This window comes from Arvicanthis niloticus, chromosome 18 (genome assembly GCF_011762505.2).
Source record: "Arvicanthis niloticus isolate mArvNil1 chromosome 18, mArvNil1.pat.X, whole genome shotgun sequence".
NCBI lineage: Eukaryota > Metazoa > Chordata > Mammalia > Rodentia > Muridae > Arvicanthis > Arvicanthis niloticus.
In genome coordinates this window covers 19,683,738-19,755,013 of record NC_047675.1, presented here as the reverse complement: position 1 = coordinate 19,755,013, position 71,276 = coordinate 19,683,738, and the positions used below count along the sequence as shown (strand labels likewise).

The window sequence follows — 71,276 nt, the reverse complement described above, 5'->3', positions numbered from 1 at the left end:
TGTGTGTGTGATGTGTGTATGTGCATGATGTGGGTGGTGTGTGTGGGTGGTATGTGTGGTGTGTAGTGTGTGTGTGGTGTGTGTGTGGTGTGTGTGGTGTATGTGGTGTGTGTGGCATGTCTGTGTGGTATGTGTATATGTGTGTTGTTGTGTGATATATATATATATATATATATATATATATATATATATATATGTTATATATGTGTGTGAGGGTGGCTATGTTGAGGACAGAAGATAACCATATTGTTCCTTGCAAAAAAAAAAAGTCCACATTTTTTATTTGTTTCTTTTTTTGAGGCAGAGTCTATTATTGATTTGCAAACTGCCAAGTAGTCTAGTCTGGTTGACCAGTAAGCCCCAGGGATCTACCCATCTCTACCTCCCCAGATGAGATTATGGGTATAAATTACCATGCCTTGGCCTTTTTTCTTTCCTTCCTTCCTTCCTTCCTTCCTTCCTTCCTTCCTTCCCTCCCTCCCTCCCTCCCTCCCTCCTTTTAATGTTGATTCTGGGGGATTGAATTCAAGTCCTTGATTTTGCAAAATAAACACTTTACTGAGTTATCGGCTCAGCCCCCTATTCTAACTTTTGTAAATATGTCAATGAACCAGACAATGAGTCTCTCCCCTGTCGGGACCCCATTCTGCAGAAAAACTGCTGATGGCCAAAGACAAACCCACAGCAATACTCAGCAACAGTAAGGATGGCAAGAAGAGAGTGCTCTAAGGCCATCGAGCACACAGGGGCATTGGTTACCAGGCTGAACATCTGGGGGGCCAGCACCGTGAAGGAGACATTCTGTGAGCAAGCAGATACGGGCGAGGAGGGGCCAGAGTGTGTGTAGACAGACAAGGTGAGACAAATTACTCAGAGGGAGATGAGAGCTCCCCAGAGGGTCAGTGTAAGACCAGCTATGTGATCACGGAGATAGAGACCAGGCTACAAGCTCTGGGGGAGGCTGAGACAACAGACCAGGAAGAGCGAGCCAGACTGGAGGAAACAGAAATAGGAAGATGGGATTGGAGACCGTGGCATCCTTCAAATATACTTCGAAGACAGAGCTGTCAGGACTTGCTTAAGAATTGGACAGAGTGTCATTGTCCTTGGATGCCCACAAGTGCACCCTGAAGGCATTGTGTGTGACTCTCGACATAAATAAACTAGGAAGCCTCTGCTCTTAGCTGGTGACCTCCACCTGGACAGCAAGGCTGTAGGCAGGCTCCCGGCCCTTCTCTCTAGGCAGAGGGGAATGCACCCTTACAGAGCACTTATCCTTGCCGCCCCTGCAGGGCACTTTGCTGAAAAGTGTGATCAACTCCCTCTTTGCACAGGGAGGGAAAAAAAAAAAAAAAAAAAAAAAGCCAGGATTTCCATTGATCCGTCCTGAATCAATGCTTTTAAAAATCTTACGCACATTTGGCTTAAGAGCCAAAGCATGCATTTTATGTTTTGACATGGTGTCATCGATTGGAGGCGTGTGTCTATGCCCCACCTGCCCGAGCCCCCCACCCACCCGGGCAGCTGGCCTGGTCACACTATGTCCTTAATGGCCTTGCCCCCATCTGCCCCTTCCAAGCCTACCCTGGCCCCCAGCACGGCCCTTTCTCGGGTTTTTGAAAGGATCGATAAGGTGCTGAGGCCTCCTGCTGCCGTCTGTCAGTCACACACCACCATACCATAAATTATGCATCTGCCTCTCTCTCCTTCCAGTCTCTGATTTCTATTGCGTTTGTTGATGGCTCGAAGATGGTTGGCTTTTCTCAATCTCAGACATAGGGAGATGCTCTTGAGCCATGGTAAAACATGGATCTGGCCCAGTAGGCTTCGGATGGGGCCAAAGATGCCAACTATGAATGCCCACGAGAGATATCTAGGAGCAATGGACTGGAGTTGAGGACATTAAGCTGTGGCCAGGTGATCTCAGTGGCTTCTCCTTGGGGCAAGGGTTCATCAGAGCCCGCCCTCAGCTTAGGTGCTGAGGAGGAAAGACAAAGCAACATGAATTTGTCTCCTGTTGGGTCTCCTCTAAGGCTCCGAGGTTTACAGGCACATGGCTGAGGTTCACTGTGGGTGACAAGGACTGTGAACACAGTCTCCCTCAGTCAGGAGTCCCCAGAACTTTCTATGAGTGAGGTGTTCCAATGACAGGAAGCTGGAGGCTGGAGGCTGGAGCCTATGAGCTGAGCACTTACTTGCCTGGCTGGTGGCTGCCCTGGGCTCCATCCTCAGTGCTGAAAAGGAAGCAAAATATAGCTGAGGCCAAGACAGTCTCTGTCTGTCCCTTGTGCAGTGTGTGACAAGACAAGCTGTTCCCTTCCCATGAATGTACCAAAGTGGCTGATCTGTATCCCCCAATGTGGTCATCTCTGTCATATTCATAACAATCTTACTGGGTCAGACAAGCAGTCTCTAAGGTCAGAGAAGTGACAGCAGTTGTCCCAGGTGGAGTAGCTGGAGGTGAGGAGTAGCTGGAGGTGAGGAAGCTGGGCCCAGGCCTCTCAGGTGCTCTTTCTGTTCTTGGATGCTCTAAAAAACCAGTCTCGAGGCCTTGGTACCCTTTCCTGTTGTCACTTTTCCTTCTGCCATATTTCTCAGGATCCTCCCCACTCCTGTCTAGTCAGGCCTCTTCACTGTACTGGCCACCTGTCACCCTGTCTCCACACACAGTGGCACCTCCTCTCTGTGGGCATCAAACTGGTAGTCAGTGGTTGATTTGTCTTCCCTGAAAAAGGCACTGAAATAAAGAATGATTAGACCAATCATCCCAAGTATTGCCTCTACCTTCCATATTGACCTCAGTTTCCCCCTCTGTGAAATGGGCTTTAGGTGATGCACATTTTACTTAGTGAAGGAGACAGGAGAGGACAAGGCATTTTCCAGATGGAAGTAGATTGTGAGGCCTGGGGTAGAGTGTGTGACTCAGTGGTAGAGTTCTGGTAAGTACCAGAATCTGTGAGTTCCTGGGTTCAATCCCCAACACCACCATATAGAGAAGAATAGATAATGTTCCAGGAAGTTCTTTGAAATTCTATTCCATGAAACCAGCTGGTGAAAAAAAAAAAAAAGTTCTCTTTGTGGCTAGAGGAAGGGGCTCAGTGGATAAAGTACTTGCTGCACAAACAGGACCAGCCAAGTTCAGCTGCCGGCATCCATGTAAAAGGCCGGGCATGGACAGGGTACCTGTAATTCCTGTGCTGGAAGGATGGGAACAGGCTCACTGCAGGCCAGATTAGCCGATCCATGAGCTCCAGATTCATTGAGAGATCCGTGTCTCAAGGCAAAAGGTGGAGAGCACAGGCCAGATGATTCAGCAGTAAAGGTGCTTGCTAGCAAACCCGACGACCTGGGTTTAATCCCTGAAACCCTCATGGTGGATGGTGAGAACTGACTCCTGCAAGTTGTCCTTAGACTACGGCATGCACAGTGAAGCTGGAGGTACACACACTCACACATACACAAATTAATTAATTAATTAGCTAATTAATTAAAGGTGTTGAGGTGGATTGTGATATACAAAGATATCTGAAATCAACCTCTGGCTTCTTTGTGTACAATAAATAAATAAACACACAGATAAATTGTGCTGGTAAGTCTTGTTGTAAACTAGACACAAACCAGAGGTATCTGGAAAACGGAACCTCCAATTGAGAGAATCCCTCCGTTAGACTGATCTGTAGGCAAGTTCGTGGGGGCATTTTCTTGATTAATGATTGATGTGGAAGGGTTCAGACCACTATAGGCAGTGCCACCCCTGGACATGTGGTCCTGAGTTGTATAAAGCAGACTGAGCAAGCCATGGGGAGTGTCTCAGTTACTTTTCTATCGCTATGATAGGACGTAACTTACAAAAGAAAGTGCTTAATTTGGGCTTACGGCTCCTTGAGTTTAGAGTCCATGATGGCCTAGCAAAGGCACAGTGACAGCTGGGAAATCACATCTTGATTGGCAAGTAGGAGGAAGCAGAGAGCACACTGGGAATATGGATCTATTAAACTCAAAGATCACCCCCAAGTGACACACCTCCTCCAACAACCTCCCACCCACCAATGCTCCCCACAAACAGTTCCACCAGTTAGGAAACAAAGATGTGAATATGTGAGCCTTTGGAGGTCGGTCTCACCCAAATCATCACGTGGAGCGAGACGGTAAGTAATAGTCATTCCTCCATGGTCCCTACTTCAGTTCCCACCTCCAGATTCCTATGCCAGTTCCTGCATCAGCTTCCTTCCATGGATGGTAAGCTGTAAGAGAAAACAAACACTTTCCTCCCCAAGTTGCTTTTGGTCGTGGTGTTTATTACAACAAAAGAAAGCAAACTAGGAGATAGATAGATAGATAGATAGATAGATAGATAGATAGATAGATATAGATCCTCCTTATACCCCTTGGAATGAACCTTACGAGGCAGGTGCTCCCATGGTGCTTAAGGAGAAACCCAGGGGCCAGCTCAGCTCGCTGCTAGGGTGACCTCTGCTTACAGGTTTCAGGGTTCCAACAAGAGCTGGGGCAGCCTCTTAAAACAATCCCTGCCTTTAACGATCATCTCTGTGTGACCTTTGCTAAGACGATGCCTGATACTTGCATTGGCCCTCAAGATATCCAGGCCTCAGCACTGGTAATATGTATCCCTAACTCCTAGAAAGGAAACATCACTGGGCCTAAACCCGACCCCAAGCACTCACCCTGACTCATTCATTTTATACATGAACTAAGATCTAGAAAGAACTTGCTATCCTGCCTGGTACATTGTAGCCACTAAACAGAAACTTGTGTTTCCATGTCTCTCATGCTTTCAACTAGTCACTCATTCATAGCTCTTGAGGGGATTATTCATATGCATAAAAGATCCAGATTTTGAACCTGGCCATTTGGACTTTACCAATCAATCAGAGTTCGGTCTTCAAGGATATCAATCTAGCAAAGGAGATGAAGAGAACTTTGAACTATGATAATTGATAACTCTAACATAAGTTAGGTTAACACAACTCTAACATAACACACAACAGCTACCCCCATCCATAAAAAAAAGATAAGGAAGAGGGTGAGGTAAAGCTGGTGCCAAGGATAGGAAGAGAATGGGGAACAGGGGCTCAGACACCTGCATTGCTTGAACAGTCACTCTATCAGAGAAAAAAGAAGAGTTTAAACACCTCTATTGGCTGCCCTGCCTGCAGGGGGCAGCAGTTATCCATCCCAGGCAATGTCCCACAGTGGGTCTAGGATTAGGTCTACTGACAATAAAAGAAGCTGGGAAACCATTTTAGACACCACCATGCCTTCATCTCTCCTTATGCCTCCCTCCCACCCTTGTCCCTACACAGGGCTCTTTCTGTTTTTAAAAACCATGGTTCAGGTTGAACAAACAAACAAACAAAAAAGCTGCTTTCTTGTATGACCCTGGGGATGCTTGACAACAGAAAATAAAATCATTCCCAGGAGGCATTGGGGCCTGACCTTGAGGGTCCATATAAGCGGAGGTGAGAAGATTTGGGATTTGAGACCAAATGTACTTCAGGAGGGTCTTCTAAGGCCTAGCCTGGAGACTGACAGGCATGCAGGGGAGACTGTAGTTCATGGGGCTCATTTTACAGATTAGAAAACTGAGGCCTAGGGCATCGGTTTTTATTTTTCTTGGCTGTTAGACCGCTGGGAATGTGGAACAAGGACCAATTTGAAGCAGTAGGCTGGAGATAAACTGTAGAGGGCCATGAGGGCCAGGATAGGGGATCCGAGCTTAACGAATCTCCAAATCCCTTAGAAGCAAACACTCTGGGGCGCTGTGCTCCAACCTATGCGACACCTCATCAAATCTTCACACCATTTTTTTTTTTTCTCCATCCACACAGAGACTCAGAGAGAGTCAAAGCTGATAAGTAGCAAAACAGGTGCCCACACCTGGGGTTGTCTCTGGGTTGTCCCCAGAGTCTGCTCTTGGCCTTTGCGTGACACGCAAGAGAAAGGGGAGCGGGGATTTTAGAAAGAGATTCCATTATCTGGACAGTTTTTCTGTTCCTTAACTCTGCAGCTCGCCGAGTTCTATGGTGGTTTATGGACTGGAAGATTGGGTTTCATATTCGGGGGAAGCCCCACCCCCTTTTAAACACAGCTGTCTTGGAGGGTGGGGAGGAGACCTGTTCTAAACAGGAGTTGTTTAACTAATTGCCAATTATCTCTGAATAGGCTACAGTTTCCAACAGCTGGGAGGGATTTTGGTCCCTATCCACTGCCGATGTTGCTGGGACTTGGCATGTGGTAAGGAACTCTTGGCCTCCTGCTGCAGACAAGCCCGTGCTTCACCCTCTTCTACGCTTCTTTGCTGATAGGCCAGAGTAGGAGGGTGCTACCGACCGCGGATGCAGGAAGCTGGATACCCTCTCTTCCCCACTTCCGGTTCTGAGTAGCAGAACCTGGTACAGAGGACAGACTCCTCCCCAGGGACTTCTACTCATGCTGCTATGCCCAGTGCACAGCAGTGTCTCTCTATATGTACAGGGTTCTCGCTGCGAACTAAAACAATCCCTGGTTACTTCCTGCACCAGAAAATGTAATATAATGTGAGGCCTGAACATGAAGGCGTGTGCCTGTAATTCCAGCACTCAGAAAGCTGAGGCAGGAGGACTACCATTTTCAAGTCAGCCAGGACTAAGTGAGGCAAGACGAGAGAGAGAGAGAGAGAGAGAGAGAGAGAGAGAGAGAGAGAGAGAGAGAGAGAGAGAGAGAGAGAGAGAGAGAGAGAGAATAGAAAATGCCAGAAGACCCCAAGGCATATGAATGATGTTAATTGTCCCTTCTGGCTATATCTGCCAATTCCCAGGAACAGGCTGAAGGGCAACCCTTTGTAAATGTTAATCTCCTTATGCTAAAGATATTGAACTGTCTTTGATGTTTCCAAACATGTTGACTCCTACCACAGTGGAAGGTGTGTGGCCTCCACAGGCCAAGCTTGCTTGCTCTGCCTGTTGCCTCTCTCCAGAGGCCAAATGATGGGGTACTCACCTCAGCTGAAGAATGAACAAGCCCCACCTTGAAAGTTAAGCATGGGGTGGGGTTCCAGCAGTGGTGACACTCAGGGTCACCTCACTCCACTCCTGGAAACTAAACCCAATCAGAGCCATGTTCTCAGCCAAGATCCATCAAATCCAGGTGAATGACTGCTCATGACAAGTTCCTCCTGCCGACCAAGGGCAAAGGTTCTGCAACGCACTCCTGTTCCTATTGGTTAAGATGAAACTAGTTGCTGTAAGGACCAATGATGAACACAGATAACAGCTCAAACACAGTGGAAGTTTGTCTGTCTTTGATGTCAAGCAAAAACGGAGCTCCTGGAGAGGGCATTCATCTCCAAGTGATGACTGAGGGAGACAGATGTGTCCCTATCTTGTGGCCCTTCGGGTTTTGTTCTTTTGTTTTGTTTGTTTTGGTTGGGTTTTTTTTTTTTTTCTTTTCTTTTACCTTTGTGGTTTCCAAAGTGGCCAGACTTGGTGTGGGGGAAGAGTGCAGGGAGCTAGAACGCCATCACTTTATATCATTTCCCCTCTCTCTTCTCTCTCTCTCTCTTCTCTCTCTCTCTCTCTCTCTCTCTCTCTCTCTCTCTCTCTCTCTCTCTCTCTCTCTGTGTGTGTGTGTGTGTGTGTGTGTGTTTGTCTGTCTTTTGTCTCTTTCTCTGTCTCTGTGTCTGTCTGTCTGTCTGTCTGTCTGTCTGTTGGTCTCTCCCTCCCTCCCTTCCCTCCCTCTCCCTCCCTCCCTTCCCTCTCCTTCCCTTCCTTCCCTCTCTCTCCCTACCCCTCCCACCCTCCCCACTCTCTTTTAGTGCTGGAGTTTAAACTCAGGATCCTGCAGGCGTTGGATGAGAGCTCTCCCATGGAGCTGTATCAGCAGGCTCCATCCCGTCTCACCACCCAGTCACAGGAATCACAGGGAAGAAACAATAGGAACCATACTCCTTAGCTTGGAGCTCATTCCTGCTGCTAGGCTCTACCATAGAAATGGGTGTGTGATTCCTTCCCACACTCTTAGCCTGTATGTTGCCTACCATAGCTATGAGGAGACAGCTACTGACTAGTAGTTCAAGTTTCAAATGGCGTCTTTCGGTGAGACACTTACTTCATCTTTTTGACCTTGCTTTCCTAATCCATAGAATGGAGTTGGTTGGTCCAGGATGGGAGGAGATAAAAGTACCTGTATGTGACGTGCTGCTAAGTGCTTCTCTGTAGCTGTGACCAAATCCATGGCCTTGCTTATCACCAGGATGAAATACCTGACAGAAACAGCTGATGAGAAGAAAGACTTATTTTGGCTCGACATTTCAGAGAGTTTCAGTCCATAGTTACTGGTCCCTGTGTGTTTGGCAGAACATCACGACAGTGAGGCCGTGAGACTGACAAACACGGCTTCTCTACCGTGACGTACAGGAATCAGAGAGTACACAAGGAAAGAGGGAAGGAAGGCTGGGGACCTGCTTGCAGTGTCCTCCTTTCTAGCAGGTTCCCCCACAGTTTCTACAAGCCCTCTATACAGAATCACTAGCTGGGGGGCCAATCTTTAATAGGTCAGCCACTGGGCGAGGGGCACATGGTATCCAAACCATAACGACTAAGCTGAAACCTCATAGTGATTTAGGGAACATGTGTTACAAGTGGAAATGTATCTAGATTCCAAGTTTCCCTTGGGGACGGGGCTAGGGGAACAGGCCTGGCAACATTATATCCACATTCCTATCCGGTAACAACTGGAGCTGGATTCCGAAGGTATGTGGTGGTGCTGGTTCCTGAATCTCCCATCATGTCCACAGAAGACATGCTTTGAGACCCCATCGTGTCCACAGAGGATGTGCTTTGAGACCCCATCGTGTCCACAGAGGATGTGCTTTGAGACCCCATCGTGTCCACAGAGGATGTGCTTTGAGGCCCCCATACTTACAAATGTCCTGTAGAGTGTGCACAAAGCAATCGAGATTCAGCAATGATTAGTTTTTATGTTTTAGTTTTCAGAGGAACTTAAGTCTTCCCCAGAACTGTGGGCCAGGCTCTTAGATGCAGTCAGAGGAATAGGCCTGTGTAGACCACTGGCTTTGGGAGCTCGTCCACCCCAGAATTGGCTCATTAACAACTAAAGCTGAGGGTCTTTCCGTTGCTGGTGTTTTTGTCTTAGAAGAACAACGTGCAGTTAATACCACACCACAGATCTCAGAATCCTGTGGATTTTTATAAGATAACGAATAGGAATGTCTGAGGAGGGTTTTATTCCCGAACTTGGAACCCTGTGAGTCTCGTAATATGATTGGGAAGTCGGCCTGCTGGGACTAGTGCTGGCGAGAATGAATGACTGACAGCTGTAATTGATTGGCACCGGTGAGGATGCCAAGGGTACAACTTTGCCGGGGCAGGCTGGCTAGCTCCTGCCAACGTCTGCCTGGATATTGCTGGGAAGGCAGGGGATGAGCAATCAGAGAAGACTTTTAATGATCTGTTGACAGAAAGAAGTTAAGACATGATTATAATGGCCAGAGCAAGGAAGCAAGGGAGTGGGGAAAGGGAGAAGAGGGGTGGGGGGAGGGGGTAAGGAAAAGAAAGATGCAAAAGACAAGAGGCGGGAGGAGGGATGATGAAAATCAGAACTTTGAGTTTGTCTCTAAGGACTGGATAAGGTTTGATGCTGTAACAAATGACCCAGTGTCTCAATGACTCCAAATAAGTGTTTGCTTCTTCCTCGTGGAATTCACTCACTAAAGGTCAGCAGAGACCTTGGTCCCACATGGTCTGTCTAGAGTTCTTGGCATCAAAAACAGAGTGGAGAGTAAACAATGCCATGTTGCAGACTCTCACCGGAAGTGACAGTTTTCACTTCAAGGCATACGGAGCCCCCCGGGGGGACAACCAGAATGCCTGGGAATAGCCTGGGTATTTATTTCTCTGACGAGCCCAGCGTTCTGGGTCTGGGACTGGAAACTTGGGCTGTGTAAATGAACGACACCAAGTGTCCAGTGGTAGCCCCAGCAGATTTCAGACAGGCAAATCTTAATGCAGGGAGTCAATGCCTCTAGGATCTGGTCTCCTTCCAGGCTTCAGCTCTGTTCTCTTCCACTGGACCTTCACTCTCAACTGTCACAGTCCCAGAATTCAAGGTCAGTAGGGTACAGCAGGATGAAAGCTATGGAAGTTGCTAAGTCTCTCCCATTTTAATAACTGTATTGTAGGCCCGGATTTCCCCAGGGCCAGTCTCTGTACCCAAAGAAAGGAGTGTTGGCTCTGCCTCAGTCACTTGTCTTGCCCTAGACCAGAAATTGAATTAAGAGCATCCAAAGTATATGAATCAAACCCAAGGAGAAATTCAGGATCTAAGATGGAATCTGTTTTGTTGTTGTTGCTGTTGGTGGTAGTGGTAGTGGTTTTGGTTTGTTTGTTTGTTTGTTTGTTTGTTTTTAAAGAAAACCAAATAAATAAAATGCCGTGTATCCACGTGGTTTGGGCTTTCTATATCTTGTTCAGTAGACATGTTTTAGAGGCTGCCTGTCAAAAGCCAGAGTAGCCGCCTGCACATTATACTTTTCCGTTCAATGGGACCAGTGGTGCTTCATTCATTATATGCTTATCAGGAAACCGCCTCCTGGGGCTACAGAGAGCCATAAAATGTTTGAGGCAGGAAAATTATACTAACATGTGAACCTAAAACATCTCTGAAACAGAAAAAGAGGAGAAAAGTGGCTCCACACCACTGCTCTCGGCCCCTCCCCCATTTTAACAGCTTAAGGTGCAGAGATGCAGAATGCTTCTCTTTCCATGCACCTGTCCAGAAAGGGTTCTACAGCCACTGAGCTACGAGGAAAGCTGGCAAAACGAGCCTTTTGCAGAGAGGCATGGAATCCTCATAATTAGTTCTGATATAAGTGATTTATCCTCTAGGGCTGTCACCCCCAAACAAAATGAGGAGTCCCTTAGAAAAGAGGGAGTGAGGAGACCTTTGTTGAGGGACTAAAGCGGGGGGGGGGGGAGGCAAGTGGGAGCTCCTGGTAAGTTTTCTCAGGTGAGGTCTGGGCCCTCCATTTGAGAGGTCTATGAGTCCTCACGGCAGTCCTGTGAGTCAGTGAATAGCACACTGACTTTAAAGTACCCTCCAGAAGCCAGGCGGGGTGGGATGGGGTGCACCTATACTTCCAGCATTCAGGAGGCTGAGACAGGAGGATCATGAGTCCTAGGCCCACCTGGCCTTCAGCATCAAAAGCCTGTCTTTGAAAAAAAAAAGAGAAATTCTGTAACACTATGGCTGTGTCTCATTCTATGGAAAAACTGAGCTTTGGGGCACCCGAGGTTGTATTAGTTTCTTTCCCTGTGGCTGTAACAAAATACCTGACAGAAACAACAAATGATGTGTTTATTTCAGTCAGCCTACGGTTTGAGGCTGAGGAACCAGCCCCAGGGGGGGAGAATGAGTGTTTAAGCAACACAGTGCCAACACATGGTACCAGGGGAAGCCTGGATGTGGGCCTGTGTCAAGCACGTGGTCAAATGAATGAAGGACCTTAAATGACTGCTGGAACTGCTGAGGCCTTTTAAAGTTTGGTTTCTGTAACTCTGGTGCTCTGTGCCCCACTATAACTCCTTGCCTCCTGAGTAATAAGGTAGGAGTCTGTAGGAGAATGATGTAAGGATGGCCTGGTGACAGACAATGATGAAGAGACCAATGCCACAGTCAGGGTGGGAGGACCAGATCTTGGAGGAGACAGAGAAAGAGAGTGCACTTTGGAGTAGGGCTCTGTAAGGTACTGGACCCCTTGCACGCTTCCCTCCTCTCACTGATAATCACTGCTTGCTTTCAGAGGCAGGCAAGATTTTAAGCTTAGTAAGTTCTTTTTTCTATTCTCTTTCAGGCTGAGAGCCAGGAAAACAGCCAGCCTATCCTTAAATCCTCAAATTTAAAGGGCCCTGCCACTCTTTCCTGCATCTGTCTCTATGCAGAAAATAACTGCTTGACACCTTTCGAATGAATCTTTCCGTGGAGCCTTCCTTTCTTCATCTGGAAAATGGGGATGATACCAGCAACAGGGTTTACTGAGTCCCACTGACATCCTTTGCCGTAATAATTGGCACATATGAAGTGCTTAATAAGGTAGCTATTATTACTCCTAACAAGATAATCGTTTAGGTAACATCTTTACTCTTGAACGGTGCAATTAGCAGCTTTCAGTAGAAGAATGGGTGTTGGAACTCTTGTGTACGGTGTGTTTAACCCTCCGGGCAGACTTGGGTCTCATGACTTAGAAATGTCAGAAGATGAAAAGATTTGACAGAATTCAAGAAGTTATAGATAGTCATTTCCTCGCACTCTGAAGATTGCTAGTGACAGACAGATAGGGATCTGGACGGACAGGTAGTAAATCGTAAAAACTAAACATACGCCTTCCGTTTGAAGTTCTGAGTGCTGTTAGAAAGGGGAAGAAAAAGCAGTTCTGCAGCCACAAGTCCTTGCTTGTGTGACAGGAGTCCATGCTGCCACCTCTGGGAGTTTTCATTATTCAGCTGTTTGGGGCATGAGTGATTGATGTAATTAAAGTTATTGGTAAAGAAAGACTTGGTTACCAAGGGACAGATAGATGAGTCAGCGGGCAGTTTGAGTAATGAAATAATGCTGTAAGGAGTATTTCTTAAAACACATTTCTCATTTTTTTTTCCTCTTTAAACTCAAGACATCTTAAACATGGTAGGTCAGCAAAAAAAAAAAAAAAAAAAAAAAAAAAAAAAAAAAAAAAAAGCTTGAAGAGGGGAGGACAGATTACACTGTCTAAGACAGTCTCAGCCATTTTTCACCCTAAGAAGCCATCCCAGTTGGGTAGTCACGATCCCAGCCAACATTTCTCTTACAGATGAATATTCTAATTGATGTCCAGAAGGGCAGAGGAACTTGCCCCTCAGCTGGTGAATGAGTGGGCCACATGGAGAAGAAGACCCAGGTAGGCAAAAAGGCTTTTCGGTTCTTCCCATCTCCTGGGTCCTAGCTCTGGGCCTTTCTGTCTCCACCTTTGGCCATTTTGCCTAGATCGCTAGTATGTTTCAACAGAGGGCAGCTGCCAGGACTTGAAGGCATATTAGTCTGACTCCTGAGTTCATTCTGAGTTCAGGACCACATTCTTTGAACACACTGGTCTGACATCAGCAGATATGACTTGATTTCCTTCAGTCTGTGCTGAGTACCCAGGATGGCAAGCTCTGGGCTCTGCCTTGGTACTGCAATGGCCACTTGGCAAGGAGACTAAGGAAACATGGTTTAGTCCCTGCCAGGCTCAAGCTAAAGTGTAGAGGGAAGGGTGTTGACACGGGTCCCTTAAAAGGATACAGAGGACTTGATAGTCAATGTGAAGACAGTATGGGGGAAAGAAAGATATCTCTGTGTCTACTGGGGCTGAGTGAGGATGGAGAAGAAACTGGAGTTGAGGAGGGTGGCTTATCTTGGAAACATCTTGGAGTTGCATGTGGTTGTTTAACGAAGGTTCTGCCTGCTTAATCAGTCATGGCAGTAACACCATTGGAAGGCATGACTTTCCTGCAGGCTGGGGACTGGAACCCAGCCACCCATTTAGGGAGGAAAAAAGAGAGGCAAGAAGAAGTGAAGTCATTGATTTAAGTGATGTCAAGTTTGGAACCCAATGCCCTTCACTTAGGAACAGGAATCAAGGTCCCTGTGTCATACCTGTGTGATTGCAGGGAGGAAGACATGATAGCCCTGCTTGTGAGAGGTGAATATCAGAGTATGAGGATGCTTGCAGGCAAACCCTCTTGGAAGGAGATGGCAGCCATCTATTTGGGTCCATCCTGGGGTCCTCAGAACCACCAGCCCCACTAGTCCATACTTTTCTTTCCTCAGAGATGAATATCTATATCCTATTCTCCCCTCCTATTTGTTGTAACAGGCAAATATTTGCTATTTGCTGTAACAGGCAAAATAGGCCAAGGCCTTTCACCCCTAAAGGATGGTTCCAGACAACAAAATGAAGTGACATCACAGACCAAATGAATAAGAGGGACTCAAGCTCCTCCTACACAGGCCATCACTGTTCTCTCCAGTCCTGGATCCTCAGAAGCTCATTCTGGGATAGGTTTGGAGTACAGAGTATCATTAAGAAAGTACTCCCAGGGGATGGAAAGATAGCTCAATGAATAAGAACACTGGCAACTCTTCCAGAGGACCAGATCCAATTTGCTGTACTCACATGGTGGCTCACAACTGTAACACCAGTTTCAGGGGATCCAAAGCCCCTTTCTGCTCCCTGGGCAATAAGAATTCAAGTGGGGCGCATAGTGGCATGAACAAAACAGGCATACATACATGTTAAGAAAAAGAGAGCCAGAGAGAAAGGAAGGAAGGAAGGAAGGAAGGAAGGAAGGAAGGAAGGAAGGAAGGAAGGATGGAAGGAAAGAAGGAAGAATAAAGAAGGAAGGAAGAAAAGAAGGAAGAAAAAAAGGAAGGAGGAAGAAAGGAAGGAAGGAAGGAAAGAAGGAAGGAAAGAAGGAAGGAAGGAAGGAAGGAAGAATAAAGAAGGAAGGAAGAAAAGAAGGAAGGAAAAAAGGAAGAAAGGAAGGAAGGAAGGAAAAGAAAATGAAGGAGAAAAACCTGGAGGCAGCAGGTCAGGAGGAAAGACAGCAGGTCAGGAGGACAGACAGCTGTCCTGGCTCTGCTGCCCACTGGCTGTGAGATGTTAATAAGAAGTTTCATGTCTCAGGTCCTCAGTTTCCACATCTGTCAAAGAAGCTGGCACTCTTTCCCGGAGTGTGGTGACACTACGTCTGGTGGGCTGCTACAGTAGCAGCTCTTCAGGAGGCTGAGGCAGGAGGATCTCTTGGACCCAGGAGTTCCAGGTAAGCCTGGGTGACAGAGACAGTCTTGTCTCAAGCTGAAGGAGAAGAGAAAGGCAGCTCAGTGATAGGGCAGTTGCCTAGAATCTGAAAAACCCTGGACACTGCACATAGACACACATACACTTGTACACACACATGTACACAGACATAGATACACAGTCAAACACACATGTACACAGACACACACATGTAGGTGCACACAAAAACACCCATACAAACACACACACACACACACTCAGCAAGACAGACATATACACAGACACACACAAACTCACACACACATATTCACACACTCAGAGAGAAAAAACAGACACATATACAGATGTACACACACACACACACACACACACACACACACACACATACAACATTAAGACCACAAGCTTGTGTAGATCTTCTCCACAAATCATAAGATGGTTTTGTGTATTCCCAAAAGATACCTATGTAACTTCGAGGACAGCATTCAAAGCAGAAGAAATAAGCACTTCCAGAGACTCTGAAAGACACTGGCAAGGAGGGAGCAAGTCCATCTGCATCCATCTGTTTCTGCCATCGTCATGCGCACCGATTACAGTAGCCATGAAAACAGTGCCCTCAAAGTTAGTACATGGCATAACACTTGAAGCGGTGGAGTCCCACCAGTGAGCAGCCATGATCTAAAGAGGTGGTGGTAGAACTGGAGTCGGCTTTGAGGAGATTTGAGCCAAGCAAAAGCTATCCTTGAACCATGCAGAACTCGTTCAGATGCCCCTGCTACCTGCACCTTTGCCAAACTGAACAAAGGGGGATTTAGAAGGAATGGATGGTGGGCTGAGGATCATCCTCCTTCCTGCTCTGCTCCCTGACCAGCCCTGATGTGATCAAGCAGTGGCATGCTCCTGGTGGCCTACCTGTCCCCTCCCTGGTGGACTCTGACTCTGCAAACCATGAAGTAAAACACATCCCTTGACAGAAAGGAAGAAAGACCATAGACGGGAAAAGTAACTCGATCCACCCAAATAAAGCAAGCTAATGAACTATCCGCCACACTCTTTATGGGAGCAGAGAGGTGGTAGTTATTCAAATGAAGCCCTTTTCTCTGAGCTGCTGGGAGTCAACCCGTGGGATCCACAAATTGGTCCTCAGCTGCCAGTGTCTGTTGCCACACACACACAGACAGACACACACACACACACACACACACACACACACACACGAGTATTTGAGAAGAGCCCCCACCCCTCACCACGGGGTCTGGATTTATTCAGTACAAATGCAGGGCAAGCACAACAAACAGCAACAACAAAAACTCTTGTGGTTTGGATCTAAAAAAAATAAAAATAAAAAGACAAGTCTTTGAAAGAGCTGAGAGAATGAGTCTGATGTCAAACCCTGTTAGCTGAGAAGGTGTTTGGAACATTTTGGAACCATGAAGGTATTTAGAATCTAGGGCCAAGAAATGCTTGAATCTGCCTGAAAGATGTTGAGACAGTGTTCCTAAGGGCCTACAGGTTCCTGTGGGGACAAAGGACTGATAATTTACAAAATAAATCCCCAAGCTGATAAACTGACAAATATATATATATATATATATATATATATATATATATATATATATTACAGAAGTCAAGAAAGGTAATAAGAAAAAGCAATCATGCTGAGGTGTCAAAATAAGATATGTAAAACAAATGCCCAAAAGATTGGTGACTCACAGCCTGCCCCAGCTCAAACCTTTGTTTGGCGGGATTCACGCTGTAAGATGGACAAAGGAATATTAATTCTTGCCTTCTGCTATGGGAGAAAATTGTAGGCAGACAGAAGTCACTTCAGACTGGAGAAATGAGCATATCCTGTCAGATAGCAATTACCCAGGGCAGACAACGACTTGGCAGGGAAACAGTCTCTGTCCCTCCTTGTTGTCGAGTCTCTGAGAGAGATGGTGCAGTCTGGCTTTCCCTCATCTGTACTTCACACACGAACTGTTGAGGAAGCAGCCCTCCCTCCACCAGCAGCATTTGAGGAAGGCTAAGATGTTTCCAGGCCCAGCCTAAAAATATCTCCCTTGACAGCCTGTCACAGTGTCTGAGATTCCGGCATTATGAATTCATTCCTCTCTGTTAAGGCATTTTGTTTCAGAGAGTTCTCTGTTAAAATACAGATATCCTGAAGAACTTAGCTTGGGCGAGGCAGGAGTTAGGAGACCTGGATTTGGGCTTTGCCTCTGCCTATGAACTCACTCCAGGAGCTAGGACATGCCATTCTCTTTTCCCAAACTTCAGATTCTCTCCTGGGGCTGGGGGAGGGTGGTGGTGAACAAAAGGGGAGATCTAATCGCAGCAGGGTCTCATCTGTGGCTTTGGGAGAGGAAGCCTCGACTTTGGAGTCATCCATGGACACAGGCATCTTACCCTGAGCACTTGAATATGCTGGCACTGGCATTCCATCACATCCATGAAAGCCACCGGCTTGGGTGTCGTATCAAAGAATATCTGGATTTTTTCTATCTAAAAAACAGACTGTGCTTTCCCTGACTCTAGCTACCACACTTGTCTGAGATGTATTCCCCCCTCAGGATTCTCTACTGGTCTCCTAACTTGTTCTTGCTTGTACTACCTCCCCTCCCCAACCCCAGAAACTCAGCTCACACACCAGGATCTTATAAATATGAGTTAGATACTCAAGACCCTCCACATCACCTGTCTTTCATCACGAACACTAAAGATATCATGGGACCTACAAGACCCTATTTAAATTACTCTTGGCCTGAACCCTGGCCTTGTTCCCCAAAGGTCTCCCTCAAATCTGCCCTCACCTCAGAAAGTTTATATTTTCTATTCCTGGTGCTTAGAACTCTTCCTTCCTCCAATTTTTTGCTTGGTAGGCTCCCTAGCATCTTCCAAAGGGATGGAGTGGGGACGACTCTCACAGGATCATATCCTAGAGGAGTTCTCTGGGATGCCTCAACTAAGAGAACACCCTCCTTACCCTCTCCATTTGCCCCCTGACCCTCATCACACAGATACAGTGTGGAGTCTTCGTGGTTTACTTGTTGAGCTGTGGTCTGGCCCACTGAAGTGAAAGTGCAAGAAGGCTTTGTTTTGCTCATGCAGCAGGGTTAGCCCATAGTAGACACTCAGCTAGCAGTAGACACAGGAAGGACCGACCAAAGGACTGATCTAGATTTGTGCTAACAAGAAGATCACTGTAAGAATACCCTGGAGGGCTCAATGCCAAGGTCTTTCCTGCCCTCTCTTCCAACAAGCTGGGTGTCTTGGAAGCAAGGGTGGATTTGCTTCTTTGGAAGTCTGAGACAGACAGTGTGAATAGGTATGAGGAAGGTGGTGAACGAGCTGAATTCCGAGAAAGGAATCCAAGGTAAACTTAGAAGCCATGGGGGCTACAGGTTCTTAATTAAAACCAGAGGGAGTAGCCCAAAGGTCCTAGTAACCTTATTCCAAAAGACAGGTGCCTACAGCTGAAGGGCTGCCCTGCCAAGGGTGTAAGGAATTTCTGAAGCCACCTGGAGCTGCAGTGAAAGAGTCAGAAGCAGCTCCTGTCAGCTTTCCCAGGTCAGCCCAGCAGATCACTGGTGGGTATGACTGCCTTTCTAGACTCCCCATAGTTTCTCTCCAAGCTCCAGCTGGTGCTACTGACCAGGGGAAGCGGAGAGGGGTGTCAAGGAGGAGCAGCCATACTGGCAGAACCCTTCCTCTGTATCCCTCCTCTGCCTTCATCCAGACCTGAGCTAGTGAGAGTACTAACCTAATAGCTACACTGGAGGCTACACTGAAGTCATGTTCCTGCATCATATCCCTTCCTCCCTCCTGGCAGTGGGAGTGAACTATTTCAGTCCCTTTTCACGGATGAGGATATCAGGTTCAGACTGGTTATTGAAACTGTCCAAGAGCACTTAGGAAGACAGCGCTATGCCACCTCTGCCCACCCAGTAGCTATGATATATCCGGAATAGAGTTCGTGCTCGAAGCTCCAAAGCCATCTCAGGCTTCACCGTCACCTAGGAGTTCCAGAGGCTCTTCCTGCATCAGCCCTAGTCCTGTCCTGGGCTTGAGCATACCGCCTGCAGGGGGCGATGGCGGGCAGCTAGAACCTGCTGTCCTCTTCCAGAACCCCGGGATTCTATACCCACTTCTGAATCTGGGGTCCAGGACCGCCCACAGGAAGCATCCTGGGTTCAAGGGGAGCAAAGCATCCAAAGCTGGTCGCGTGGGTTGTAGGCACTGGAGCCCCGAGGCTGAATCCCAGCTGAGTTGAGCGCCGCCGCCAGGCTCCGTGTGTGTATGCCAGCTCCGAGCCCTTGTTTGATGAGCAGCGGCCAATAAATTCATTAATCATCATTTTATGCCTCATCAAACCCCCTCCAGGCCCCTCCATGGGAGTTACACAAATTAGCCCCTGAAAAGACAGTAATTTCAGTTTAGCGAGGTAAATGCTCCGCGCACACAGCTTTCGTGACAAGCCCATCCATCAGCTCGTTGGGACCCAGTGTGGCAGCGACATCGGTGCTGCCCAGCCCAGCCCCTCGAAGAAGTCCAGCTCTCCAGTCCAGCCCAGTTTCTGGGAGTGGATTCTATGGGAGAGCGTCTCCACCCAAAGTCTCCCCTCTCCTTCCTTTATAATAATTATCTTTAGGTTGTTTCATCAACGCCCATATATCTGAACAGAAGAGAAACTTTCTCCAGAAAACCGGAACCCTAAATTTAGAAGCAACCTTGAGGCACACGAGGACCCGCTGGCTCTAAAAGTCTAAACTGTTGTCTCAAGGAGAAAAGTCGTCAGGTATTCCTTTCCTTCCGAATAATTGTCCGGTCCCCAAGTCACAGAGAAATAATTGTGTAAAGTGTGGACAGTATTTGGGGAGAGGAAGAGTTAATCAGGGATTCCAGACGATTCTCAAAGCAACCTCGGGCTTCAGAAGAAGGCCCTGTGGGGAACAGAAAAGGGGGTTCTTCCGAGTTGAGGACCGTTCCTCCTGACTCTGAAGGCCAGAGGGGCGATCTGCTCTCCACCCACCCCCATACACAGCCAGGCATCTTTCTCTCTGAACCCTGGACCTGAGGTGGAAGAGGAATCTGGAGATGCGGGGATTTTCTACCTAATGCGTTTAGCACAGGGGTTGGGTGAGAAAGCCAGCAAAGGGGAACAAGCCGAGGTGGAGAACGATGCGGACCCGAATTTGCAAGAGAGACAGCAGCCTCGGGCCTTCTCATGTTCCCAGCCAGGCCGCACAGAGGGTCCCAGGGGAACCCCACCAATCTTGGAGGGCCTGTGCAAAGGAGGGCGACAGAGGTGGCGCAGGTCTTTCTGTACAGCACGGCTGCGAAGAGTTGCAGAGCTGAGCGACGCGCAGCTCCTTCATTAGCTTCCCCTCCACGCGGCGCTGCATGCCTCGGAAAATAAGTTAGCAAACGGGGAGCCGTTTATCTCTTTTATCTTGGGGCCTGATCCAATTAAATAAGTGCACATTTACATTTGCATCCATCAGGCGGGAGCGCTGAGAGCCTGGGGTTTGCTCGGAGCAAATAAAAGCAGATTTCACTGGGAAAGTGACGTCTGGGCGCGCTGGGCTCGTTCCGGCGTCAGAAATCAGCGCTGGCGGGCGAGCGGCCTTAGGGAACCCAGGGTTGGGGGCTGCAGCCCAAGAGAGGTGGAAGACTCCGGGCAACCCTGTGGGGCAGGCCCGGTGGAGTTGTAGATCTGCCCCAGGGGAGTTTTCTTGTTAGGCCACAATCCTGGTCTGCCCACTGTCAATGGCCCAGGTTTGTATTTATAGCAAAAACGAAAAGGAGAGCGGGTCTAACCTGATCACAGAGGTAGGTATGCAGAGTCGGCCTAGGGACCGTGCCAAAGCTTTGGCTGGCGAAAAGGGCGGACTGCAAGGTCCCCTTTGGGTCAGCTTTCCGCCTTCGATGGCTGAGAGGCAAGAGACGCCCTGAGCCGGTCCTAGGGCACGCCCTGCTCTCCTTCTAGTCCACCCCACGACACTTCTGCGCCTTACTGCGCTAGCTGCCTGAGCTCTGCAAGCTTAGTCACTCCGATCCGATTAAAGGTACTGTTGAACCGAGAGAGTTCGAAGCAAAGCCAAGGGGAAATACGCGTTCCCTTGGTTTGTAATGTCCACACACGGGCCAAACCGGTGTTAGTGGCCTGGTAGGCTCCTCCCGAATGACAAACCACAAATTAAACAAGACATTGTGGGCTTCCTGGCACATGATCGCGCAAGGAAGCAAAAACGGGGTACACCTGAAACGAAGCGGGCCACTTGCGCTAAGCCCACCATCTGCAGGCTACTTAAGCCCCCGACCTGAAGGCTTCTTGGGTGCCCACACTTCTCAATTGTCTGCTGCCTGACTTTTGAAACAGCGAGTTAGCTAGGAGTAGAGTTAAAGCAGCTTTAGTCAAGGCCTGCTACCCAACTTCCCAGTGCTAACTAGGTCATGGAGTCCAGGGCCTAGGCAAGTTGGCTAGAGGAAGCAGCTTGAGGTCACCCATCTGAAATGCCAAGCCATGGCAGGGTGGTGAATGAAGGCCTGACCGACTTTGGCTCAGCTCCTTCTCACTGCGAACCCCGTGGCTCCGGGGACCAGTAGGCGGCGCCCTTCCTAACCTGCAGGCCCGGGGGCTTCTTGAAAGTTCAATTTTGTTCCTTTCACTTTGAGTGCTTTGAAGTGACCTGCTCTTAGCTCTTAACTTTCTCCGGGTAACCTGCTACCTGTGGGGGGACAAGTGAGCTGGGAGACCTGGTTTGGACCCAAGCTACACGCAGGACCACCCCAATCTTTGTGGACCCCAAGATTTGGGTAGTAAAGGGCAAAGAATGGTCCGAAGGTGTTTACAACATAAAAGTCCTCGCAGAGGCTCTTCACCCGAGCTGGGGGAACCACTTTTTCTAGGTCCCAGTACCCGACATCTGGGAACAGGAGCCCCCTTACCACCACTGAAGGCACTGGCATACCTCGAGATACCACTGGGCTATTTCTTCTTTGACTACTAAATTCCTTAATTTGATTTAACCAACACAAAGGGTTAAGGGATGGACCCCAGCTTTAGGAGACTGACTGTAGAGACCGCCCCAAGGAAAAGTTTCACGACCCACTGGGATTCGGCTCCTTCTAATCCTTAAGTGCCAAGCAAAGGTTCCTGAAGGGGGTCCCCCCAAACTGGCCTAATGAGGCGCAGGTGTTTGACACCAGCACAACTCAGCTTCGAGGTATTTTAGAGATAGTTTAGGCTCCGTGTCTCTCGCATCTTTCGTTCCCAGATCCCAGCCTTCGAACAAACCCTGACCCACCCCACCCCAACACTGACAAGATGCACCTTGTGCTCATGCATCCAAGATGCATCGCCTCCTAGACCGCCCGAGACGAGTCAAAATGGAGGTTCGGGGGCATGGGACACAACTACTTCTGGGATTAAACGTAGGTGTTATTTTCTACATGTCCCAAGCTCGGACCTGTCCGGCAGGCTACATCCAAATTAGAAAATCTCTAGAAACCAGAAAAACCACCGACCACCGAATCTTAGTTCTGCAAGAAAGAAAACCTCGGACTTCTGTGGGAGTGTGCGCAGTAGTCAAAGTACGCAAAGAAAACCAGACTGCAGACGCCAAGCTCAGGAGAGATGCACGCAGGGGACAGAGACTCAGGACAACAGCTGCCCAGGCCTTGTGCTTGCGTTGCCTAGCCCCGAGCCTGAAGCCCCTGGATGCGGAGAAAGGGCGCGCGCTCTGCGGCCGGCGCCGCTCCGGTTCCCAGGCAGCCCGGCGGGCATGCGGCTGTAGCCCTAGTCCTGGGCCACGGACCGGGGCTGCCGCGCCACGTCATTTGCATATTCCCAGGAAAACAAGGAGGCCTGTAATTTTCTTTTTAAAAATCCTTGGGCAGAGTTTAGGACCAGTGTTTCCAAAACCCCGCGGCGTTGATGTGGTCTCTAAACTTTCCCCTTAAAAAAAAAACAAAAAACAAAAAACAAAAAACAAAAAAAAACAAAAAAAAAAACCCGGACTTTTCAGAAAAGAAGATGACTCCTGGGGCTGCATAAACACGAGGGTAGGGGGAGCCAATTGTGAACTAGGCTGGGGAGAGGGGGCGTGAAGGGGAAGGGGGCAGGGCAAGTCATCCCTGGAATGTAATTGTTTTTTTTTTTTTAAATCATTTATAATTAAAGGAACAAAATAAAATACGATCGTTTCATGTATGTTTAATCATTCACACTACCAGCGTTAGAACCATTTTCCTGTGAGAATTTTCTAAGTTAAACTCAGATTTAAAAAAAAAAAAAAAAAAAAAAAACCAACAACACAGCTCCTTAAAGCCTCTGGCTAACACAGCTTCCAAACTTGTTTCAATTCGAGTAAGCGAAATGAATCCTGTTGCAGGTTAAAAAAAAAAATTAAGAAAAGCAACAAGAGCGGTGTAAGTTTGGAGTGTGCTTTAAAACCTGAGTAGGGCAAAGGTAAGGAAGAGAAATGCAAATATGTACACTCTGCTTTAGCCTAATTATGCTGTCGTTGTGTGCAAACAGTTCTGTCCCTACAGTCAGTCAAATTAATTCCCCTCGCGGGGGTTATTTTTTTTTCCTGTACCGCACCTCCCCCCATTACTACAGAAAATTTCCCATGAAGTAAAAGAGTTGGCGACTCCATAACTCAGGTGCAAAATGGAGACGCAAACAGGGTAACTAAGCCTGAACCCAGGGGTTGGTGGGTGGTGGCGCTGGGTACTGTCCCTTGGTCATTTGGTACCGAGATGAATCCCACGTTTGCACCGAGCTGAAATAAAGCGGACTAAAATGAGAGAGAGAGAGAAAAATAAACCCTCAAAAACACTTTTGTAGCAATCGGAGCTGGGAAAAGTGCTAAAGCGACGACAAGCCTCGTCAAGTCCACAATGGCCTCTTTATCTACGCAAATGGCCTGGAGCTTTTGAAGCCACTTATCCAAAACGGGGCCCATGGGGGAGGGGCCTCCGACTCCCTTTGGGGACTCCATTCACTGCCCCTAGTGACTATGATGCTCCCTCCACCTCCCACCCCCTTCTGCCCACTCTCAGATCTCCGACTCTGCAAAATACAGACTCGAAATTCAGGACAAGTGTGACACCTACCTGTGAAAGGGGGGAACCGTCGCGTTGCGGGTTTGCGGTCCCTGCTGGGAGGCTGCGCCTCCATCCACAAGGCCGCAGGCCACCCTCACGGTCGCGGATGGAACAGTCACTGATTTAATCAAATCCAAAGAAGAGATCAATGCCCAATTTTGAAGGGGTAGCGGAGATGGTGACTTGGGGAAGCCTTCCCACTTGGCATCCCCTAACGCTCCTTGCCCGCATTAGCTAACAGCACCTTTGAAATAGTAATAAGGGCTAAATCCGGCATAAAATCGAACTCATTAGCAAAGTTCACCAGCTGATTGCTTTGCATAAAACACGACACTGATTGGAAGTAATTAGGTTAAGCGATGGCTCTCGGGTGGTGCGCGACTCTGCCTTGGTTTGTCATCTTTTTCTCCCTTCTGGAACACACTTGGGTCTCTTCTCGCTCCTCCAGGGTCTAATCTCTCCCTCAAGCACACCGCCAGGATGATCCAAATCCTCTGTCCCAGACTAGGCCGCTCCCCCCCACCCCCGTTTGTGGCCTAATTACCGTCCCCCCCCACCCGCCCCACACTCTGTCTGTGACTGCACCTTTCCTTCCCACTTTGAAAAAAGTTACAGTTGCACCTTTTTAACCGAGGCAATTGACAATTTATTGAGGCTTCTGAGAAGTAATGAGTGGCTCTAGTTATGTTAAAATCTCCTTTAATTAAATATTTTGCATTTTACAAAGACCACTGCAGTTTTTCTTACGTTTTTAAATCTAAGCGTATAACCTGTTTCCTTTCTGCAATAATACTTTAGCTCATACCCAGAAAAAAAATCAATAGGTGTAAAAAATTAAATTAAACTTGTATTTTTAAACTATGAAACAGTTTTGGGGGAACACAAATGTATATATTTATATTACAAAAACATTAAATGCCTGTACAGGTGTCTTGATTTCATAATTTACTTCAAAGATACTGAATTATCAATTTAAATACAAAAATGCTACATTAAATATACAGAATAAGATTTAATACAAATCCTCTTAAGTTTTTTTTTCTTTTCAGTTGGCTAAAACAATTTTTTCGAGTGTGGAGATGTATACATTTTTATGCCATCCACCTCCATAAACTATAAACTTCTGAATAAGAGGGGTATTTTTTTTCTTTTTCTTTCTCTCTCTTAGTGATGGAAAAATAACTGCCAAGGCCATGATTTTAATAAATTAGGAAAGTCCGGGGTTACCGCACCAGAGTTAAATGTCGGACATACCTTTCTTCAATTCATAGGGGGAGTCTTTGCACAGGTCTAGCTGAGACTGGCTCCGCAACATTTTCGGGTCTTTAGCCAAAACGTCTGCACGATTCAACACCGTCTGGTTTAATCCATTGAAATGAGAGCCAGGGCCCGCTGTAGGGCCTGGCCCTGGCCCTGGGTGGCCATGAAGATGTCCGAAGGAGCCATAGTTCGTGTAGCCGGGATAGAAGGGCGCGGTGTAGTAGAGAGGCCGGGATAGCACCGTCCCGCCAGGAAAGGGACACTGCGCGGAGGGTGAGCGTGCGGGCGCTGGGGCAGGAGACGCTCGGCTGCCTCCAAGGGTTTGCCCGCTCATGGGCCCGGGGCACGGTGGGCACGGAGAGCCCTCACTCCCTCCGCCCCCGTCCTTGACCTTGTCCGAGGATGTGGCTATCTCTGCCAGAGACCACAGTTTGGGTTTGGCTAGCACGGCCGGAGGCGGTGGCGGAGGTGGCGGCGGTGGCGAGTGGATGACTGAAGATCCTCCCGAGCCGGGGGGCAGCTCTCCGGCTGATGGGTGCGGGCCGGGCGCCGGCGCACTCGCGGGGTAGTGAGGACCCGCGTCCTCCGCCAGACGAGCGGTGACAGGCCCAGCCGGGGAGGGCTCGCCCGCGCGCGGGGGCCTGGGCAGCTCATCGTGGCGGCCTTCCGAGGGCGACTCCTTAAAATCCGAGTCGCTGAGGCTGCCTTCCGTCTCCTTGCCGGCGGGGCTGAGCGGCCCCTGCAACCGTTCGCAGCCCGCAGCCGCCTTCTGCTCTGCTCCTCCTGTGGGTGAAAGTCAGGCTGTCAGAGGCGTGGAGGCCACGCGGCCGGGCCCGGGTTCCTCCTGCCAGCAGAGGCAGGGACCCGTGCGCGCCCCCTCCAGGCCCCCTTTGCCTTTCAAGTCCCGCTCAACACACCCTTTCTCCCCTCCCCGCCCCCCGCATCCACCAACCTGCTTCGGGGCCCTCGAGGTCGCCCTTGTCCTCGGGCTTCTGTGGCTCGTCCTCGTCGTTCTTCTCCAGATCGATGTTCTCCTCCTCCTCCTCGTCCTCGCTGCGGTTCCGTGGCGTCCACGTCATCTTGTTCTCCTTCTTGAGACGCCGGCGCGCGTTGGCGAACCAGGTGGACACCTGGGTGAGGGTCATCTTGGTGATGATGGCCAGCATAATCTTCTCACCCTTGGTGGGGTACGGGTTCTTGCGGTGCTCGTTGAGCCAGGCCTTGAGGGTGGCTGTGGCGTCCCGAGTGGCGTTCTTCCGGTACGCGGGGTCCCCATAAGGATAGGAGCCCAGAGGTGCTGCGTAAGGGTGATATCCCAAGGAACCCGCCATACCGGGAGTGTGGTCGTAGGGAGAGCCCTGTAGGGGACAGGCAGAGATTAGGTGAGTGAGGGTGTGGGCTACATAGCCACCCAAAAGGCTGAAACACACTTTCCCACCGTCCCTGGTTCTGTGTGCCAGTGCGGCCCGCACTCCAGCTCCCCCTGAGGCAGACAGAGCTGGCTGGTTTAAACACTAGAGTGACCACCTTCCCCCTCCTCAGAAGGCAGGAGGGCCCCCAATTTCTAAATCTGGCCCTTCGGGACCCCTGAGGCTGCACCCCACCTTGGAGGCCAACATCTGCGGGGGAGGGGGGAAACCTCGGTGCCCAGGTCTCAGATCTGGCCCTCTGCGGAAGGGCCCACGGTTTCTCTTAGAGGCCTGAGCAGCCTCAGAGCTCTCTGCTCCAGAGCGACCGCATGTTGGGCGCAAGGGGTACAACAAGGGAAGTAAAGGCTCTTTCTTTAATCTTCAAAGAAACGCGATAGACAAACTGAGCCTTAGGCTTCACACCGATGGTCCAAAAAAAAAAAAAAAAAAAAAAAAAAATGCTATCCCTAACCGAAGCCGTTGCGCTTTTCCAGAAAGCACACCCTGCCGCAAAAACCCGGATACACCGCACCTCGCTGGACGTTTCAGAAATTTAATACTTCCAAATCGGATTGCGAAGATAGGATTACGGATTTGCAACATTTTGGGGAGATTAATTAAAGGCGAGGCCAAACACATTTACATAGATTTAGCACGCTTACTACTGTTCGGAATTCGGGGCTGCTTCTTTTGAATTACTTTTCCAACATGACAAAACCAAAAGAAAGAGGAAGAAGAAGAAATTTGCGGGCTGTTCCAGAGCTTTGGGCCAAATGCTGTTCTTTATAGTAAAGACCAATCCCCCCTTCCTCCGCGCCCCAAACCCTTCTCTTCAGCTCGGCGATCCCAGCAAGATGCGGCTTTCGCCGGAGCCACTCCGGAGCCCGCGGCCCCAGCGAAGCCGAACGACACAAATGCTCAAGTTTGCAAGGGCCGCGAAGCTTGGCGGGTGAGGTGGCGCCTAGGCCCGTGTCCACCGCAGCCGGGCTCTGCAGGCCTGGCCCCGGCTGCCCGCCCGCTCGCCCTCTCGCCCTCTCGCCTCGGACCCAGCTCACACTCACCACGTACGAGAAGGCGGCGGCGGCCGCAGCCGCTGGGTCGGCGCCGTACTGGAGGTGCGAGTTGTAGCCCGGCGAGGGAGCCGTGAAGGCAGTGGAGCCAGCGTAGGGTGAGAATGCGGAGCCCGAAGAAGAGCGGCCGAGCTCATCCGTGCGGGGCCCCGAAATGACGCTGGTGCTGTATGCGGGGCACGAGTAGAGCGCCAGCGAGGCGGACGGCTGGTACAAGTAGCCCTGCGGGTAGGACATGGCCACACACGGGCATGGGGCGCGCCGCGCCGCGGCGGCCAACGAGCCGGGCGGCGCCCTGCGAGGGCGAGCGAGCGAGCGGGCACCTGGCCTCTGGCTGCCCCGGGCCGCAGCTCTTCGAGCCCCGGCTCCCGGGCTCCGGCCCGCGGCGCCTCCTGGTTGGCTTCCCGCGCGCCTCCGGCTGCGACCGCCGCGCCCGCTCCTCTGCGCGCCCCGCTTGCCCGGGCTAGGCTTTCTCTCCCCCCACCCCCCTCCCTCGCTCTTTGCACCGGGGGGCTCTGCTTTTGGCTTTGCAAAGGTCCTGCCAAGATGCTAAGTTGGAAATTGAGGATTCTGACGCCTTGTGCGCGCGCGAAGCTCCTCCTTCCCGGGGTGTAGTCGGTGGGGGGACTGGCAGGAGCCTCTGGCCGGCGGCAGCCAACCCGGCCGCCAGGCGCGTCTCGCCCTCTCCCTGTTCCTCCCCGGCTCCTCTCCCGCTCACTGGCGCTCCCCTCGCCCCTCCCTAGCGCCCGCCTCTCCTCCGCCACCCCCCTCTCCTCCTCTGCCCGGCCTCCCCCTCCTCCCTCCCCGACTCGTCCTCTCCTTCTCTCTTTCTCAGACTCTCGAGCGCCGGCCCCAGGATGACAATCACATCCCAAGCGCGCCGATCGCTTCCAACTTTCCTCTCCTCTCGCTAACTCTGGGCGGAGCGGCAATCTCGACGCACAACTGGCCCTGGTCGCGGCTCGGGCCGCTCGGCAACACAAAGGGAAAGATGCGGAGGGCTGCGCTCGGGAGGACGCTCTGCGCCCTCTCCGCCGGTGCGAAGAGCGAAGTTGGCGGACGTCGTGTTCTCAGGAAAGCTAGGCTGGGAGGTGGTTCTTCTTCCACGCCCCACAGTGGCTTCTCCCTTCTGCCGGAGGTCTCTAGATTGAGCCGGAGACCTGAAATTTAGGTCCCAGGGAGAGTTGATGGATGCCGGCGCCCAGGGCACACACAACAAGGCCGGGATGACCGCCTTTCTCCGCCAGCCGCTGCAGCAGGTGGGCAAGAGCCAGGCCTAAGCTGAAGGACCCCCGCTGGGCCTTCCATCCACCAACCCCGGCCAGGCGACAGAGGAGGCGAGAGAGGAGACTCGGGGGTCTATGGCTGGGGGTGTGGCTTTTCTCTGGAGCGAGGAAGGCAGTGGGCAAGAAGTCCCCAACGGAGAAGCTGTTCTACCCGAGTAGGTCCCCCAGACGCCCCCGACCCAACTGCCATCCCATGTAGCGTTGCCTGCTTCTTATGGCTGGCTACGGGCAGCTCGCCCCGTCAAATCTGTGGGGCCGGAGGGTGTGGGATCTCGTCCCTTTTGTTCCTCTAAGTCGCCTTCCCCCTCGCTCGCCCCCGCCCCAGTTCCACTGCAAACACTGGGCAGAACTGTGTCCAACCCAACCGCTGTTTGTTCAGCGAGGCGCTGGCCTGGCAAACACACACCACAGTCACAGGCAGAGTTCTCGGAACACCACCCCCCCGCCAGTCCCCCTCCCCACGGCCACACAGTGAGAAGGCAAAACAGACCCTCGCCCCTGGTCTCCACCTCCCGCCGCCGCAAATTATAGACGCACTGAAGCTATGGGACAGACAGGGGCGCTGGTGAACCAGGACCGCCGGCGGCAGAGTGCACGCACACACCAAGCATTTTGTGGCCTTTCACAACCTAGCCACGCGCAGACCGGAGCATAACTATACACAAAGTTTCCTGCGATGATTCTCGGTGGCCTGCAAGCAGTTTGCTTAGCTGGGGCGGTAGCACACACTAACCCCACTCGGACCGCCCAGGGACCCGCACCGCGGCGCGCCTTTACGCACGCGCGCAGGCTGCCCCCCCTCACTTAGCGCTCAAGCTACAGGTTCCGCCCCCAAGAGGTTGGACCCCCGCGGACTACATTCTCCAAGAACCTCTAGGCCCACCCCGCCCTTCCCCTACGCAGCTTCGCTTCTGATTGGGCGTCGATCTCCACTAACCCCACCTCTAGATGACGTAGTCCGCTTTCCTCGGAGTTCCAGTGCCGAGGGGGCGTGGCTGGGAGGGTCTTCGGCTGCGTATTGTCATGGAGACCAGAAGCTGTCCGCCGCTGAAGCCGGCGGCTGTGAGCTAGACTGAGAGGCACGCGGAGACGGAGCCCCGGGGAGCGTGCGGCGGCCTGAGGCTGCCTCTCGGGCTGACCATTCCGGGTTCGGGGTAGGCCGGGGTTCTACAAGGAGCGTCCCCGCCCCGACGCGCGGGTCCCCGCCTCCCGCGGCCGCACCGCCCCCCGGCTCCGCCCGCTCAGCCCGGCTAACGGTCGGCGCGGCCTGCCACGAGGGAGCGTCCGCGGCCCGCGCTGAGCCGCGCACCAAGCCGATGGCGTGGACGCAGCCGGCCTCCGCGGTCTGCGTGCCGGCAGGCGCGCGTGGGCGTGTCTCTCTGGCCCACGCGTGTCCCCGGCATCAGTGTCTCGGCTCTGGTCCAGGACGAAGACTTCTGAAAGCGAGCCAAGGAGGTTTGTGCCACTGAGAGCCCAAGTCTGTCACGCAGACATCCTCATTACATAATCCTGCCACTTGGGCGGCTTGGCTGTTTCTGTCTCCCCCTCCCCGTCTTGCTCCCCACTCTATATTTTTCTACTCTCTTCTTTTTGGTGTGAAGGACTAGAAAACATCCTACAAGATATTGTAACATTTAGAATTTATGGTTTTGTTTCCGTGGTTGTCACCTCCGCTTTACATCAAATTTAAGGCTCATTTCTTAAGGATGTCTCTATTTTCTGCTTTATTTGCACACTGATGGCTCTGCTGCTCTGCTGGCCTCGGCCGCCAGCGTCTGATACAGACTCCTGTTAATAAGTGAGGGAAGGCTAAAGCTGATCCTTAGCAAGCAGACGGAATTCAGATAGCATCTGGCGTCCTTTCTCCCTGTTTATAAGAAAGCTTTTCTATTCTCGCTTGGTATACACATTCTTGCTGGTGAACACAAGGTTTTAACTTTGTGTCTTGATACTAGTGGAGGACACACACACACACTCATTTTTCCTTTTCTATTCAATCAGCTTTTCCATTTGGGAAATTGCTCACTTGTTAGCTGTAGTTCCGGGTCTCTTGTCGCTGAAGGTCTTTATAGACCAGCAGAAGTAGGACCTATATTTCCTTGCCAAGTCACCAAGACTTCTGTATTTCCCTTACTGCTGCAATCGTATATTTCTAAACATGTTGTACTAGGGATAGGTTACTCTGATTGTTTTTAATGTAGGCTTGTTAAGCTTCATTTAAAAACTTGCCAAGGGTTTATTGGTTTGTCATGTCTGCACGGATCCAGTTATGCCTAGCTCTTAAAACATAGAGCTTTAAAATAAGACCCACGATTGTGCTGCCAAGATCTGGCATGGAGCTCGCTCTTCAAGTTCTGGACAAGTAGGGCTGTCATTGTTTCTAGCAAGTGCAAAGGAGGTGACGCCTGTTTATTTAGTGTAATAGCTGTTTACAGTTAAAACTTTAAAGACTTACAAAAGTAGATCTGCTGGATTTTAAAGATCTCATCATTCTTGGGGCAGAGACACAACACCAGCGTCAGGAAAGGCAACAGATTGCTTCTGTCCTATCGCTTTGCTGTTTTCCAGTGTACTTAAAGGATTATGATTGATAAGGCTGGCTTGCTGGAGAATGTTGACACAGGTGTGCATCGTTATCTTAATTAAGATCCAGAGAAAATGTTGTCTATAAATGGAGACACAAGAAGAGGGCATAATTTTGTACAGTTTTGCTTTTGGAGACTTTAATTGCTCTTGAAACCTGTCTTTGAGCTTCCAGATTTTGTGAGCAGTTTGGCAACAGCAGTTTTAGAGAGGAATGATAGTTTAATGTTAAGTGTTCTGGCATGTTCTGATACTACTTGTGGCTTTTTGGCAATACTCTGTGTCGGCTTTCTTTGTGCTCTGTCTTTGTGGAATAATGGCTCTCAGTTTCTAAAGCAAAGCATAAAATAGAGGGTTGTATTGTTAGGCAGACAGTCATTAATGGTCAGAATCAATCTGTTGAGGAAGACGTGTTTAGTGTGCAAGAAACAGGGAAATACTGAAATGGTAAATCAATGAGAAATGTATCCTGAGAAATGAAACCTTTTAAGGTTTGAGGAAGGAAACAGTCTTCTCAAGAGCCTTGGTGATGTGAAATAATTCTCTTCATATTATCAAGTGCATAGCTGCAATGTTTATGGAATGCTTCGTTTTCGTTTGTAGAAATGAGGGAAACTTTCACTCTATCCAGAATACTGTATTATATATTCTAATTGGTGAGCAAATGATGATATGGTATTAGTTTGGTGTGCAGATTATAACCTGGGTACTCATTAAAATAATATCACCATCCTCCACTAGGACTCTGTGAAAACAACAAAGGGGGCTGCTGGTGGCCGCGTACCCTTGGCTTACCTTACACCTCAGACCGGTTAACATAAGTGCGACATTAAACATTTCCCTCCTCTTTGTAGCTCGACATTTCCTGGAAGCTGGCTGTCAGTCACCATTTGTGTAAGATGTGTCCATGCTTTCCTTTAATATTAAACCTCAGGGTAGAAAGAGGAAATGAAAGTGGAGGGACCCTGGGCATCTGATGGGAAAGGCCAGGTGGAGAGTCACGGCTGATTCTTGACTTCAAGGATAATTAGCTGGTTAGAATTACACGGGGAGCTAAAATCAAAGGAAGACTTACTTAGACTTGTTTGCTGAAACTGAAACAAGAGCATTCATTTTGAGATAATTGCTTTATTTATCCCCCCCCACCTCCCTCCCATCAAAATGTTTTCTCTGGCAGCTGCAGTCCCCATCTTCCATGCCGTTATGCATGTGTTATTTTTAAATTAGATATATTGTGTTAAAAGAGATAGAGTATTAATACAAATGAATTCTCCATTTAATTAATAATACAATCATGAATGTTTGTATGTTCTGTAAATCTGAAGAAGGATGATAATGCTCTTTAAGTTGACGAGCTGGAGGTGAATGACATGCTGTGGTCCTTTGTGAATGACTGTGTTGTTTAAAATAGATGATGAGCACAGTGGCATAATTGGAATAATGTTTTAATTCTGAAATGGCTTCACCTGCTTTGCGAGGTAGTAAGTCTGTCTTCATCTAATTCTCTTCAGTTTCTACGCCGCATTAGCTTCTGTTTTTAACACCGTTTTGGGAGAGAATAGTTTCTCTGAAGGGAACAGCAGCTGACACATCTCTATGAACATGTAAAACCTAGTGGTGATTTTTTTTTCCATGTTCAATAATGAGTAGTTTGCTTTCCCAGCTCTCCTCTCAAGTGCAATACTGACGACTTATTTCTGTATAAATTGGCTGTGTTTTCATAACTCTAGTATATCTCGGCAACAATTTAGCTTACAAATCAACTTAGATGATTCAAAATTGAAAACCAGTACATTGTAATGTAGTTTGAGTGTAAGTCTTTATTAGTGAGGATGCACTTAACATTTGTTCAGGAAAGGAGAATATAATTTTCTCCTGCAGCTGTCATTTGTGTAATCCATTTTTCTAGTCTTTTCTCAGGCTAATGATATTCCACACCTTTATACAGCTCTTATTTGTTTATTTGCTGTAATATGGAGTGATACCTTGGAGAAAATTGCATTAGGCATTCATACCTAATATCCCCACAGTATTACTAGTATTCTAGGTTCTTTTATACAGAATCATTTCTATTTCCTGTACAGGTGATAACTACAACGTTTCTATATTATATTTGGATATTTCAGCTAAGTTTACTTCCAAACTCTGGGGTTGTTTCCCTTATGGATTGACATTTGTTCTTGCACATCTCAAGACCTATCTGAATGTTCTGGGTGCACCTGTATGTGAAGCTTCCAAATAGTACCAAGGCAGCGTCACCAAAGTGTGCATATCAGTAAGAGGGGTGAGGAGTGCATGGTGGGGAAATGCCACCTGAGGGCTTTGATTATTAAATTCTATTAGTGCACTAAACAGGAATTCGGTAGATTTGAAAATTGAGAAATGGTGGAATGACTGAATAATTTCTCATTTGTCTTGGGGTTGCATTGAATTATTTATTTGAATGATATCATTGGATAGTGAGATTTATAAACAGATTTTTACAATTAAAATCAAGACCAAGGTTGTGATGTTTAATAGAAATTAAATTACAATTTAAAGGAAATAACAGTTAAAATAAATCACATTTTAAAATTATTTTTATGATCTGGTTCTTTTAAGAATAACTTTAGCACCAGCCATAAGTATCAAGCTCTTAATGATAGAAAGTATACAGGTGTATGCAAAGCTTGTCATTGTTATTCAAATTAGGACTTCTAGGTAGAGGTGTTTGAGAAAGAATTACCTTGCAGAATATCTGTGCTTTTTAAGGGATAGAGCAAAGAACTGGACCTAGTGAATTTCAATATTTATTAGCAATAAGGTTGCTAGCTCATCCTCTGCCCCAAGGAAAACTAATTTTACTGAAAGCAGACTAGTTAATCTAGCCTTTGCTAGAACAAATGCTTTTCTGTAAATTGTGGTTACAGGCATTAGTGTGGTCTTGGCTGTAGTATGAAATGCTATTTAGTTTGTAAACAATAGACTTGTGTTTCCAATACTAATTGGAAACTCTGAGCTGAAGCATCATAGCAAGCTAGAAACAGCACAAATGTAAAGAAGACGTTGGGCAGGCAGAAATCCGACTCCTCCTTGTTTACCTTTAAGCTTTGGGTTCTGTTCTGTTTTTAAATCATGATAGAGTTGTTGAACTTAAACATAAGAGGATTGAGGTTTGGTTTTCTTTTTTTCTCCTAAGGATAGTTATTTGGATATACATAGATATAGATATAGATGTCTGTATATGTATGTGTATATACACACACATATATTATAAATATGAAGTATCTAAACATTAAGGTGTATCAAGTTTCACCTCTGTTGTGAGCTGGGTTTACAATTAAGATTCCAGTTTTATTAAAGGTATTCAAATGCTTCTGACTCTTCCTCTTATATGATGTAGGTGTGCCCGACGGGTGGGGGTGCAGGGCACTGTTAAACATCTCAGGAGCCATCCTTGTTGTAGTAATGGGTTATGGCTGATAAACTGAGAAGGTTGTACTAAATGTTCTCTAGTGGAGATAGCTAAAGAGTATGCTTATTAAGAAATGCATCATCCAGGAATAAAATCAATTGAGGTATCAGTAATTAAGTTGTAATTCCATGAAGGAAGGAAGTGGTGAGAGAGATGAAGCTGACTGTGGCCGTTTTCTCTTTAAGAATCACAGTTTGTAATGGAGCCCCTGACTGCCTGGTGGAAGGAGGTGATTCAGAAGACAGCAAGGTAATATTATCTCTTGTCAAGAGCACTTTTCTCTGTAATCCTGAACCTTATCATACATGAGAACTCTGCCCAGTAGACCAAGTTTCTTTAGTTTTGAGCTATGGGAACCATCCTGGGTTTTTTCTGCTAACTTTCTGAGCCTGATTCTCCCAGGGCCACAGGCTGTGTTTAGAGAGCTGAGAAATAGCATTTCGGCCTACTCAGCGCCCTTAAAATAGCTTCTTTCTGCGAATTAGATCTGCGATGGCGTCCTGCACAGCTCTAGCAGATGACATTTCAGTTTGGGACTGACATGCATCCAGCCTGTTGTCCCCTGTCCTCATTTACCTTCTCTTCCTTTGTTGCACTAACCTAGGGATGTATTCTCCAGGGTCTCTGACCACCAGCAGCCCAGCCCAGCACAGGGGTAGGCCCTGGGACACAGAGACCCCAGCAGGAGTGGCTGGGGCAAGCTGGCCATGGTTTCTTTTCATGGTTTGAGCCTGAGCTCTATTGGCCCTGGCCAGGCTCATCTTTTTCCCTTCCCACCATACTAGGTTAGCCACTGCATTCTCTGCAGCTGTTGCTGGGGCTCACACAGAATAAAAGGCTCTGCTACATTCTGGATGGCATCTCTGATAATTTACCCATGTACATTTTTTGTCTTGAAACCTACTGTTGGCTTTAAAATCTAAGATTCCTGAAAAACAACATTGGGCTCCAACTGCATCTTGAGAGAGGCTCTGTCTACTGGCCGGGTGTTACCGTGTTGACCGAGAAGGTTCAGTTATAAATCAGTCCATTTACAAGATCAATTACTTTGTCTGGGAATGTTGACATAGACCTCAATCGTTTAATAGTATTTATATCTGTTTGTTTTTCTTTTTAAGAAAGGCAACATTTTCCCTGTCATTACAAATTTTTACCCCCCTGACCTATATCTAGTAAGGGACATTAATAAAACAGAACAGGGCTTCATGGTGTCTAATTATATAATTAGGAAAATGGTAAGAATGCGGTAGCTCTAATTGATGGCTTCCGTTAAAGGTACAAGAGCATGTTTATAACCACAAGCCTTCAGAAAAGACGGGGTAGTCAGTAAGTCCAGTGGTGTTTGAGGGAGTCCTGGAACAGAGGGAGGAAGATAAGTTTCAGATTCTTTTCTCCATGTCTACTCACAGGGTGTCAGCAGCTGGGGAGCCATTACACTGTAGTCAGAAAATGCCGATAGCAAAGTACTTATCTGGAAGTCAGTTTACACTGGCACAAGGAGTCAGTGTTGTGACCATGACCAACCTCACACCTGGCATGGTCGAGTTATTACTCCTGCTTTTAATGCAGCATTTGACAGTGCAGCTTGTGTCTAGATACAGGGTGTTTTCCAGCTGACAAGGTCTTACTGGTCATTAAGAATGTTATAACATTACAAAGTTGAGCTGTGTTTATTAATAGAAAGAAAATATAAGATTCAACATTTGGGCATCTAAGACCTTTCTGCTTATTTTTTTTTAAGAACATAAGAGTATGACCTTGATTTGTATGACACTATTTTTTGTCATTGTTATAGAGATAGAATTATAAAATATTCTGGAACCCATGCATCTTGTTAATTCCAGATTTTATTCTCTGTAATGTTTTTTAAAATAAAAGGCACAAGTGTTTTAGAGTATGCTTGGAGTCATAGGCTCACTTCCTACCCATCAGGACATGGAAAAGCAGCCTTGATTAATGTCAAGCTGTGAAAGGGCAGGTAAAACTGTTCACAGTGGAAATTTACTAATGCACCAACCATTTAAATTAAATGTTTGTTAACATAATACTGATGGCATTTTCTCCTCCTCCTCCTTGTGGTTTTGTCCAACTAGATGTTACAGTGGCAGTTGCACTGACTGTTAAGTCTTTAAATGATGAGACCATTATGTGAAGTGATTTTGAAATGAGAGACTCCAGCCAAGAATTACATCTGCTCCCATCTCCTTCAAATCATACTTGATGGCAGTACAGATTATGATTGATTTGTTTGTGACAGATTGCAGGAAACAGTCATTGATTTTTCAATATTTTACCTTAAAATTATTTACAGTTGTAACCATAGGGAGGTATTTCCATGGGCTGTCAGCCCCTGAAAGACTAAGATAATATTCCCTGCTCTCTGACAAGACAAATTACCTGTAATGAGTGCAGTAGCTGAAGGGTATACTTTTATTTTAAAATATGTCAATAACCCCAGTGACTAAACGAATATTGATTTAGCATAATGAAGCTTGAGTAATGTGAAAATGAGCTTTTTCAAGGGGCATGGTAAAGACTTTCTTTTAGCTGCTTGTAAGAAGCTTTTCATTCCTCCCAGCTAGCTAGGGAAGTGCGGTTTCTATAAGCACCCCACCAGGAATGATGGTGTCCTCTGGGCTGCTGGGCCCCAGGTTTTAAGGGTCTCCTCAAGTCCTATTTTGAGTATTCCTTTTAGTCATAGACTTTCTGTTTGTTTGATGTTATTTCAAAATGGCCTAATGTTTTTACAGTTTCCACGTTAAAATGAAGGCATACACACAGCCGTCTATAGATGACGCTGGACTCTATTAAGACATTTCATGTGGTTGTTGTTGGAGTTAATGTGCAGTGTTTTATGGCAGGCCACCTCTGTCTTGACACCACATCCCTTTCTCTGCAAGTGAAGATTAATCCCAAGTGCTAGTTTTTAGACATCACTGCAGGTTTTCATCAGATTTTGTTCCCTTCTTTCCCATAATCCTCCACTTCTTATGGACTAAGATCTCAATACATAAAATCTTTCAAAGAAATAGTTACTTGTGTGTTTATACATCCGAGTATATAAAGATTCTCAACTGACTCGTATTCTCATGTCTCAGTGGTAAAGAGAATGTGTGGTGAATCAGGCTCGTGACATTTACCAGGAAAAAACATATTCAAAAACGATAACACAATGATATTTCATGGGAACTTAACTCGTTTTATGCTAAGTCATAAAATCAATATGTAAAATCCTTTTAGAAATTAAAAATGAGTTGATTTAAGAGAAGTCCACTGACTGCGCTTGCCCCCTGATGCCATGACCCTGCAAATGTGGAGAAAAAATTTGAGAATGCAGCTAATATCTAAATGGAGGGAACTATGAGCTTAGAACACAGAACTATTGTTTCACTGCTCCCTGAGAATTGCCTAAGGTGTGGCCTGGGTGGCGTCTGCCTCTTGTCATTGTTGTGTTCTGCAATGAAGTGGGTGTGCTGTGAAAGGCTCTGGCTATGATGCCCTGCCTCTACGGGTTCACCTTCACATGTCACCTGCCTGGCACAGGGATAAAGAGATGGAGGGAAGTACCACCAGAACCGTAGCCTGGAATCTACAGCCAGTTATATTGCATTGATAGTTTTAAAGTAAGGGTGATAACCATAAAATTATATCTTTTAAGGAAAAACAAATACAATTTTCTTTCCATAAATTTTTAAATACAGTATCTTTTGTCAGACCAATCTGTGTGAAGCAAAAACATGTATGTTGTTATTTAGTTTATCTGGGGTAAAGTAAAGCTAAGTCATAGTGGTAGTACCTTACATCCCATACCTTACATCCCACCACCTAATTAGTGTCTCTTCATTCTACAGTACATGTGGAATCATCTTTGTAAACTTAATTTAAATAGTAAAGACTTTTTAGAGAAAATTATTACCTTGAATATTATACTTGTCTCTATTTCTTTTCATTCCTTTAAAAAAAAAAATCCTGCCCCAGTTCCCCTTTATGGAAAAATGTTTTGTTTTAAAGTTATGCATGTGGTTGCATAGGGCTAGTTAAAAGTTATAAAGGAAGAAAGACCCCTATCTTCAAAATCTTTATTTGTATCTATTAAGACAGTTTACTCTGACATGGTTCATATCAATCTACTTATTTTTTTCCAGAATTCACTTTACTGTATTCACCTGACCTTCCATAATAACTGAATATAGGAACACATTAGCATATAATTCTATTTTCCATATGACCTCCACCACTTGCAGAATTGTACCATCCCTTCTAGGGGAGGGTCAGTCCCTTATTTAGGCTGTAGCCTTGCTGTTTGCAAAGGCTTCATTGCATTCACCCTGGATGACATTTTTGTTACTGAAATATCTTAAAGAAGCAGTTAGAGGGAACACTTGACCCCATCACCAAATTATTACAATGCTTCCACAGGTGGCATGTTCCCTTGGTGTCCACACTTGATTAGTGGTTCGTCTTCTCCCACGCATGAAGCAACATGGCCAAGTGAAGTTGCAACCAGTAACATACAACAGCTTAAGGACTGACAGTGATCATGACAAATAATTACTATTTTTAGATTCAGCTAATGTTCCCAGGGTTCCTGAGATCTGTTTCTGTCTAGATGCAAAGGATGCAGAGCTCACAGGCACTCAGATGGTGCTGGCATCTGCTGGAGGTAGCTGTCTGTGGACAACAGCATTCTCCCAGTGAAGTCTGCACTCACTGCGTAAAAGGTAAAGGGCTATGTGTCACTAGTTTTATTGAAAATGCTTAATATTAGAATGCATTGTTGAATATTTGCTGCTTTAATCAAAGAAGAAAAAAATGAAATAAATTTTATATGTTAATTTTTTTTCTAAAATAAAATGTCTTTATTTGACTGAATGAATATTGATGATTAAAAGGTTCTAAAAATTCTTTTACTTTTATGATTCTTGTAGCAATCAGATATCGTTAGGTAGGCTGAAAATCGCTTTTTAACCTGCCTCTATTATACTTATAGGAGAAAAAAGATGACAGGCATCCACATATACTTTTTAATTCTCTATATTACAGCCTCTCAATAGAACATTTCTTCCTGAACAAATCTATCAGTGCAGTTCAGACTCCGGAAGAAAATTACCTCTCATGGCAGAGCCTTCACTGTGCGGGGGATATCAGATTTGTGGAAAGAAGGTTGGTATCCCTTGTCCCTTTGGGTAGCTGTAACCTATGTCATCGTAGGAGCCTTTGAAGCATCAGTAGAAAAGGGAAGGATTACTCTACAGTGGGTGCCTCCAACTCTAGCGGCAGGAGTCTAGAAGGTGTATCTAGAGATCCTCCTAGACAAGGAACCAGGATAGTCAGAGATGCTCTCAGGTGCAGAAATTGCTATGGGTTTGTATGAGTGGCCCAGCTTGTACTTCATCCACCTCCATGGTTGTTCCAAAGACTCCAACCCCTGGGGTAATTTCTAAAGCTTAGATATCAGCATAGCAAAGCAAATTCAGTAGCTAGAATGTTTCCCTTCTTGGGTTGTTGGTTGACTGGTTGGTTGGTTGGTTCTCTCTCTCTCTCTCTCTCTCTCTCTCTCTCTCTTTCTCTCTTACTCTCTCTCTTTCTCTTGCTCTCTTTCTTTCTCTCTCTCTTTCTCTCTTTCTTTCTTACTCTCTCTCTTTCTCTCTTTCTTTCTTACTCTCTCTCTCTCTCTCTCTGTCTCTGTCTCTGTGGGGGACACCCGTGGGCATACACATGTGTATGTGTTGTTCTTGTTCTTTGTGTTTTGTTTTCCTATATAGTCCTGGCTGTTCTGGAACTGTCTATGTAGATAGGCTGGCCTCAAAGCCAGACATCTGCCTGTGTCTGTCTCTTTAAAGCTAAGATTAAAGTTTGTGCCACCACTCCTGGGCCCCCTTCTTAATTTTAACTTTAATTAAACTTTATATTTTAAAATAATTATAGATTCAAAGGAAATTATATAAAATAATAGAAATGTCCTTGAACCCTTTCCCCAGTTTTCCCCAGAAGTAATATCTATTTTGCAGTATATTTAATGTCACAGCCTGGATATTGATGTTGATTAAGATAGGAACATTTCCATCACTACGAAGACTCATCTCTCCCTTTGTGGCCATGCCTCCTTCTTTCCCTCCCCACAGCTGCCCCCGAAGCCTATGAATGCTGCCTAATGCGACAGGTAACCTTTGGGATCAGATTGTTTTATGAAGCTTCAGGGTGTGTGTGTGTGTGTGTGTGTGTGTGTGTGTGTGTGTGTGTATGTGTTAACCACCTCTGTTTCAGTGGCAATTCAAGGCATAGAAGTGCTGAAGTCTAGCCCCTTATGGTTGTGACATCATAATTGTTTCTGGACTTTGACTGCAACAGATAAAGCTGCCGTACACAGTCATGTTGCAGTTTTTGAATGAATATAAGTTTATTTTCCTGGGATAAAATGGCCACTATTGAAATTGTGGACTGCACTATAATTTTCTAGGTGACTATGTTTCCAAAGATTACCTAAATTTTTGTGGAGTTTTTATATCAACTGCATTGGTTAATAATTTGAAAACACAGAGGCTATCATAAATTATTTGTAGTTAAATAGAACACGTTGTTCAGAACCTTGGTTTTGCTCCTTTGTACTCAATGCAGTTTAGCTTACTTGTCTCTTCTCAGTACAGAAAGGGGTACACACTGCTGAGAAGGTGCTGCCCAGGCCACAGGTCACTCAGGAAAACCTGGGGCAGTTTTCTAGGTTTGTCCAGCTACGTTTTAGCTGGACATCAAAGCTGCACTGTGACGTCTGGACCTGTAGATCCCACTTTGGCCATTCCACCTCAGCTCAGAACTACCTGGGTGTCAGGTCAGCCGGGCTGCAGGACCTGCTCTTTAATTCTACTGTGCGCTTAGAGACAGAAAGAACTAATGGAGTGAAAGGAAGCCTTCTTAGGTCCATGGTCCCTGCAAAATATAGCTACTTCACACAAGGCTTAATGGAAGGAAAAGCTCCAATTCCCACCATCCCTTTTGGGAATTATCCTGAGTTATATTTTACTTACTGAGACGTGATGATAATGTCTTGCAAAACCATATGTGATATTTTGGGAAGACCCATAGAAAGGAATTTTAAGGAGTAGTTATTTTTCTGATTTCTTCACATAAGATATAATTCCTTACAAAATGCATCATAATGTGACAAGACTGTTTTGTTTTGTTTCTTTGTTATGTTTTATTTTGTGAGATGGGGTTTCTTTGTATAGTCCTGTCTGTCCTGTAACTCGCTCTGAAGACCAGACTAGCCTCAAACTCAGAGATTCACTTGTCTCTGCCTCCTGAGCACTGGGATTAAACATGTGTGCTCCCACTGCCCAGCTCAATCTTTCTCTTTCTAAGAAACATTGAGTGCAGTTATCTGGACAGAGTGATCCCTCTTATAGTTCAGATTAAAGTCTGTTAACTTTCTGAATGAGGAACCAGACTTAGTCTACCTCTGTCTTTCAGTGGCTTTTTCTGTAGTTCACTGTGGTCCTGGTCATCATTATGTAAAAGAAATAAAATATTTAAATGTTCCTTATTCTAAAATATGACAAGCTGAAAGATAAGGTGCACACATAAACCCTTTAATGCTAGTGCTGTCATTAATTTTTGAAAAGTGTATTGAAGTATCTATCCAGTGTCATAGTTCTTTGAGGTACTGGGTCCCTAACATCATAGCACCTCACCCCCAAGTCACACTTCTAGAGTGGCATGTAAAGAATAGGTGAGAAGAAACAAGGAATCCACAAAGTGATGCTTTATTAGAAACTCAGAATTCAGGGGACAAAGACACTGGTGATGGACGTGATGGAGGAGACCTGGATGAAGAGACGCAGGGGTAGCCAAGCTTGAGTTCTCAAGCAGACTCACGTGACATGGACAAGCAGCTACAAAGAGGGACACAAACTGAAGCAAGGTTGCAGGTTACCAGGGTAAGATCTGGTCTAGCCAGGATTTCTTGAAGCATTCAAGTGTCTGCCTGGCCAACAGTCTGCTTAGCCTTTTGCTTTTCTGAGCCTTCCTTCTTTGAAAGGATTTATAGGTTTGGGTTTGTGCTCATGAGGTAGAGCCATGCTGTAGGCATTCCCAGACTGTGTGAGGCCCTGGGCTCCCTCTGCAGACCGCAGTGGGTAAGGAGAGCTGTGGGACTGAGTGCAAATCAGATAGCTGCCTTTCTCATAACACTGGGGCTTGCAGGATTCTTTCTGGTCAGGAGGCTCAACCCATTTTCTCCCTCTGTATTTGCTAAGGACTTGTACTTGTCTGCTATCTTAAAGACCTAATTTTCGAACCTATAGTACACTTCAAATTGTACTTTATTGTAGACAATTAAAGCTCTTTGGGAAGAGCTTCAAAATTAAAACCAAAATCACCCATAGAAGTTAGGGAGTGACCACTTGGTAAAACTGTATGGAGCCAATGTCCTTATTAAGAAATTGCTTTGGGCTGGGCATGGTGGCCCACATCTTTAATCTCAGCACTCGGGAGGCAGAGGCAGGTGGCTCTCTTGAGTTTGAAGCCAGCCTGGTCTACAGAATGAATTCCAGGCCAGCCAGGGCTACTTGGTGAAACCCTGTCTCTAAACTCAAATGAAAAAAATGAATGAAGGAGGGAAATTGTTTGGGGTAAATGCATACATGTTACTGTTTTTTAGTACAAGGTCAGAGGAGAGTACTTATGAGCTTTTGCTAACCATCTGTCAATTTTAGGAACTTTGATATGATATAGGTCCTTTTAAGAAGGGCTTCCCCAGTGTGCACTAAGCAAGCACTCTGCCATGAGGATATGCTCCCAGACCTCTTTAGTTTTTAAAGTCTGATACAGTTCTCAGGTGGCCTGGAACTTGCATTCCTCTGGCCTCAGCCTTTTGAATATCTGGTATTATAAGACTGTGTCTCCAGAATGGCTGGAATTTTAGGAATCACAGACTTAATCAAAGAGGCAATGAAATACAATAAAATTAAGATACCCATGATTTTATATTTAGTAATAGCATTGATTCCAGGAGCCCCATAGTTGTGGCACATTTTCATAGGAGTAGGCTCCTCTTCTGGCCAGCCAATCACTGTTTTATTTTCAGATCTTTCTTTCCTGCTCCATTTAAAACTATTCCATTTTTCAAGTCCTCCAGTCTAATTTAGCTCCTCCAGCCCCGTCTTTCCTGCCCCACTGAGAATGTTTATCTCCTTAGCCTTCACCGTTTGGGGAACTGTGGACGTGTCCTCCTGTCAGCTCTCCCCAGGATCTTCTCAGAGGCCCTCTGCCGTCCGATTGTTTCGCAGTCTAAGAGGGTTTTGACAGCTACTAGCCTACAGCTCTCATCCCACTTAACTTCCTGCTCATGACTCCCTGTTCCCGGCTCCGGCTGCTGGGCTCCATCTTGGTCCTGGGTCTGTTATCTGCTGGTCACCTCTCTCCAAAGATAATAGCCCCTGGCACACTGCCTGCACCTCCATTGCTGGGCATAGGTGTCTGACTTTGACTGTCCTCCTCCATCTCCTCCTCCCTGAGCCATCTCTCCCTCAGTCCTTATTGTGACTCACAGCACCTCTCCTCTGTGAGAGTTGCTGCCCCAGTTAACCCACGCATGAAGTCACTGTTGGAACAGTGTCATCTTAGACCAGGTAGGTCATCCTCACTTCCTCCTCACTGGAGCTCTTCCTTCTTTAAAGTTCGTAGATCCAAGTTGGTTTGTTGTTGCTTATTAGTTTAACCTAAGCATGTTTCCATGTTCTTTATGGTCTCTATAATATTTATTTACTTATTTGTTTGTTGTTTATTTTGTAGGCATGATGTCACTGTTTTGTGCTGGCTGTCCTGGAACTCAGAGACCCACCTCTGTCTCCTGAATGTTGCAATTCTTGCCCAAGATGTTACCATGTTACTGTTTCTGGTTTGTTTTTCAATCATTTTTTTATGTGTTTCAGTTTTGGCAGTTCATATCTCCTATCTCCAAGAGTCGCTTCCTCAGTCTGATTTCTCTTGGATCTCTAGCGTCCGTATTTTGTTTCTTTTTGATTTTTTTCTCTCTGCTTACATTTCTCATCTGTCCTCATACACCCTCTTTATCCACTGGAGTTGTTTGTCTGCTCAGTGTCTTAGTTGACCTGTGTTGCTATAACAGGGTGACAGGATGAGTAATTCGAAGGAAGAGGATTTATTTCCATAGTTCCGAAGGCTGGTGAAGGCCTTCCTGCGTGTCCTCACATGGCAGAGAGGGAGACGAGGAACCCACTCCTTGAAGCTCTTTTTATAGCACTATTAATCCATTCATGACATCTTCCCATTCAGATCCACCTCCAAATGCTGCTATGTTGAGGACTGAGTTTCCAACACAAGAGCTTTGGAGGTGACAGGATCACTCAAGCCATGGCAGTTCCCCTTGCTTTAAAGGTCTGCCTTGTCATCTGCATGTGGTCCCAGCTCTAGCTATTCAAAGTGTGTGTTTGCTCCTTACTGTGCCTTGTAATTTTGTTCTGATGACTGGGGTGAGGAGCTGGGTAAGAGGACCTGTAGCCTTCAGGGATGGAGAGGAGGGGGAGCACACCACAGCTTTCAGTGAGACTTCATTCAGCTCCGTTCCTGCTCAGCTTAGTGGACCAAGATGGCCAGAGCTGGACACTGGAGGAGCTCAGAGGAGCCTGACGAGGGCTCAGCTGGGTTCTGACAGGTGGAGCCTTGCAGGTTAGACTAGGTTGAGGAGTTCTTCTACTGGGTAGATGTTGTTAGTAGGAACAGAATGAGATAGAATATTCTGGCATATCTCACAGTACTTATTTCCCCCTCCTCTGCCAGAAACCCAAGGAAGATTTGTCTGCAGTACCGGCTCTGGAGAGACACCCCAGAAGCATGAGGCTCCAGCTGCCGGGCGCTCAAAGTTCTTCTTGGCCACATGTGAGTGCAAGCTTCCAGCAGCTGGCCAATCCCAGTCTGGGCTTGTCTCCTCCCAGTCTGTTCTCCAGAGGGCTCTGAAGTGAATAGTCATTCTCTGTATCTATCTGGCTTGCTCAAACTTTGGAGGTAGCATCTTTCTCTGGGACCTCAGACTCAAGAGAAGTCCGTGACTTTTCAAACTTGTTACTGTTCACTTCTCAGGAGGGACTCCAAGTTCTTTATATGCCAGGCTCAAAACTACAAAGCTGCTTTTAAAAAATATATTAAGTTGTAACAAAAAAAGCAGAAATAAAACAAAGCATTTAGAGACATGTAATTGGACATTACTCCTTACCCCAGTTAATGATTCTATGAGGTGTGAAAATCTCTCCACAGTTTCTGAAGATTGGATTCGAAATGTTCCCCAAAGGCCTCTGATAAAAGCTTGGCCCTCAAGATGGGAGATCACAGAACCTGTGAAGATTGGGGCCTTAAGCAGGCCTTTAGGTTTATCAGTGGTGTGACCTCAAAGGATACTGTGGGATTCTCATCTCTTCTTCTGTGTTCCCTGGCTTGCAGAAATGTGTCCCCATTGTGTCCTCCTGCTGGGAACATGTGGCCTCATTATAGACTCAAGGCAGTGAGCCAACTGATGAGGGATTAACCTCCAAAATTATGAGCCCAAGTAAGCATTTCCTCCTGTAAGATCCTTTCTCTGGGATCTTGTTACAGTGACAGGAATCAAACTTCAGAACAAAGCAGTGGAGTCTAGCAATATTTCCATTCTGAAGACAGGAACATGAGACCAGGAGAAAGACAAGTAAATGAAGATGAGAGGTCAAACAACTCATCCTTGCAGTTGCCCTAAAGGTACCAGGGGAAAGCTAAGCTCTCTGGGGAGCCCAGGGAAGGAGATTTGGGGTCTTTAGCATGGCCTGTTGTTGACAGCATACGTACCCTATATTCTTGTCACCTATGCCAAGGATCTTTAAGGCAGCCACTCCCTTGTCCTGTTAAATCTAACCAAAACAATACACTGTTACCCAGTAGCCTTGGCCCCACCCCAATCAGAGTCAGTGTGTGGTATGTATACTTCAGACCCTTGTTTTCAGGGGCTTTATGTTTTAATCTCTAAACGTCCCCCAAGCAAGTTGACAATAGCCTAATACCTCTCTTCTGCTCAAGGGCAGCTTATTAAGCACCTACTATGTGTGACATGATATTAAATCAGCATAGTGCAGAATGTTAAATGAACACACAGATACATGGGCTGGGTTTGTTTCCCCAAGTCCTCTTCTCACCTGAAGTATAGTGTGTATAGTTTACATTTAGCTTCTCATTTTGAAATTCCATTGTGAATACATTCATCCTCCTTTTCGAAGAGGGCTAGTTTATCTGAGTCTATGCTAATGCCGTGCACGGTTATGCCTGAGCTATTTACTATGGGCTTCGTTATTGACCTATTTTATTTGTCGTTTTATGGCATACATATTTTCAGTGGAGATGCTTACACTGAGCTATATTTATTTATACCTCAGTACATTAACCATAAAACTATCTAAGTATTTCCAAACCACTATGATCTGCAGCCCTCAGGGAAAGGGGTTTTCAGGATAGCCAAGTCTTAAGAGTTAGCAGTGGCTGATGTGTTGGAAATCTTGCTAAGGGGCCTCTGAGATTATGAGCGGAGTCTCACAAAGTGTTGGTGCTAACCCAGGGTCTGCAGTACAAGGTGGACTGCTTGGAGGACTCGCTGCTCATTTGTTTTAGTTCTTTCTGACATTCCTTGAGCTGATGGTGTTCCCTCCATAGCTGCCAGCAGTACTCTCCTGGCCCTGCTGTAGATGCCCTGTGACCAGGGCTTTGTAGATTTGGAGACAAGGTACTAGAACTGGCCTCTAATGTGCAATGGCCACTTGTAAGCACCACCTTAAGGACCAGCATGCAGTTCTGTGAGTTTTATTGTTTGGTTTTTACCATTCAAGGGACAGGATGGGGACTTGCCCTGACTCCTCCTTTCCCATCGTTGGTGTCCCATATTTACCCACAAGAGCCATTCTAAACAGAGGAGGGGAACTCTGGGATTTAAGCCTTAGGCATAATGGGGCTAGCTAAACACACTCAAGAATAAGGAAGTCAAGCTTAGAATGGACCATAGCTAACGTTGAGTTTATTAAGCTCTGCCTGTATGTTGATAGCATTTATCTTCTCAGTTCTCCTTGTCTGCCTGTCTCTTTGTGGAGCTGCCTATGGAGCAAAGTAGCTGTGCATGCTAGGTAAGTGCGTTTCCATGAGGACATCCTCACATCTCCTCCTTCACCTCCATATCCCAAACAGGCCTCCTTCTGGCTTGGACTCTTGGGAACTAAAGCTAAAGCTTTAATTCTAAAGCTCCTAAAAGGCCCATAATGACTAATTCTTCTCTCTGGCCTGTATGTTGTTAAGGTGCAGTTGATATTCCATCCTCCTTGACACTGTCACCATGACAAGCTCTGTTGGCTGTGCCAGCAGGTGACCCTTAGGCTGGAAGCCACAGGACTCATAGCCTTGCTCCTTTTCACATGCTTTGGAGTCTTCAGTGACTTTTTCTCCTCAAGAGTTCAGAACATTGAGGAATTAAGCTGTTCCCTTCTCTGAGCTGGGAGACCTGAGAAGCCTAAGCCTCAAGAGATTGGCCCCAGGCTTTACCACAGTTAGCACCTTCAGGTGGACTGCGATCCTCTGTTTTCAAGGCCCATGAGGTTTGCTTACTATTCCAAAATAAGAGTGTGGGTTGCAGAGCAGGTAAGACCTAGTTATGACTGAGTAGATAGGACTGACAAACTCTCTGCACATGGTATGCTGGGTCATACTGAGGGAGGAAGGAGAGGGAACATGATCCAAGGACATGTGATCTGGAGGGGGGATGTGGCTGGACAGTAGGGAGAACACTCATGTGGGATCTAGTGACTGATCCAACTGGCTAGTCAGGCACAGTAACTTGGGGAAGTTAGTACCAAATACGCTGGCTTTAGTGATCACTGTAGTTGCAATGTTTTTAGAGAATTAGGTATTTGTTTAGTTTGTTCTGGCCATATATTTGCTTATTTGTTGTTATTTTGAGAGAGCATTTCCCTGTGTAGTCCAGGCTGGCCTTTATTTTGAGAATCTCCTGCCTCCATTTCCCAAATGCTGTGGTCATAGGTGTACACCACCACACCGGCCTTGCCATGTTATTAGTCAGTTCATAAAATTATTGGTTTTTCAAAACTAGGGATGTGAGCATCTGGGAATAAAGTCCAGTCCATTTCTTTTCTTTTCCTCCATGTTGGAGATTGAACCCAGGGTTTCATACGTAGTCGGCAGGGACTCACTAAGGTATTTCGATCCGGCTATACTTCTCAGTACACAGTACTGAAGCACTTAGAGTGAAAGGGAAAATTCTCTTTAGAGTTTTAAGAGTCTAGAAAAAAAATGCCTTTGGCAAGTAATTATTTGTATATCTGGATTTGATTGTGTGTGTGTACACAAGAACACATACACATGTGTTTTCTAGAGTGCATGTATGTGTTGTATGCATGCCATGGGCAGAATGTGGAACAACTTTGAGGAGTCAGTTCTCCCCTTCCACCATGTGGATCCCAGGAAGTGAGCCCAGGTCACCCGGCTTGGCAGCAAGAACTTTATTACTGGCCCATCCCAGCCGGTTCTTGTTTACAGAGTGGTTTATCATGTTAAGAATAGTTAATGATACCCAACAGCAAATAAAGAATTGTTAATGACTGAATATATCAGGGGTCTATTAAGATGTTATATTCCATATGGATTAATATTTTAATAAACCTTCAAAGAACTTGTATTTTTATTTTCTGTATGGCCATGTGTGTTTTGCAATGATCTTGACATTAATTCTTGAGAATGTCAACTCAACCTCAGAATTGTAAAAAGTCCCCATTATCCAGTTTAGTCTAAGAGAGATCAGCAATTTAGGCTGATCTATTTATATTAACGGACTGGTACTTCCATGCTAATCCTGTAATTAAGATTCATTTCTCAAAGATGTTACTATAATCTTAGAAATATTAAAGATTTAAACCCTAAAGATTGGTATGGAAATGATTAAATTTTCTCTATTATTTCTCCCCTCTCTCCCAGAGTGATTAATTTCACTTTCAGTGCCTTCCTTCCCTAGTGGAGTGCTTCTGTGGAGACTCCCAAGTCAGTGAAACCTGTTTAGGGGATCATCCCTGCTAGACAGACAGCTGCGAGAGGGCATTCGCTTCCCAGCATGGATTTCAGATTATGGCCAATCAAGAGCTGGGGCTGTGGAACACCTGTCAGCGACACTGGCTACGAGGAGACTAGCTCTTTAATCGAATTTCATTGTACTTCAGAAAAAGGTTTATTTTCAATGTGGCGTCTGCTTTTATGATTCATCCCTCTCAGCTGAGACATCAATTTGGGGCTTATTTATGGTGTTGTTCTAGAGTGAAACGAGAAGCAGCAAGGACGGGCTTCAGAAGACAGCCTTTCCCAGGCGGTCAGTGTGCAGCCTTCTCATGTGGGAAAAATAGAAAAGAAATCTAAAACTTTAGTTTTGAAGTTCTGTGTGTGAATATAATTAGTGATAGGGGTTCTTTTGAGCACACTTTCAGAATGTCGAAGCCGGAGAGTTCGTGTTCATGGTGAAGTCTGGGGAACTTTCCTTGTGGAAATCTGTTCCGCTTATCTGTGAGCAGCACAACCATCATTGATGCTGCTGGGTTCCGAAAGGCCATGCGCAGCTTTCAACTGGGCCCTAATTGGAGGACTGCTAAGCCCATAATACCAGGTACTTCCTCACAGCTGCAGTGCATGGAGTGTGACTATCAGAAGACAAACTTCACTGTGCACACTGTAATTTAATGGTATAACTATGTGCAGCCCAGAATATCAGTTAATTTTCAAAACATTTTATTCTACAGCAATTAGCTCAGGTCCTGGAGGGCAAAATGACAAGAGGTTACTCGTTCACTATGTATTTAATTAATTGAAAAATGCTCCAATTGCCTTTACAGTTGTTATTAGAGAGTGGAATCAGTGTTGCCAGCGCTCAACCATAATTGGAACCCCAGGGAATTAAATATTTAGCATTAGTAATGTAACAGCACTTAGGACACAAATTTCTATTTTCGTAATGAAAGCTATACACTGTGAGTGCAAGCTGCTGAAAGGACAGCTGTGACAAGCGAAACGGCCTGGGACATTTCAATAAGACACCTCATTGGACAGCAAGTCTTACCACATTACGCGTTTGTAAGAGACCTGCAAGTTTAATTCCCATGAGGAACTCATAGCCCAAGTCTTTAGCGTCCTAATTGCATGCAGGATGAATGGTTGGGCAAATGTCTTTCTATAAATGGCGGAAATTCATCCTCCTTTCTAAATAATAGCATATAAGTTTGTGCCTTTGTCAATTTAAAAATACCGGGACTGTCAGGGACTAAGGATCTTGTTTGTTTTTCATTTAATTATATTTTAAGCACATATGCTTTCAGTGCTACAATGAGAATAGTTGGATATTGGGCTCTAATGAGCTGCAGTGCTAGACACTGGAGACCCTGAGGGATTCACTCCGTAAATTAGCTGGATAAAAAGTACTTGGTTAGGATGTAGTTGATGGCTGAGCTGTTCGTAGAACCAGTCAGAGTGCTGCCTCGCACTCGGTTTCATTCTAAACAGGCCCTGTAGAGACTTTAACAGCTGCCTGTTAAAGCTGCTCAACTTGTCAAAATGTATTATATTACTCCACTAATAAATAGTATTAAAGGGTATTTGACTTCACCTCTCGTTTTCCGAGGGGATCAGGTTGATAAACACAACTGGCTTAGGCTGGCCTTATTTTAATTTGTTTATGTCAGCCAAGTCATATTGAAGGGCTATGTTTTAAGTTTGCAAACATTACCTTCCCAGGGAGCCAGAACTTCCAAAATGTGATCTACAGTGGAAACAAGGAGTAGAGACACTTATTGTAGAATGTCAGACATAGAAAGATGTCTGGTTTTGACATTCCTGGGCCACTTTTCAAAGAACTTGAAAGCCCACAAGTGAGCTGACACTTGGGAGGATTGGCTCCTTTGCCTTTATCATTTCCAGAAAAATAAAAGTCACAAAAAATAATTAATGTCACAATTTCCTTTTGATTTTCTATCATTCCTGTGTTTTGACTATTCTAAGTGATCACGATTTTATATCAATTTTTAAGCATTTTTCAAAATAATACATGTTTACTTTTAAAAGTAAGAAATATTTTATTTGATAAAGTCTTCCTTAGACACGCTCCCAATCCTGTTTCCCTGGTTGGTGGTCTTTTTTGACAACAGGCTGTTTTGATTTTTTTAGTTTTTGGTTTCTGGCTGTTTGTTTTTTTGTTGCATGTGCATAGGGGCATGCATGTGTATATGAGTGTGAAGGCCAGAGGTTGACAACTGACATCAAATTCACCACTTCCTACTATATTTATTGAGACAGGTCTCTTGGTTGAATCCAAAGCTCGATGATTGGCTAGTCTACCTGGCCAGCCTGTACTTGGCACATGTGCACATGTGAGTCTGTGTTTATAGGTCATACTATAGAGCACATTTAATGAAGGTCATTTCATGGAGTCCTGCTTTTTCTCCTGCATAAATGCCCCAAATCACACACATGTTTTTTGTTTTGTTATTTTTTTGTTGTTACATTTATTTATGGGGAGTCATGTGCCAAAATCTGTGTCTTTTCGCTTGTACTGGAATGCACATGCATGTACATGCCCACACCACACGTGCTGATCAAAGAAAAACATGCAGGAGTTCTCTCTCTCTCTCTCTCTCTCTCTCTCTCTCTCTCTCTCTCTCTTCTCTCTCTCTTTGGAGATCCTGGAGCTCAGACTCAGTTGGTCAGGCTTGGCAGCAAGCCTCTTCACCTGATGGGCCATCTCACTGCCTATTGGTTAGTGGTATTGAACAGTAAGTTCATATTGTGCAGGTACAAAATGTATTTATCTGTTGGCTGTCAGTGTCATTCAGAGTAATTCTGGTTTGCCACAGCAAATGATGCTGTGCTGACCATCACTGTAAGCGTGCGAGTGAGCATGGATGAGCACAGAGCTCTGTGGGTGTCACAGAACAGTGGATCACCGTAGAGTTCACCATTACTCTGCCAGCTGTCATTAAGGATGTCCTCAGTAACTCATTAAGAGTTAACATATATTATTAGTCCTGTTTTATGTAGGGAAACTGAGGCACAAATGAGTTAAACTGCCCAGGGCCACAGCGTGTGCTGTTAGCCTGTCTCTTGTATCCACATAGATGGACATCCCTGACCCCTACCCTCATCACCCAGTAGCTTCCTTGCATGTGGCTTGGGTTGTGGTTTCCCACACTGTCACTGTCACCTTTCCTCTGAGAACTAAGCCGTTGCTGTCTCTCCTTGGTTTACTGTAGTATCATAGCCCTCACAGGCTACATGGAGATCTCTACTGATTGTGGGTCTGCCTTGTGTTTGGGAGCTGGAGTTTGAATCTCCAATGCTAGGCAGGTGTTCTCCCACTGAGCAACAGCCCCACACTGGAGGATGCAGCAAGAACCACTTCCCAAAAGATGGCCTCTGACTTCCACACACAGCTGTGACAGAAGCATGTCTGCACTCACAGCTGGGATGGCAGGCCTGTGGGCCTGTGGTGTGAGCGTCTCTGATACAGACGGTCATTTCTTCCCTCAGTCTCTCCCCTGTATTTTCATTTTATGTTAATATTACCAAGATTTGCTTTGTGGATTGGTATATAAGGAAGACGTTTACCACCCCAGGGATGTTAATCCATTTTCCTATACAGTGTTCCTTGCTATCAATTTTCTTATCTTAGACCCATGTGAAATATGTGGTGTAGGTGGAATGGATAAAAGCTAAATCTTTGATTTGCAGTGACTTCTGCAGCTTCGTCTTGGGAGCTGTCTTTTCTTCCTCCACTGCTTGAATGTGCCCTTTATTTAACACTATAACCCCACTTGTGTTCTGTTCATCTCTTGATAGCCAGTTCTTCTTGGATATTCCTGCCTGGCCTTGTAACATTCTAAGGTTTTGTTACAAGAGTAAGTTAAGTCTCTTAATTAAAGTGATGTCTGTCATGCACATCTAATCAAAGGAGTGCATCCTCATTCAGACATGGGGAGTGAATCCCAAGCTGGGACAGGAAGGTGGAGAGTTCCAGATCAGCCTGAGCTACACAATAAACACCCTGTGAGTGTGGGAACAGCCGTGGCAAGGGGAACTCAGGTTACAGCTGCCCTGGAACTCAGCCGAAGCTGACTTTAACCCAGGGCGATTACTCTGGGTTACCCAGGTGATCCTAGAGTAATCACGAGGACTGTTAAATGTGGAAAAGGGAGGTGAGGAAGGCAGTTTGAGAAGGTTGCAGGCTGAGAAAATCGACAGAGCCCTCTGGCTTTGCACCTGAGAGACAAGGCCCCAAGCCAAGGACTAGAGGAAGCCAGTGCCACTGAAGAAGACTGGACTGTAGGCCCTGTACAATCCTGGAGAAAGCGAAACTTGGCCCGTGCCCTGCTTCTTCTTGATCTGTAAGAAATGAAGTTTGCTGGGCTGTGATTTGTTACCCCAGCAATAGGAAACTAATACAAGTTACGCAGGTGGTTCACACTGAGACAGGAAGATTGCCAGCAGCTTGAGTGAAACCCATCTCCAGAAAAAAAAAAACAAAAAACCCTAAACTAAAAAACATCTCAGAAAACCAAGCTTAAAAGAAGACTACAGAGGTAAAGCCAAGACTCTTGTACTCTTGTGTTCTTGCCTGTCCTCTCTCTGGCTGCTTCAGGCCAATTCCCATGAACACGGGTTTCTAATGCCACAGATGTTCATGGGTCTGCTTGTTGCTTAGGCAAATCCCCTTTCCTATTTCCAAAGAAATTTTCATTCCTAACATTTATTTTTCTTAGACAAGCCTTAAAACCAGTTTGCAAACAGTGTTTTAAAGTTGGCTGAGGGTTTGGTTGTAGAGTGCAGTCAGTGTATGGGTTCCGTGGAGGAGAGGATAATAGCATCCTGATCCTCACTTCTAAGGCAACCTCACTATCCCCAGTTAGGCATAGTCCTTGAATGAGTGAATGAATGAATGAATATGAATTCCACTTTTGGAGCACAGAAGATGATAAGTACTTGGTTGTTAATAAATGTTTTTTTATTTTTCAAAATCCACTTAAGATTTTCAACTTACCTTTGTAAAACTCTACATAGAACTTTAAGCTAGAACTATCCTCAATGCCCATGCTTGTGACCAATTTATTTATTTTATATATACGAGTGCTTTGCCTACATGCATGTCTGTGCACCATATGTAAGCAGAACACTTACAGGTCAGAAGAGGGCAGCAGACCCTCCAGAACTTGAGGCACAGACAGTTGTGAGCTACCATGTGGGTGCAAAAAATGGAACCAGGTCCTCTGGAAGAGCAACCAGTGACCTTAACCACTGAGCCATCTCTCCAGCCCCGTGTCCACTTTCTTAATCCAAATACAGTTTATTTTAGTTTCTATATTCCTTTGTCACACTTACCAGAGTTTTATTGGCTTTTTAGTTTAAAAATATTTTAGGGGCTGAAGTGATGGCTCAGTGGTTAAGAACACATAGTGCTCTTGCAGAGGACCCACGTGACTGCTTACAGTTTATCTATGACTTCCATTTCGGAGGATCCAATACCCTCTGCTGACCTCTCAGGCACCTGGTGTGGTTGTGGTCTACATAACACAGCTCAAACAGTGGTACACATAAACAAACAGTCAGTGACTTGTAAAAGTGTGTTAGCATTCTCAGTGCTGTTTGAGCCTCTCCATTTTACCTTCCGCTCTGCTTTGGTTTGTAAGATTAACCTGTCCTGGGTACACTGGCTGAATGCCTAGTTCTTTCTTCACCTCTCTTGACTTCTCGTAGCTAGCTTAGGCTGTGGATCATCCTCTAAACTCAGTCTTGCTTTCCTAGGCCAGCCTTCCTGCCGCAGCCTCCATGTGCGGGGCTTAGAGGATGATGATCTTGCCGGATGATGCTCAGCTCTTTATCTGCTGCCTGCTCCCTCAGTCACTTGCTTTTACTTGCTGTTTAATAAACTCACTCATTTGGAACCAAAAGCATGCTTACCGTGCACTATTCTCAGTGGAGAAGACACACACGTTCCTAAGGAACACACAATGGGCTTACGGATGGCTCAGCAGATGCAAGGACTTACTGAGTGAAATTGACAACCTGAGTTTGATCCACAGTGAAAGGTGAAAGCCTCTGGGTGCGGATGAAGTCCCAAATGAATGTGTGTTATCAGGCTCAGGGAAATGGCCATATGCAGAAGGCATTGACGACAGCTTTCTCAGGGATGTCCACAGCCTGAGACCCAGACACAGCTCCCCAATAGTAACCTCTTACTGAGAAGAGCTAACCCCTCCTCCTTGTGCTATACACCATAAACTCCTCACTGAGTTTCCAGGGTGCTTAGCAGGTGCATTGGAACTAGCACAGCCACACCCCTTCCGAGGTTTTTTTGTCTGTGTTTCCTGGTCCCAGTTTCCTGGACCACACTGGAGGATGCAGCAAGAACCACTTCCCAAAAGATGGCTGGCCTCTGGCTTCCACACACAGCTGTGACAGAAGCATGCCCGCACTCACATGTGTCACACACAAAATGAGTTTTAAAAAGAATGTTCAATGAATTGTTAGGAAAATTATCTTAGTCTGCTTAATGAATGGAGCTCGGCACTTAGTTTCACAGGAGGACAGTTTTTCTCCCACCGTGTTGTCTTGGCAGATGCTCCTCTGATTGACACATCTTGACTCTTTGTCCCCTTTGATTGTGGGAGGAAAGCTGTGCCTGTGGCACTCCTGGCTGGGAAAGGCCCTGTGATTTTCTATTTCTCCCAGTGCCCCAGGCCCTAAGCAGTGAATTGTCCCCCTATGTCCTCCAGTTAGGAAAGCACACTCAACTGCCTACACTCTAGCTATGACCTTCTGTGCCTGGACTATGGATTTGAGACCTGTTGGGCCCGTAAGGTGAAACTGAGGCATTCACTGTCAGGGCTGAGCCAGGTCTGGCCCATCTTTGACAGCAAATGTCTTCCTGACTTTTGTGTTCTATCTAGGCACGTTGCCTGGCCCCACCCTGCTAACAGTCACTGTCCAGGTGACTTGGCAGAGAGCTGAATCTTTTTATTTCCAAGTTAACTTCATTCTTATAACAGCAATTTATTTATATACCTGCTTGGGTTGTAGTTTGCTTTGGTGTTTCAGTTACATTAAAAAATATTTTAAATTCATTGTTGATAGTGGTGGCGGTGGCATTGTGTGTGTGTGCGTATGTGTGTGTGTTTGTGTGTGTGAAGGTGCTTGCATTTCCTGGCATGTGTGGAGGTGAGAGGACAGTTTCTAGGAGTTAGTTCTTGCCTTCCACTGTGGGTTCTGGAATGCAAAGTCAGGCAAGTGCTTCTACCTGTGGAGCCATTTTGCTGGCCCTTCCTTGGTCTCTATTTTTATTTTCATCAAAAAATAATGATGAATTTAGTTGATAATAAATACCACTGAGAGATTTATAAAGAACATATATCATTGTCTATCCTTCAGAGGCAGCCCCTTACAATTTCTTTCAGTAGATTAAGGAACACAAGACCTTCTAAGGTATCCTTTCCAATATGAAGGAAGGACCTAAACAAACTGGAATCTGTATGGATGAAAGAAGAACAGATTGTCATGAAGCAGGAATAAAATAGGTGATGCTCTTGGGAAAATGAAGTATCAGGAGACAATCAAATACACAAAGAAGGACACTACTAACTTCAATTTTCTAAAAGCATGATCAAGGAAGTATTGTTTCTCCAACAGTACATGTTCTTCAATCAATAATAATTGCAATACCAAATCCTTATTTAAACACAAATTATACTGGGCCAGACATGGTACCACAAGCCTGTAAAGCTAGCTCCGGAGAAGCTGAAGCAGGAGGATCACAAATTGGAGGCTAGCCTAGTCTACTAACTGAGACTATTTCAAAGAAGCCAAACTCTTAAGATGCATCAGCCCACCTGCCCTGGCAGCCCATGTTTCTTTAAGTATGTACATCTGGACTCTCTCCTTTTGTGTCCCCAGTTTGGATAGTTCTCTGGACATAGGAGGGCTTGCGAGCATGACTGCTGCATGCAGATAGATGCTTTCTGTGCCCTAGTGCTCATCCTGGTCCCTCATCCACCCCTGTACTTGACTTCTGATTCCAGTACCACTGAGCTCAGTCTTTATCATTCTGTCTGTAGGATTCAGGTTAAGCTTCAGACTAGAGGCAGTTCATCAATTCTATTTTTTACCCACAGAAATTATTTCCTTTAAAATTATTTTTAGGGGAAAGATGACTCAGCAGTTAGGAGCATTGGTTGCCCTTCTAGAGGACCCAGGTTCAATTCCTAGCACCCATGTGGTGGCTAAACATCTGTTACTCCAGTTTCTGGGAATCCAGCACCCTCTTCTGACCCCCAGAGACACTGCATGCACATTTTGCACAAACTTACATGCAGGCAAACACCCATACCCATTAAATAAATCTTGAAAATACTTTTGATTCCTTGATCTTGATAGCTTGATATTTATTATCCAGTAGTATCCTCCCTCATTGTCTTTTTTTTTTTGAATTTTTATGTAATAAGTTTACAGAGATTAGAAGAAAAGATTAAGTATATGCAATACTCAGTTACTTTTCAGCTAGGTGGTCCCTTCCATTTCTGCCCCACAGAGATTTGATGTCAGCTATGCTGATGCCTCTGCTCTTGCTCACAGCACTGTCCTGGGAGTACTTGATCATCTTACCCATCATTTAAACTGGATATCCCCTGTCTTGATGCAAAATGTATAGCATGCCTATCCTTACACAGCTAATATATATTTATCCAAGCCACTAAAGCATTTCTCACTAGATTTGTCTAAGAATTTTAAACTTATGCAAACAACAGTAGTGAAGTCTTATCTGTTCTTCCTGACTCAGGAACTGTCTGCATTCTGTTACACTTGCTTTCCTTCACTCTCGGGAATCTTGTGACTTTCTGTCCCCCCCCCCACCCCTTGCCCCCTGCCCCCATCACCCAATCAGGGGAATTTTACAGTGATACACTTGTCTGACTGCCTATATTTATATCAGATCTCAGTGGTGACCTCAGGTTCTTCTGTAAAGGTCCAGTCAAAGCTCATGCTTTTGGGTTATATTCCTGTCTCTTTGATCTCATGAATGTGGAACAGTCTTGTTTTTGTTCCCAAAGCGCAGTTCTTGGTGATGGGTCTAGACATGTTGTACAACCTCCTTCTGGTTGATGTTTCCTTCCGGTCAACACAGCTAATGCAAATTCTCTCCTGTTCATCTTCTCAAAGGGCACAAGATGTTTCTTGACTTCAACCATTTGGATAAGTGATGTCAGCAAGCTTCTCCACTGTAAAGTTTCCTCCTCATAAAAAGACAGGATCTCTTTGTAATGAATAGGAGACCTGAGGCTGGGGGATGGCTGAGAAGGGAAAAGTGCCTCTGCACAAGTGTGAGGACAGGAGTTTGTTCTTCCAAGTCTAAAGCTTGACACCGTGTCATGAATCCCAGCATGCCTACAGGAAGATGGGAGGCAGAGGCAGGAGATCATCTGGAAGCTTGAGGCTGGACACCCAGATACTCAGAGCTGCAAACAAAAGAGGCCCGGCAACAAAAGAGTGGAAGGTGAGACCCAACTCCGGAAATTGCCCTCTGACCTTTACAAGTGTATAAAGTGTATACGTCCACATACATACAATAAAATCAATTGCTCAATAAACATTTTTGAAGAACATGAAATCTGTAGGTGCAAATACATGTTTATATTTGTGTAATGGTTATTGCTTACATATATATGTGTATATATATATATATATACATATACATATATATATATATGATTTTATATACATATATGCATATATGTGTTCTTGTGGTTTTTATAATTATGGGAATCAAGCCCAGGATGTTAGACATGATAGTCAAACACTACCATTCAGTGCCCCCTGCCCCAAAATAATTTAGTCCGTCTTACTCTGAAGAAAAGCAAAGATATTTTAATGTGTGTGGCAGCAGTACAGGATCAATAGCACCCTTCACCTCTCACTGCTATCACCGTTATCTGAATGGCTCAATGCCCAGGCACTGGTCTTCCCTGTGGCCCTTATATTGTCAACATGGTGAAAATCTGTACATTTATCTTGACCATTTTTTCCAGCAAATGGAAGCAGAACATCTTGAGGCAAAGGGGGTGGGGTCATTTCCTAATTTGTACTATTGGCTTTAGGTATGGGAAGTATGTTATAATAGCTTCTGTCACTCAGGTAGAGGCAGTGCTTAAGACAGCATCTGAGGGATGCTTACGAGAGCAAGGCCAGGAAATGGGAAGGTGTGGAGCTGGCAAACAGGAAAGCCAGAGGTGTCGGGCAGGGATCTGAGGGAAGAAGCCTCAGTCTGCAGACACATGGGCGGAGACCTGTTTAGAACATGGAAGACCATGTCACAGACCAATGGCCTTAGATATAATATGGCAAGATACAATATGTTCTTAGGAAAATGAACTATAGCAGATAAAGGTCAGCTTCCCAGGCTCTGGAACTCTAGCTGAGGTGTGTTACGAGTGCTCGGTGGGGTGAGCCAGTGATGGGGGAGCCTTGGTGAGACCCTGTGAGCACTTGAAAAGCAAGAGCAAGGGCAGAGCTCAGAGAAAATGCCTATCTAGGATTGAAAACATAGAGATGCTTGTCTCTATCCCCATATCTCTGAGCATTCTCTCCCTGGTGATGAGACGCCAAAAGCCCAACCCTCGTCTTGCCTCTGAACAGCCTCTGCCAGGCCATGTCTACCGGGAACAGTCACTGAGGAAGGAGACAATGTATGGGAGACGTTGTGGACTGGACAGTTGTGCACGTGGGTGCTGTAACCAGACTGCCTGCAACCCTGGCCTATATAGCTCATTCCTTCTAAGGTTTGTGTGGCTCCTGTTTCTTATCCTGGCTTGTATGGGCCCAGGAGCAGGGTCTAGCCTTTGGTGAAATATTGTTCTCAGGATATAAGCAACAGAGCAGATGCTCAGTAAGCAGTCCCTGTGGGAAGGACAGGGCTGGCCCAAATGACTGACTCAGGAATAGTTAGAAAGGTGTACCCCAGGAAAAAGAACAAACAGCAGCCTGGAAGTGGGGCCCTTTGCTTTTTATTGGGTTGTCTGTCTTAATGCAATGGAGCTAACTCTTAACCGCCTTGCTGCAATCAATGGACAAACTTCAAAACCTTGTGCCTATTAATAGTTTGAATTCCGAGGCTAGACTGTAAGTCAGTGGGAGAGCACTTACCTAGCATGTAAGAGGCCCTGATTTCAGTCTTTAATGCTGCCAAAAAAGAAAAGAAACCAGCTTGAATTGCAAGCATAAGAACTGCCTATGGACAGAGAAGATTGACTGTGTTAACTGAAAAATCTCATATTGGTTATTTACTGAGGGCCTGACATCTGCTCCCTGGGTAGCATGTGCTACTGTAGTAAATTCCCATAAGGATGTATCTTAAAAGTATCAACAGTATCAGTTGCTGTGAAGAGACACCATGACCAAGTCATTCTTATAAAAGACAACATTTAACTGGGGCTGGCTCACAGGTTCAGAGGTCCGTTATCATCATGGCCGGAAGCATGGTGGCATACAGGCAGACATGGTGCTGGAGAGGTAGTTTGAGAGTTCTACATCTCCACCACCCAGCTGCACAAGGCCACTGTCAAGGGTCTGGTACCTCCGAGGCAGGAACACTCCACAAGGTCATCCATCTGACTCACCTCCTGTCAGCACAGGAGTGGGAGCCCAGTGTTTGCAGCCACCAAGCAATTGCTACTGTCATTGAGTGCTGTCACTTTGGAGTGGGCTTGTCACACGCAGCCGTAGGACTAGGTCTACTGTAGCCCTTATCAAGGTGCACGGGAGCCCGAGGCTGGCTCACATCACTGCCACATTCACACTCATCTGCTTGTCTCCAGGACAAAGGAAGAATGTGAACAACAGGCTCTCCGTTTCCTTCTGATGGAAAATGGATAGAAGATGTCTCATAGTCCAGTGGTCAGCTTTGCAAATGATCTATAAGTCCTTCACACCATCCCTTATGTTCATAGAACAACACAGACTAAAAAAAACGCAGCACGTGACTCCAGAATCCTCAATGTCATGCACAATTTCAACTAAGGCCATAAGACCTTTCTTTGTTGCCCTCCCTTCAGTCTCTTCCTGGTGCCTGAAAGGATTTGAGGGTAGAGGGAAAATAAAATCAAAGGAAGCTGATTCCACATCCTGGTTCACTGATTCCACATCTGAGTGCACTGATTCCACATCCGGGTCCACTGATTCTACATCCGGGTGCACTTGTCGCTGCTGCCTGTGGCCCTGTGCTGAGTGGTTGACATGTTCTCTTTGCTGAAGCTAAGTCTTCCTTCACTTTAATGGAGTGTATGACTTCCCACTCTTCCTGAGCTGCAGAGGAGAGGAAACAGTAATGGACAGGGGTCACCCCTTATGTTGTCCGTGTTCATCTTCGATCCTTGCCCTTTCTGGTTCCTAGAAGTGTAAAGGAGCTGAAGGACAGAGAGACTTGAGGGGTTCCACAGATAAGACAGTGGAAACCCCAACATTCAAATGACAGGTTACACTGGCCTGGAAAATGGTGTCCTGAAGCATCACTGTTGTTTCAAGTTGGGATGTCTAGACGAGAGACACATGACGATGCTGAGTGAATGCCAGAGCTCCTGTTCTTCAGAGGAGTACATCTCTCTGCTGCTCCAAAGAAAGCAGCTGCTCCGAGTCTTTTCCACAGCTGGACAGTACCCTGGTGGTGGGCAAGGCTTCACAGCACCCGGACACACACCATCTGTAAGCCTTCAGAGTGATCCTCTGGGAAGCACCAAGGAGTCTGATATAAACATAAGCTATGTGAACACCCCAGTTCCTGAAGTCCTGTTTGTGGCTAGCTTGTCTCATTTGTCTGTCTGCCTGTCTGTCTGTTGCTAGTTTACAGAATTGGAAACAGCTTTTAAAGTCTTACAGATAGTTTTCTATGTTGAAAACAAGTCAACATAATTTAGTTGTACTTTTACATTTTAGATTTAGACGATTTAAAGGCACACTACTGACTTCTCATAATATTTTCAGCCTTTTAAACCCTATACCAAAGGTTACTTGCATGCAAGGCTTGTGGGTACAGGTTCTATCCCAGCAATTCAGGAGACTAAGGCAGGAGGATCGCAAATTCAAGGCCTGACCAGACTACAGAGTGAGCTCCAGGCCAACTTAGGTCGTTTAGTAAAATACTACTGTGAAAAAAGTGCTGGAGGCACAGCTCAGTGACACCCAGCATCTGTGAATCTGTGAGGTCCTGGGGTCAGTCCTCCGTGTGAGATAGATATAGATAAAGACTAGATATAGACGATATAGATAGATATAGATTAGATATAGATACAGATATAGATATAGATAGACATTCAGCTTCTTCCAGCTAGCCTAGTAGGACTGTGACCACTAGGTCTATGAGAGGTAAAAGACTGACTTCTTACTAAGTGTGGTCTGTTCGTGGATACTTCTGTTGGAACTTTGCTCTCTACCATAGATACCCTGTATGTATTGACTGCTTCCCTACCATAGGTACCCTGCATGCATTGACTGCTTCCCTACCATAGGTACTCTGTATACACTGGTTGCTTTTCTAGATGCTTTGAAACACCTGACAAAAGCAACCGCGGGGAGGATTTGTTTTGAGTCATAGTTAGAGGGGACACAGCCTGTAGTGACAGAGAAGGCATGGCAGCAGGAACAGAGGACACTCACATGGTATCCCAAACCAAGAATCAGAGAATGGTGAATGGTGTTGCTCAACTCTCTCTTCTTATTCCATCCGGAACCCCCACCTTTCAGGTAGGGCATCTTACCTCAACCTACTCCAGACATTCTCACAGCTGTATCCAGAAGATAGCATCTGTGGTGATGCTGAATTCTATCAAGTTGACAATCCAGATTGTTTGCCACAACAGGCTGGAACCTTAAGGTCCCATTTCTGTCTTCCTACTGCAGGGGGATGAGTCAAGACTTAGGTGGGGCTGTTCATAATGATCATGGCGAGGAAAGGGATGGGCTCTCCCAGTGCCCCTTGCTTGGCTTGAGTCCAGTTCTCTGGCACTGTTCCTCTATTTCTACCTTCTGTCCCCTGGGGTTAACTATGGTTACAGTTGAGCTAGTGGCTTCTTGATGGAAGGCAGTTTGGCTCCCTGAGGGCTCACCCCCACCTTCTCAGACTCTTCAGCATTTCCTGTGGAGACTTTGACTTGGCACTTTGAAAGCGATGCTGGTGACTCCTCACTCAAAACCCCTTTTTGTTTCTAACATAGTTCCTAGCACAGAAACAAACTGAGTTTGGGTATAGCAGACCCCTAGACTCCCCCCAAATTCTAGGATCCATCCCCTAGGGCGTGTGCTTCTGTATTCCACAGTCACATCTCTCCAACATCAAGCAGCGTCTGTAGGTTGCAAAGCTATTGATCACCAGTGTGTGAGCCTCAGACCTACTACTGTATGGCAGCCCAGAGCCTACCGTGGTGACTTGCCTTCCTCTGGTTATCTGGGGTTCTGTGTATTAGTGAGTTCAGATTTTATAGGAACCTGGAGTGTGATCAGCAAATGGGCTTTGATGGCATAATGGTTTTTCTTCTGTTCTCAAATAACAAGCTTAAACGTCACAAGAAGTATACATACACACGACATGAGTGGATTCGGCACGTCTAACAGGGTGTTGAATTACATCCAATATGCGAGTTGTCTAAGCTTTGCTTGGCTTTAAATTAAAAGATGAGGATTTAATTTAAATTAAAAGATGACTCAGTCAGTGCCCCACGTCCAGACTGGTGACTGTGCAGCTCAATCACTAGTAACCTCCCATCCTCAAACTGTCCATAGTCCACTGCACTGGACTTCTCCAAGCCTAGATGTCGCCTTGTAACCTTTCTTAACACAAAGGCAACCCATGTGACTGGCCTCTTAAGAGAAACTTGGAGCTCCGTCTCAAGTGGCTTCATCCAAGAAATTTTCTCCCCCCCCCTGCCCCCCGTCTTCTTCTTGCTCCAGCCCTGCTCTCTCCAGCCCAAAGTACACTGTAGATGTCTTCAGACACCCATATGGGTGCATCAGGTCTCATTATGGATGGTTGTGAGCCACCATGTGGTTGCTGGGATTTGAACTCATGGCCTCCTGAAGAACAATCGGTGCTCTTAACCACTGAGTCATCTCACCAGCCCCATCCAAGAAATTTTCAATATCCTCCTCTTCCCTCAGCCACACAGACTCATGCCCATGTGTCTCTGCTGTGTGTGTGTGTGTGTGTGTGTGAGAGAGAGAGAGAGAGAGAGAGAGAGAGAGAGAGAGAGAGAGAGCTTTGAACATTGCTGTCAACATGGGCAATGTTGCTATCCTATCCACCAACTGGACTTACAGTATATGCTATGGAGCCACAGGACAGGAAAGGGTCTGAAGTCACATGCAAATTCAACTTCCCAACATGATAAACTGTTAACAGACACCAGCCTTCAGTCAACATGTAGACCTTATTAGTTCAGAGCATTGAGAGCCTTTAGTCTTCAATTGAAGTTTCATAGTCTACTGACTAGAAAAGAAACACCATTCAAACCATTTTCCAAAAGTTCCTGGTCACCGTGGAATGGAGGAACAACCATGCAGTCACTGTGGTTCTGAGGCCCACATCAGGCAAGCGGAATGCTGTGGAAGGAAGCGTGCCATCCTTAGGACATGTTGCTTATCAGCCAAAACCAAGGCTCTGGAGTATGTTTGTATTCACAACTGAGCCCACAGTGAGACCATTAACTGTTTGCTGGTTGCTATGGCCATTAATTTGGTGTGTCTTGTATGTATTCATTTGTGAGGGCTGCCATTAAAAAGTCATGAGCTGAATGATCTCAGCCACAGACAATGATCTCTCATAGTTGTGGTTAGAAGGCCAAGACCTAGTTATCAGTAAGTTTGGTCTCTCTGGAGGTCTAACCCCTGGGCTTGCAGATAGCTTTGTTCCTAGTGTCCTGCAGTATGTCCAGTTCTCCCCTTAAAAATGCCAGTGGTTTAGGTCAGGACCTACTGTAAGGGTCTCACTTGAGCCTAACAATCTTCTGAAAGACCTGGTCTTCAGACTGTCACCTCTCGAAGTAATGCGTGACTTCAACACCTGAGAGGGGGACATGATTCAGCCCCCAATAATGTGATGCCTCATGAGTTATATAATGAGTTTATCACCAGGGAGAGAGAGAGAGAGAGAGAGAGAGAGAGAGAGAGAGAGAGAGAGAGAGAGAGAGAGAGAGAGAGAGAGAGAGAGATTGCTCAAAGGGGTGTGATGGGCCTGGTGATCTCCATATGACAAGTCTAGTACACTTAGTACACTTGCCCATGCTCAGAGCTTCATATCTACAATGTGTGTGTCTCCAGTAAATTGGGAAGAGGCATATTCAGATTGCATATAAGATGAGGATCTAACAGCACCTGCCTCCTAAGACTGTTCAGAGGGTACTTTGGATTGACTTGCATAAGACCTTGAAACCATGACTACATATGATAGGTACCCAATATTTATTAATTGGTCACTAGTGTGTGTGTGTGTATTGTCATTGTGACAAGGATACAATATTAGAATACAACCAGTGATTTTTAGTATTCCATGCTAGCATCTGTAAGTGGCATAGCTGACTCTCTGGACCCATATATTATCACAGTTGTAAACGTTATCATTTTCAGCATGCTGTGTCATTTTACACTGGCAACATGTCAGAGGCCAGTGTAGTATGTCGAAAGGATTTAATTCCTTGGCTGAGTGTCGTGACTGTGGCACAGTACTGTGAATCAGACCCACAGTGCCTGAGTGTAATGTGCACTGGGCATGCAAGAGGCTTTTTCTTAGAGTTGGGCGACATGATAGCTGTTGTGGCTGCCATTTTTTTTCCCTCAAACTCCTAAAAGACCATAAGAAATGATAATTACGCCCTTCAAACAAGTTTCCAAATGTTCCTGGTCACTGTGGAATGGAGGAACGGTCATGCAGTCACTTGTGGGTCTGAGGACCAAATCAGGCAAGCGGAATGCGGTAGAAGGAAGTTTTAAAGCGCCACAGAGCTGCGCAGGCGCACACCGAGCGAGCCTCTAACACTCTTGATTTTGTTTTGTTTTGTTTAACGTTTTTTATTGAAAATTCTTTTTTTCTTTTTATGTTATTTTATCCTTTGTTACAATCCAGATTTTATGAAAATTTTTGTTTTCATTCAACATATTTTGACTTGCTTTCTCTTCCTCTCAAATCCTCCCCACCTCCCTACATATGCATAAGGTTTTTTCTTCTCTCTTTAAAACAAAAACAATAGCAACAACAGCAAAACCAGTAAGAAGCATACACACGAACAAAAATCAAAATAAACAGGCAAGAGACTGATAAGACAAAAGAAATCCACAAACAAAGCAAAAGGTACCACGGAGTTCATTCTGTGTTGCTCACAGGGCATGGGGCAGCCCTGAGGTATGGTTAATGTTCTCAAGGATACCCCACATGGGGAAATTGATTTCTCCTTTGCTCTAGCCTTTCAGTTGCAGGTCGCTTCTTGGATAGGGACAGGAGCTGGTGTCTATTTCACGCTCCCAGGGACTGGACCCCTGCTTGAACCTACGCAGGCCTTGTGCCTACTTTCATGGTCTCTGTGAGCCGATCTTCAGTTTTTAAGAACAAACTGAAGGCAAATAAGATGAATTAGGGACAATTAAAGTTGTTTTATCATCTTTAGTAAAGTAATGAGCTGTCTGATTTGTATATTTGAGTATTTGTATTTTTTTATGTCAAGAAAAATAAATTATCTAACTAATAAATTATCTGACAAAGACCAAAGGGTCAATTTTATATTTTCCTATCACTATTTACTTCTAGTAGACTGTAAATTTCTGGCCAGGTGTGGCTTAGCACACCTTAATCCTAGAACTAGGGATGCAGGGGCAGGTGGATTTCTGTGAGTTTGAGACCAGCCTGATCTACATAGTGAGTTTCAGGACAGCCAGAGCTAATAAAGAGATCCTGTCTTAAACCAAAACACAGAACTTCTAGAAAGGCATGGCTAGTGATATTTGTACTCACTGGGGTTCTCTCTGCCGGGAAGATGGGAAGATGGGCACTTGTCATAGTAACTTCCTTACTTCCTGGTATGTTGTAATTTCGAGGGCATCAGATCCCAGCTAATGCCTTGTGACCTACTGAGAGTTCAGCTGGATAACTGGGTCAGCTGGGGGTAGTTAGGGAACGTTGTATAGACTGCTCTAGCCAAGTATGAGAATGATGGGGAGAAGCCAAGTGGGGTGGGGCAGCTTAAACTCTCTCTCATCTTGCCAGGTTCTATTTATTTATTTATTCATCCATCCATTCATTCATTCATTCATTGGCTATGTTGAGGATGAAGCCCAAGGCCCAATGCGTACAAGACAAACTTTCTACTACAGCGTTGAACTCCCAATGCTCATGGAAGAGTCTTCCTTGCCTGACTTCCATCTTTCCCCCAGGAGTTAAAGATTAATCATAGCCTGTTTAACAACACAGTTCGTCTGACCCTCACCATCCACAGCTGGACCATGTTTAACCATGTTTTAACCTAAGGGTGAAAGCCACTTCATCCCAAGGTGGTTATACAAACAAGAATCAAGCCACTTAGAGGAATGTAGAAATCAATGTAGAATAAAGAAGAAACTAAGAGATACTTCTTTAATATCTCTTACCATTGAATGGTGACATCCCTGCTCACATGGAGCATTGGAATTTGCTGGCTCTCCTTGGCTCCTGGTGAGCATCTATGGATGTGTTAAAACAGGCCTCTGTTCAAGAGACTGGCCCAAGGCATGCTGATGGGCATACTAACTAACTTCATTCTACAGCCCCTGAGGCACACTTAACAAGCTCCTAAAGAGGCTGGTTCTAATGTCAACTTGCTACTACTATTTAGAACCACCTGAGTAGGAAGCCATACTTGTCTTAATTGATGTGGGAAGACCTACCCTGAATATGGGTGGCTACTAAATTCCAGCAACACTGTTTTCTCTTTGTTTGTTTGTTTGTTTGGGGTTGTTTATTTGTTTGTTTTGGTTTGGTTTGTTTTAGGGGTGTGGCAAAGGAAGAGTATTTGCCCTTTCTTTACATAGCTTCCTGTCTTGCCTGACCTTCTCCATCCTTGCTGCTGCTGGTTCCTCTGCTGATATTAGAACTAGTGTTCTCAGGTTTCCAGCACAGATTGAGGTCCTGCAGTTCTCCAAGGAGTATCCGAGCTCTTTGGTGCCAAATTGGGACTGATGAAGCATCCAGTCCTGTGAACTGCAGGCTGAGCAGCTTCAGGGTTCTCTCCAGTGACTCTGACATTGATGATCCTGCCTCAGACACTGGCAGCCTCAGACAAGGCTTTCTGCCTCTCAGGTATGAGACAGCTGTTGCTACTATATTAATATAAGCTAATTTAACACACTTTTATACACATATGTGTAATTATCCTCTCAGGTCTATTCCTCTAGAGAACCCCGACTAATTCATCCAAGGGCCCAACGAATGAGGAGCTGTTGTTGGCTTCAGTGACCATGATGATGAGCAGTGACTGATTCTTGTGTATTATGCCCCTTTCACCAATCCTTATGAAACCCTCACACTGTAATGTAGGTATGGCCTCGCTTTGCAGATGAGAACATTAAATGAGGCAGCGATAGCCCAGCTTTGTCGCACAGTCCCTTTGGCTTTGATTTTCAGTGGTTCACAAGAAGATTTCATTTCCAGACACCCTTATGTGGGAATAGCTAGCTGGGGACCACCTGATCAGTTCTGGTCAGTAATAAATGAATGCTCACCACCTCTCTCCTTCTCCCTCCTGAGAGCCGCCACTCAGTACCCTGTCATCTACAGAGGGCTTCATGTGAGAGACTATACCTGTATTGCATATAACCACTGGCAACCAGAGGTTTGCTGGCTACTGGAGCATAGCCTTGCCTATCTCGACTAATACATCGAGGTTCAGAGAGAAGTCACCCGCCATGATTTCAAAGGTAACTGATGTGGAACTTTTACCTCAGTCCAAGACAACAAAGACCCCTTTATATTTTCTAAGACATGGAGGAGGACTGATGTTCACAGTGCTGCATGTCCCTAAAGTGGACCAGAGGGCCGCCCATCACACTGGATTTTTCTCTGATTTTTCTCTCCTTACCAGTCTCCCACCTTACCCTAGTGGTGGGAGGATTAATTAATATCCAAATGGTGTTTAATCTTTATCCAAGGCTTCCCTCTACCACCTGCTTTTACCCTACTGGGGTGTGATGAAAAACACAATAAAATTGCATGCTTCTGAGAGGATAGTGACCAGGTGACTTGTGACCCCTTCTTGTTCCCAAGAGTGGATGGTTTGTGTTCCTGTCCACATACACAGGCTGGAGAATTCACCAGGTGGAAAACCCTGACATAGAGAAAGCATACAACCTACACACTCTTTTTCTTTTCTTTTTAAAGTTTTGTTATTGTAGCTCAGGTTGGCCTAGAATCTCTGATCCTCTTGCCTCAGCCTGAGAACCCAGGAGACAGCTCTCCAGGCTATCTGGCTGCTCTGTGGGAAGTCTCCCTCCTGAAAGACATTCAATGGTGAAGATGAACTCATGGAAAATAACTTCTCCCTAGAGAGTTTCTCCTAATATTATTACAGCTGGGACTGAAGACAACGTGGCTCAAAGGCTCAATGCCAAGATGTTGCTGGCCTCCACTGTATATGCACAGCGCTTCTAGAACACAAAAAAGATAGACTAAACCTTAAAAAAAAAAAAAGACTATATTCTCCTCCCCTTTACTGCCAACTCCTTTCTCTTTACAAAAGTAGCCAGTATCAGCTGGGTCTTTTTAAGCATTTCCAGGAAAAATGTATAAATCAACTACCGGTAAGGTATGCATTTTCTAATGTAAAGGAATCACACCATGTGGGAAACTGGAGATCAGCATTTGAGTGGGAAGTGAGACCAAGAAAGATAAATATGGCATGTTGTCTCTCATGCAGAGTACAGAGGAAGAGGAGGAAGAAGAAGAGGAGGAGGAAGAGAAAGGGGGAACTTGTTTAGGGACCCCATCTGGGAAAAGTATAAGAAGGGTAAGGAAGAGGTGAATATCCATGCACAAAAATGTATGGAAGTAATTATTATTTTGTACAATTAAAATACACAATAAAACAAATCAAAATCAAACAAGAAACCCCTTTTTTATTTAAGGCAACCAACCCTTGTAAAAACTATATATTGCAGCTA

General features: G+C 45.9%; 1 protein-coding gene and 1 long non-coding RNA gene across 7 annotated transcripts; one reads left to right on the top strand and one right to left on the bottom strand.

The window, feature by feature from the left end:
• Positions 1 to 24,626: 24,626 nt before the first annotated feature.
• On the bottom strand, positions 24,627 to 28,419 carry Irx5 (iroquois homeobox 5). Its single transcript, XM_034523136.2, has 3 exons — positions 27,675 to 28,419; positions 26,157 to 26,562; positions 24,627 to 25,987 (listed from the first exon to the last, which is right to left on the bottom strand). The coding sequence occupies exons 1-3, from the start codon at positions 27,918 to 27,920 to the stop codon at positions 25,182 to 25,184; spliced, it is 1,458 nt and encodes a 485-aa protein (XP_034379027.1). The 5' UTR covers positions 27,921 to 28,419; the 3' UTR covers positions 24,627 to 25,181.
• Positions 28,420 to 29,426: 1,007 nt separating this feature from the next.
• On the top strand, positions 29,427 to 59,724 carry LOC117722917 (uncharacterized). Of its 6 annotated transcripts, none has more exons than XR_013104835.1 (9): positions 29,427 to 30,424; positions 35,192 to 35,255; positions 39,616 to 39,727; positions 40,050 to 40,169; positions 41,132 to 41,169; positions 44,796 to 44,901; positions 45,804 to 45,902; positions 46,614 to 46,751; positions 48,095 to 59,724. It is a non-coding gene; the product is annotated as an uncharacterized LOC117722917 (long non-coding RNA). The 6 variants fall into 6 exon arrangements; XR_013104838.1 differs by having other exon boundaries at positions 41,132 to 44,901; positions 48,095 to 48,157; positions 50,016 to 59,724; XR_013104837.1 differs by having other exon boundaries at positions 41,132 to 44,901; positions 48,095 to 48,157; positions 48,327 to 59,724.
• Positions 59,725 to 71,276: the final 11,552 nt, after the last annotated feature.

Bases quoted from the DNA above. Each gene is read 5' to 3' on its own strand.
- Irx5 (XM_034523136.2), bottom strand. From the start codon at position 27,920: ATGTCCTACCCGCAGGGCTACTTGTACCAGCCGTCCGCCTCGCTGGCG. The intron at 26,563-27,674 runs GTGAGTGTGAGC...TGTCCCCTACAG, and splicing joins CCGCCGCCTTCTCGTACGTG to GGCTCTCCCTACGACCACAC. The intron at 25,988-26,156 runs GTTGGTGGATGC...TTTCACCCACAG, and splicing joins CCTCGAGGGCCCCGAAGCAG to GAGGAGCAGAGCAGAAGGCG.